This window comes from Indicator indicator, chromosome 20, assembly GCF_027791375.1.
Source record: "Indicator indicator isolate 239-I01 chromosome 20, UM_Iind_1.1, whole genome shotgun sequence".
NCBI classification, from domain to species: Eukaryota; Metazoa; Chordata; class Aves; order Piciformes; family Indicatoridae; genus Indicator; species Indicator indicator.
In genome coordinates this window covers 1,751,070-1,822,159 of record NC_072029.1, presented here as the reverse complement: position 1 = coordinate 1,822,159, position 71,090 = coordinate 1,751,070, and the positions used below count along the sequence as shown (strand labels likewise).

The 71,090-nt window shown below is 46.8% G+C and overlaps 1 protein-coding gene across 1 annotated transcript; it reads right to left on the bottom strand.

The window, feature by feature from the left end:
• Positions 1-27,808: 27,808 nt before the first annotated feature.
• MYL3 (myosin light chain 3) lies at positions 27,809-38,897 on the bottom strand (the record flags this gene model as incomplete). Its single annotated transcript, XM_054390026.1, has 6 exons — positions 27,809-27,837; positions 28,585-28,662; positions 29,910-30,083; positions 31,208-31,357; positions 35,882-35,909; positions 38,799-38,897. Coding segments are annotated over 6 exons (558 nt in total), but the record flags the coding sequence as incomplete, so codon positions are not given.
• Positions 38,898-71,090: the final 32,193 nt, after the last annotated feature.

Sequence of the window (71,090 nt, the reverse complement as noted above, 5' to 3'; positions counted from 1 at the left end):
AACCTTGTCCTCTCAAGAGCAGTTTTGTTTCCACGAGGTTAAGCTAAAGTTAGCTGCTGGAACCAACAGAGTTTCTTCATTTCTGGACTGGTGGCCTTGTAGCCAGAGGCTTCTTTGCCATGTGACAAACCCACAGGAGATTATTTCTGGACACTGAGACAGATGCATTTATTTCAGCATTAGGTGCCACATCCACACAGCTGAATGGATGACACAGCAAGAGATAGAATCATAGAATGCACTGAGTTGGAAGGGCCCTTTAAAAGTCATCTACAATTCCAACCCCCCTGGCATCTCCAAGGCAGATGTTCCTCAACCCCTGAACCACATTTATGGTAATAAAAGTGTCAAGAACAGAGCCAGGCACAACCCAGTGGCTTATTTCCCCAAAGCACATCTTCATCTGCAGTTGTCACCTCAGCAGTGTCCACTCTTCTCCCCCAGGAGATGTTTGCTCCTATTTGGAGTCCTATCACGTTGTTTAGATGTATTGAAGTGCAGTCACTTCCACAGTGGATCCTCCAACCACCACCATCAAGCCATCTCCTGCTGCTGCAGCTAAGGCTCAGGAGGTGGAAGCACAGACCAAAACCCTTGTACCACTTGCAGACTTCACTGTTTTCAGCAGTTAGCTCATGGGGAGAGTTTTACATCACAAAGACCTGACTGGGTTCCCCCCACCCTACCAGGAGATGTGGTGGTGGCTGCTGCACCTGTCTAGCTTTGCAGTGGTGTGCCATGACCAGCATCTGATCAAATAAGCTCTCCAGATCCACAGTGGGAAAGCAGAAACCTCCTGCTTGCTCTCCAAATCATGTGTTCGGTGGTCACATAAACTTCCTTCACCACTGCTCACCAAGGTGAGACTTTCTTCCCTACCTCTAGGCACTCACCTGCCACCCTAAGTGGCCAAGTCTAGGATCTATCTGGTCAAAGCTGGAAATCAGGCTGATTGGATTATTTTCATTAAAAGAGCTGATAGAGAGGACAGCAAATCAGATTTTTTTTTTCTTCAACCTGTGCAGGGGGTCCTTACTCCACAGACCCTGGGGAGGTCAGTTTCCTACCTGACATAAATGAACTTAATTGCAGTGACTCCACTTCTGCAGGAGCCAAGAATATGATGCCAAAGGGACCCCAGAGCCCATGGAGATCAATCAGGAATTTCCTCTTTGGCCCCAGGCTTTGGATCAGATTTTACTTGAGTCAGAAAGAGAGGCTGTAAGTGGCAGACTCAGGGTGTTGCTACATTCCTGATGGGTTTATACTGCTTTGTACACAACTAAACACCTCCTGATGTGTTTTTAAGCCATGAGATGAATCCTAGGGGCTGTTTTGAATGCTCCACCAGGACGTTCAGGCCTTGAAAGTCCACTTGCAGATGAGTTATCTCCTGGGGGGGGGAAATTAAAAGGAGGCTGGAAAAGAGCCACTTTGCTCAGCTGAGAAATGTGAAGAAAAACTTCAGGGCAATTCTTTAGCATTTTCAGGACTGGCACTTTGATGGTGCTCCTGAGCTTTCAGAGGGAAGTCAGTTTTAAGACTGCTTTAATTCTGGAGGCTGCAGCCAAGTACACAGGAGATAAGATTGATTAACAAGAGAGGAAGTACAACTTATTCTTGGTTGGTTTGTTCAGCTCAGGAATAAAACAGTCAGACTGAATCCCTCCTCTCCTCAGCATTCCCAGATTTTAACCAGTCCAGCAATGCCTTCTTGTCACACTGGGAGCTGGTGGTCTCACACATCTAGGTGATGAGCACTTTGTCATCTCTAAATCCCTGCTCATGACAGAGGTTGCAAAAAGTCACTGCAGCAATGGGAATATTTGATTAAAGATGAGCTCTGAAGATGATGAAGGGCCTGGAGCATCTCTGCAAGGAGCAAAGGCTGAGAGCCCTGGGGCTGTTGAGCCTGGAGAAGAGCAGCCCCAGAGGGGAGCTGAGCAATGCTCAGCAAGAGCTAAAGGAGCTGTGGGGGGCAAGAGGCTGGGGCCAGATTCTTGTCAGTGGTGCCCAAGGATCAACAGACACAAACTGCAACCCAGAAGGTTACAGGAGAAGGAACTTTTTGCTGCGAATGTGCTGGAGCTGCCCAGGGAGGTTGTGGAGTCTCCTTCTGTGGAGAGATTCCAAACCCACCTGGACACTGTGACCCTGGGCAAGCTGCTGTGGGTGCTCTGCTTCAGAGCTGGGATTGGGTGGTCTCCAGAGGTCCCTTCCAGCTCCACTGCTTTGTGATGCTGTGAATACCTGGGGCAGAGGAGAGCAACCATTACCTTTAGCACAACTCCTGAGCCAAGCTGGAAGCTTTCAGATGAATTGTGTGGCTCTCTGAGGGTGGGATATTACCTGCAGTAAGCTAAGAGTTCAGATCCCAGGATCCACTTAAGCAATGTTTTCAAGACAGAAAACAGCACAACCCTTGCTGACATGGTTAGAGCCAGTCAAGAGACAAAGCTAGGCACTGGAATATGCTCCTCTTGATGTTCAAAGCTTCTTCTGAGGGGATGGTCATTTTCAGCTATTATTTCTTGCTTCTAATGTGACCAGCACTGACATAAAACTGCACTCCCAGCTTTGGCTTGAGTTTTGGGGAATAAAAAGGCAAACTCAAAGGAAAACATCATCTGCCAGTGCAGTGTGTGTGTGTGGTTTGGGGAGGGGAGGAGGGGGGGAGGGAGTTTTTTTACTATTACTGTTCCTTTTGTACCAAGAATATTCAGTGAAGCTCATCCAGCAAATGAAAATGAATGAAAACAACTGGAAGGGTTGGAGAAGCCACTGCCTTCAGTTTTGAGAAGAGGGTTGGGGGGTTGGGGTGGATAAAAAAAAAGGAAGACAACCCCAAAACTGCTCACTTGGCATAAATGTGTGGTTCAAGGGCATTCTTTCTTGGCTGGCTGCAGCAAGAATATTTAGCTGAGTCAAATGTCTGAAGGAAGTAAGCAGCCAGCTGGGGGAACGTGGCTAAGGGACCCTAAACTGCACTGCAGGGGCATGCAGTGCAAGGATGTGGCTGGTGTCTGAGCCAGCTGCCTCTGATCCCTCAGAACAAACAGCAGGGATGGGGTTAGGAGGCTGGAGAAATAGCTGAGAAACCTTCTTCCACCTAGCCTGGAGGAGATTGAAAGGTGATCTTTTCAATGTTGATCAATAGCTGAAGGGTAGGGGATAAGAGGATGGGGCCAGACTCTTAAGTGGTGCCCAGTGACAGCACAACAGGCACCAACTAGAACCCAGGAGCTGAAACTTCTTTGGTGTGAGGGTTCTGGAGTCCTGGCCCAGGCTGCCCAGAGAGGTTGTGGAGTCTTCTTCTCTGGAGAGATTCCAAACCCCCCTGGGCATTGTGCTCCTGGGCAAGCTGCTGTGGGTGCCCTGCTTGAGCAGGGGTTGGACTGGATGATGTCCAGAGGTCTCTCCCAGCCTCCACTCTTCTGTGATCCTGTGGATACCTGTCTCCAAGCCTGGTGCAGAGAAGAACCACCATGACCTTTAACAGAGTTCCTGAGCCAAGCAGGGATCTTCAGGTGACCACTTGTTTTCCTGACCACTCCTGCAATCTCTCCCTGCTTTTCGCAATGCAAGAGCAGGCTGGGGTGTTGACAGCCTTGGTGCTGTTGTGTGCAGCAGATGTTGTGAACTATCTGCTTCCCAACCCAGAAGGAACCTCTGAAGCTCCCAAGAATGCTAACAGCTTCTCAGAAGTATTTTTTTTTAATACCATTTTTGTTTTACCCAATCCTTTTGATTGCAACTTCCTGGCATTGGAAAAAAAAAAAAAAAGAAAGAAAAATTTCGGGGGCCAAGTCTTGTAAGGAAAAGGTCAAGTGGACAAAGGTGTGAAAGCTCCTGAAGGAGCCAGGGTGTTGCTGGGCCACAGGAGCTGTGTGAGCCAAACTGCAAACCAGCAGGCAGGCTTGACGTCACCCCCTGCCACTTGGTATTTTGGAGAGGCTGGGGGAGCTAAAGAAACCAGCCCTGATCATCTCCCAGCCTGGAATTCATGAGGCTGCATCACAGCCACTCTTCAGAGCTCCTCCTTCCACAAAGAGAGATGGAAAGTTGGAAGAAAGTATGGAATACAAGTATGGAATAAAGCTGGAAGTGGGGAGGTTCAGGCTGGACATGAGGAAGAAGTTCTTCCCCATGAGAGTGGTGAGAGCCTGGAATGGGTTGTCCAGGGAGGTGGTTGAGGTCCCATCCCTGGAGGTGTTTGCAGCCAGGCTGGATGAGGCTCTGGCCAGCCTGATGTAGTGTGAGGTGTCCCTGCCCGTGGCAGGGGGGTTGGAACTGGATGAGCCTTGTGGTCCCTTCCAACCCTGACTGATCCTGTGATTCCATGAAAGTTGGTGTCCCTCTGGATGCTTAGATTAGGAGTAGGGAATGAATCCTGCAACTGAGCAATATTTCACTCCAAAGCAAAAGCAAACAACCAAACAAACAAAGAAAAAAGTTTTCTGAGGGAAGGAGAAGGCCAGGAAGGCAGGATCCATACATACAATGGTTTGAGTTGGAAGTAACCATAAAGGTCACCTAGTTGCTAGCCCCTGCCATGGGCAGGTACACCTCCTACTAGAGCAGGTTGCTCATGGCACCATCCAGCCTGGTCTTAAACACTTCTAGGGCTGAGGCATCCACAACCTCCCTGGGTAACCCATTCCAGTGTCTCACCACCCTCAGAGCAAAGCAGCTCTTCCTGCTATCCAACCTCCTGTTTCCCAAACTCCTGCTCACTCAGTTACTTGTTTCCTGGGGAGGAGAAGGGTTTCCTAAGCAAACCCAAAACCTCGAAAATGGGAACTCTTCCTCATTTTTGGTGTGATTTTATTGAAATTCCATTAACTGACCTCAGGATATTGGAGGAAAAAAAAAAAATCCAAGCTCCAAGGGCTCCACACATAAGCCTCACTGCTTTGCTTTGCCCAAAGCAGTCCTCTCACCCTCACCATTTTGTTTGAGCACTGTCAATGAGTAAGAACAAACCTCCCTCCCACCCCATTTCCAAGAACTTCCAGGAACTGCTCTTTCTTCTGCTGATTCCTGGTATAAACCTGTCAGAATCCTCTGGATGGAGGCAGGCTCCATCTCTTGGTGATGCTTACGTAGCATGGGGTGGAATTCTGGCCAAGATCTTCAACTATTTTTTGCTACAGTCCTGGAGAAATCCATCCACTCTGTGTCCTGGATGCATGTGGAAGCCCAGCCCAACTCCTCCCTGGTGGTAGGTGGGATGTGTAGGCTGGAATGTCAAGGGTAAGCAGATGGTCTGTCCACAGACACAGATCATATTTACCTGGCTGTACATCAGCAGCAACCTCTGGGACACCAGCACTCTAATCCTGATTTGGCTAGCACCTGGGGGATGTGGCTTTGATTGCAAAAGCTCTTTTGGAGTTGGTTGGGGCTCAGCTCAGCACACTCTGTGCTGAAACCTGCTCCTGCAGAGGACTCTCACGTTTCCAGCTTGGACAGCTGACTTGAAAACCAAATAAATAATTGGATCCTGTTGGATCTGTTTCTTTCTGATGGTTTAATCTTCCTCTAGCTCTGTGCAGAATTTCCTACCAGAATCCAGCAGGTTTTACACAAGCAGTTCTTGCTGTTCCCACTACTGGTTTTCTTTCTTGGCTTATTATTTCTGTTAATTATTTTCTATAAAGTGAAGAAGGCTGTACAAATCCAGATGTCTGGTTGCCCTACCTGCACTGAGATTACTTGGAGAAGAGAAGGCTCTGGAGAGGGCTAATAGCAGCCTTCCAGTACCTGAAGTGGGCTACAAGAAGGCTGCAGAGGGACTGTTGCCTACAGGGATAGGATGAGGGGCAGTGGATTGAAATTAGAAGAGATTTAGGTGGGACTTCAGGAGGAAGTTCTCTACCATGAGGGCTGTGGAAGGCTAGAAAAGGTTACCCAGGGAGGCTGTTGAGGCCCCATCCTTGCAGATATTCAAAGTCAGGCTTGACATGGCTCTGCGCAACCTGATCTCATGGAGGATGTCCCTGCTCACTGCAGGAGAGGTTGGAGAGGATGATCTCTGGAGATCCCTTCCAACCCAAGCCATTCTATGACTCTAAAACACAAAGAACATATCTCACTATGGAATGAAATACTCTATATTGGGTTTCTAAAGAAGTGAGGAGTGAGTTTTGCGGTTTGGTTCCACTCTGATGAGCAATGAAGGAATCAGACACACTAAGCCTCTTGTTATCTGACAGTGAAGTGCCAAAAAAGATGCACCTAAAGGTCTCTGAGATGTCCTAGTGCAGCTGAAGCATCTGTAATATCCACTGAAAATATCTTACAAGTTATTTTTTTCACTCTCTGTCCTGTAGCCAGTGAGCTCTCTATGCAGCTGGATTGATGCTGGAGTTACACAGCTCCCTTTTTATGAAGGTCTCAGCTCTCTCTCTCCCATAACCCAGTTGGTTTTCCTTGAAATGTAGAAAATTATCTTGGAAACCATAAAACAAAGCTGGGGAAAAAAAAAATCACATCTCTTTTCCTCTGCACCCATTCAGAATCATAGAGTTATAGAATGATGGAATGGTTTGGGTTGGCAGTGACCTGTAAATGTCATCTAGTCCAAGCCCCCTGCAGTCAGCAGGGGCATCTTCATCTCCATCATTGATATCCAACCTAAATCTTTCTAGCTGCAATTTCAGCCCAGGACCTTTTGGTCTGTCCCTGGTGGCCATGGAAAATAGCTGAATCTTTGGCAAAAATGAACTGACCACAACATAAAACAGAACCAGTTCAACCCCTTGGCAAAAGCTCTGAAGTGATGCACTGAAATTGTTTTACCATATTAGTGGCATGGAGTCCAGGTGATGAGCCAGAGAGCTGCAGTCATTGGGAAGAAGTTCAAGAAAGATTGAAAAAAAAAAAAAAAAACCAAGCACAGGTTGATGAAGTAAGATTGTTTCTCTCTGCTGCAAAACAAAGGAAAAATGGTTGTAAAATCTCCTGAAGTTCAACAAGGGCAAGTGCAGGGTCCTGCTCCTGGGGAGGAACAACCGCCTGCACCACTACAGGTGAGGGAGGACCTGCTGAAAGTTAGAGCTGCAGAGGAGAACCTGGGAGTGCTGGTGGGCAACAAGTTGTCCATGAGCCAGCAACGTGCCCAAGATGGGCAATGATACTCTGGAGTGTGGGCAGCAGGGCAAGGGAGGTTCTCCTCAACCTCTACTCTGCCCTGCTGAGGCCTCATCTGGAGGACTGAGTCCACTTCTGGGCTCCCCAGTTCAAGAGAGACAGGGAACTGCTAGAGAGAGTCCAGGGAAGGCTGGGAAGCTGCTGAGGGGCCTGGAGCAGCTCTGTGAGGAGCAAAGGCTGAGAGCCCTGGGGCTGAGAGCCTGGAGGAGAGCAGCCCAGAGGGGAGCTGAGCAATGCTCAGCAAGAGCTAAAGGGTGGGAGACAAAAGGCTGGGACCAGACTCTTGTCAGTGGTGCCCAGGGACAGGACAACCAGCAAAGGGCACAAACTGGAACCCAGGAGGTTCCATTTGCACATGAGCAGAAAATTCCTTGGTGTGAGGGTGCTGGAGCCCTGTCCCAGGCTGCCCAGGGAGGTTGTGGAGTCTCCTTGTGTGCAGAGATTCCAACCCCCCCTGGGCATTTTGCTCCTGGGCAAGCTGCTGTGGGTGCCCTGCTTCAGCAGGAGTTGGACTGGGTGAGCTCCAGAGCTCCCTTCCAGCCCCTACCATACTGGGATTGTGAGATTCTGTTTAGTTAAGCCAGAAATGGAAGGAGAAGACTCAGTCCCATTTCACAGATGCTGTTTGCCTCTGTGGTAAGGAGAGACTGTCTGCAAGTGTGGAAACTCTTTGTCCTCAGCAGAACTCTAATGACTTATGACCTGTTGTGAGAAGCGAAACTCTCATTGCCTTTGTTAATCAAAATCAGTAGGGATGCTGACAGAAAAGCAAAAGACAGTGAGGAGCATGGTGGGTCACAGTGCCCAGAGCCCTGACAGATGTGGGCTGTACCACATCACTCAATGACTTTTCTGCTAACAGAAGATGTTCTGTGTCACAGTCATAATTTACCTTGCAGAACAGACAAAACTCACTCTGCAGTAACATCTCATCCTTTTACTTTCTGTGCATTCTAAAGAGGGCAAAGGAACCATAAAATAGGAAGGTTCATCATAGAGTGATTTGGGTGAGGAGGAACCTGTAAGGGTCATGCAGTCCACCTTCCCTGCAGGGAGCAGTGAGGCTGGGCTAGACTGGACTGCACTCACAGGGATGAAGTTTGTCACACAGTCTCACAGTATATCAGAGGTTGGAAGGGACCTCCAGAGATCATCAGGTCCAACCCCCCTGCGAGAGCAGGATCACCCAGGGCAGTCTGCACAGGAATGCATCCAGGTGGGGTTGGAAAGTCTCCAGAGAAGGAGACTCCACAACCCCCCTGGGCAGCCTGTTCCAAGGCTCTGTCACCCTCACTGGAAAGAAGTTTCTCCTCATGTTGAGGTGAAATCTTCTCTGTTCAAGTTTGAACCCATTGTTCCTTGGCTTATCATTGTGAACCACCCAAAAGAGCCTGGCCCCCTCCTCCTGACACCCACCCCTCAGCTATTGATAGCCATTGATCAGATCCTCTCTCAGGGGGATCTTCTCTTCTCCAGACTAAACAGCCCCAGGGCTCTCAGTCTCTCTCTCTTTTCATATATTTAAGTGGAATCTCCTGGGATCCGGTTTGTGCCCATTGCCTCTTGTCCTGTCACTGAGCACCAGTGACAAGAATCTGTCCCCATCCTCTTGCCCTCCCATCCTTTATCTCTTGCTGAGCATTTGGAAGATCCTGTCTGGGGCTGCTCTTCTACAAGCTCAACAACCCCAGGGCTCTCAGCCTTTCCTCCTCACACAGACACTGCAGGCCCCCCAGCATCTTTGGAGCCTTCCCTGGACTCTTCCCAGCAGAATCCCTCTCTCTCTTGCACAGGGGAGACCAGGATAAAGGAACTGGGGAATGAAAAAAACAACGTGAAAGAAAGATTGCATTTTTAACTGAGATCAAAAGAAGAAATAAAGAAGGATATGAACACAAAAATGCTGAATACTGCACCTGATGATCTCAAAGGTCTCTTCCAGCCTCAACAGTTCTATGATTCTGAAAGAGAATATTTTCATTGTAAAAGTTGTTTGTAAGGAGAAAAAACAAAACAAAACAAAACAAACACATGAACTGCAGTGAGTGATAGCCAAGGCCAATCTAAAATCAGCAGGTTAAACCCCTCAGACTCTGCTCAGGAAGTCATAAACAGCTTCCCAGTCCTAGGTGAGCAATAGCGTTCATCTTCCTTGGGCTGCTATGTGATTTGCAACCTGCTCTCTTCCACCTCCTACTTTGGATGGGCTAATTTGGACCTTGACTGACTGCCTGTGTCTGGTCCATTTGTTCTTGAATTCCACCACCCAGCACCTGTTCTGCATTAAAACATGAGACTCTACCAAAGAGCATTCCCAGAGCAGGCATGGGGGAAACTCAGCACTGAAATGAAGGTTCTGCTCCATTAACTTCCATAACTGGATGATGTCCTTTGTTTTTCAACACTGCTTTTAATGACCCCTGTGAAAGGTGGAACAGCTTTGAGTTTTGCTGTTACCAACCTGAGTCTATTATTAAAAACAAAAAAAAAAAAAAACAAAAAAAAAAAAAGAAAGAAAAAGCCATGGGGTTGGTTTCTTTTTTTTTTTTTTTTGGTTGTTTTTGTTTTTCTTGCTCTCTAGCTGCAAACTCAACCCTGTCAAATTACACCCTCAGAAACGAGGTTTGGAATTGATGTTTCCTTGTTTGAAAGACATTTCAGGAGCTGTTTTCCAATAGAAAAAAAATTAAGGGGCAAAATGTGGAAAAAAAAATAATAAATGCTGGTAGAGGACATAAAACTCACTCAGCTGTGAGTAGGGGCATAGGGTTTGCTTCATCACATGCTTAAAAACAAGGGTCAGAGAATCAGAGAACTCTTTCAGTTGGAAAAGACCTCTAAGGTCATCCAGGTGAATGTGCTGGATTTGGGTGACTTCATAGGATCATAGAGTAGAGTCACAGAGTGCATTGGGGTAGAGGAGACCTTTAAAGGTCATCCAGTCCAACCCTCCTGCAGTCAGCAGGGACATCTGCAACCTGAGCAAGTTGCTCAGAACTCCATCAAGCCCAGGCTTGAATGTCTCCAGGGATGGGGCTTCTCCCACCTCTCTGGGAAGCTTGGGTCAGGGTCTCACCACCCTCAGTGCTGAAAAATGTCTTCCTTCTCTCTAGTCTGAACCTCCCTCTTTTAATCTAAACCCCTCACACCTTGTCCTGTCACAACCATTCTATGATTCTCTGGTGCTGATTATCCTCAGCCTGACAAAAATCATTTTCAATACTTTGCAATTTTCCACTAAAGATATTTCAACACCCAAGGGAGAGGCAGTGACAATCATCAATATCCACCAATTTCCACCAAAAAACTTTCAGTTGCTAGCTACATGAGAGGAGACTGACCTCACTACAACCTCCTTTCGGGTTGTCTCAGTGATAACACAATATTAATGGCAACATCATCTACATTTTTAAGCTGAATCTTTGTCTGAAGGAGTAGTGACACAGAACCACAAAATGGAGGGGGTTGGAAAGGACATCTGGGGATCATCAAGGCCAAGCCCCTTGCTAAAGCAGCTTCACCTAGATCAGGTTGAACATGGTCCTGTCCAGATGGGCTTTTAAAGCCTCTAGTCAATATCCCAACTCTAAGGCACTTGCTGCAGCTGAAGATGGCTGAGGTTGTCTTGCCTGACCTGCAACACTTCTAGCAACCCTTTGAAAGGGTTTTCATGCATTGCAAAGGGGTATCCAGGGAGGTGGAGTCACCATCCCTGCAGGTAGTTGAAAGATGGATGGTGCTGAGGGTCATGGTTTAGTGGTAGCAGGTTAGCAGCAGTGGTGGGTTTGTGAGCTCTAGGCAAGTGGTTGGATTTGATGACCTCAAAAGCCTCTTCTAACCTCAACAAATCTGTGATTCCATGATTCTATAATCCTAGAACACAATTCACCTACCTGTCAGTCCAACTTACATGCCCCAGAATCCCAGGACATTTCAAATCAACACAAATCCAGTGGTTGAGCATTGAGTTCTACCTGCAGTGTCTCTTTGATTTGCCACCTTCCAAACTGCTGGGAGATTTATTTCCCTTTCCAAGACTGTTGCCCAGTGTCATTTATTTGAGCTTTTTGAGCTGCAGTTGGTGGCAGTTTGGGGACAATTTCAACCCACCACACAGTCAAACCCCTTCAAAGCCAGTTTATTCAAATACAGGCCATTAACCAAAGGGACTTGCAGAGATCAGCATCTGTGACAAGAGGAAAACAAAGCTGGAGTCTGGATGGAACAGCAATAAACCAAGCTGGGCTTTGGTATGAAAACGGCATTTGGGTGACCCTGGCGGGTATTCCAAGTGTCAACAGGCAAAAAGGTTCCTCTCATGCATGAGTAGAGAGGACCTCAACGAATTCTCTGCACTGCCTGGGCTCAGGAGATTCATATTTAGCCTGCTATCTACCTAAAACATTGCTAGTCATTTCCCCAACAGGAGATCCATAACAGCTTTAAATATTTTTTTGTACCACTGGTTCCTTAAATCTCAGTTTTCAATACCAAAGTTTTGCTGTAAAAAAGTCAGTAACTCTTTTTTTCCCCTCTCCTTCACCCAGCAGGCTCAGAGAACAGTTGATTCCAGAAAAAAATACAGCAACCTCCTGACTAGAGCTCAGAAAATAAACATATTCCTGTCCTGACTTAATTACCCTGTGAACTTTTTCTTCCCCCCTGCCAAGAAAGCAGCTTCTTTGTGAGGCTTTTCTCAAGAGACCCTACGTTCAAGCCCTTTTGTATGCTCCACCTGTGTTTATTTGACAACAGACATCAAGTGAAACAATTTGAGCATCTAAAAATCAATATCTAGTGCCAGCTGATGAACTTGTAGGTATCCAAGCTGTCTGCATGTGGGTGATTGATGTGACAGAAGACCTCTGATCATCTGGGCTTTGGAGCTGGAGACCTGGTGGAATAACTTGAACTGTGATGAGATTTCTGAGGCATTCCTGAGTAGATGAAGCTATTTTTCTAGCCTGTGCTCTGCAGATGAAGAGGTAAGGCTGAGAGAAAGGCCACATGCAACACCCAAAATGAGTTTTCTGGTAGAATGAGTGATAAATGTAGAGCACTAGAGTCTCTCAGCTGTGGTTTGGGCAAGGTTTTTTGGAGCTGAATTGCACACAGCAAGCACAAGGAAAAAAAAATACGTTGCAGTGGGGTCATTGGTGATAGATTCTGATTGTTAGGTCATGTTCAGTCCAGTCCTGTGTGTATCTTGTGTCTCACCATGGGTTTCCTCTGTTGGTTATGCAAGGATCAGAGTCAGAGAAAGGCATCCTGAGGTAACCCCAGGCAGCTCCACCCAGAAATCAAAGCTATTGTGACAGGTACCTCATTTTACCTTGAAGATGATGGCAAGTGGTCTGAACAGGGATTATCACCCCCAGCTTGACTGGAATGCCCCAAGTAAACCTTCATTATCCCCTTTAAGGACAAGTTCATGTGGTTCTTTACAATTTGGGGGTTAGCAATTAAGCTTCCTCATGATAGCCCCTGTAATTAGATTCAAATAAGGGTTTAGCCTCTGGAATATCTGCCCAGGATAATTGCAAAGGCATTTGCAGAGGTTTTAATAGAGACCACTGTGTGAACCATGCCTCTGTTGCTGATTTTGGCAAGCTGACTTCTATTTGCTCAAGTTCTTTATGAAGAAAGGTGTTCCAAATTGTTTATTTGCTGCCTTGTCTCCATTTCCTGACCATTTGCTTGTTAAAAAAGCAGAGTGAGAGGTCAGCTATTAAAAGCTGAATTGAATTGTCTGCCTTGAAGAGACCCAGGTCTTGCACAAGTCTGGTGAGATGCTTGCTTTAAGGATTAGTTCAGGTATTAACTACCCAGCCCAACATTTCCTACAAGCACTGAGATGTTGTTTTGATCACTTCCCATCCTGCATCTGTGGTTTTAGGAGATATGAGCACCAAAGAGATATGGTACAAAAGAGAAGGCAACAAATTGAATCTAAATGTGCATATTCCAACTGTGGGTGGTCAGGAGGGTCTCCATCTGAGCTGCTCTCCAAAGGTCTCAGTTGCCATCATCTAAATGAACTGTTCCTTCTCTTCCTCCACCCATTTTAAACTTGCTCTAGAGCAACATTGCTGACTTCCCAGTAGGAAGTCCAGCTGAGTCTTGGCTCTCTCTTGACTGTGATGGGAGTGCAGAAACTCAGAAAATCATAGAATTGTAGAATGGTTTGGGTTGGAAGGGACCTTAAAGATCACCTAGTTCCAACCCCTCTGCCATGGGCAAGGATGTCTTCCACTAGATCAGGTTGCTCAAAACCTCATGCAGCCTGGTCTTAAACACTTCCAGGGCTGAGATGTCTGCAGGTAGGCATCTAAATGTGGGTGTCCAGGTGTGGATCTGGCTCTAAGACCAGTACCTATGGTAGGAAACTAATTTTTCTGCACAATTCATAGAGAAGAATTCCCTTGAGGAGGCAATTCAGAGCAACAAATAAGATCCTTTTCTCTCCCATCTCTCTCCATTGACACCTCCAGGGTAACATTGGGGTGTCTACACTCTTAGTGTTGACCTTAATTCAGATACCTGGCTTTTGGGGGATCACAGCTACATCCCAAGTGATGCACACGTGCTGAGGAAAGTCTCTCCCAACTTCTTTCCCCTGGGGAACGGAAAGTTCTGTTGTTATTTTGGTTTCATTCCCACCCACTGCAAGGATGAGAGGAGAATAAAACTAAGTACATGTTTGGCTGCAACTTTTGTGCTGTCCAAACCTAATCCAAACCTCATCAATCTCCAAAGCAAATTTGCCCTGACTGGGGTGACCCTTGCATCGGGCTTAGAAGATGAAAGATAAAAGGGAAGAGAGCCAGAGGACAGAAATAGGACAGATTTGGAAATACAATCAGCTAGCCATAGCTAGATTCTTAATTAAATTGCTACAGGCCAACAGCTGCTCTTTAGGGAGTCTCTAAACTCTACCACATGCCCCTATATTACAGTAGTAAAACCAAGGAATGGTTTTGCTCAACAATAACTTTCCTGTGTGCATTGAAATGGCCTTAATATACCTTCATGCCTGAAGTTAGTGGTTGGAGGGTAAATATATAACTCTGTGGTTTTCTTTTTTTTTTCCCTTCTTTTTTTTTTCTTTATTTTTTCCCTTTCCTTTTTTCCTTTTTTTTCTTTTTTTCTCCTTTTTTTTTCTTTTTCTTCTCCCTATAATTTTTTCCCCTGGTTCTCCAACCGTCGTCTCAAAGCGAAGGAAAATATTTGGTGAAAACCCCCAAATTAAGAAACCACAAGAAATCCATGTGGCATTTCCCCTCATCCTCCCCACTGTCTAACTCCTGCAGCTGTGAAATCCAAAATACACCTTTCCTCCACAAATACACCCCCTTTACAGACATGGATACCACAGACCTTAAACCAAAGCATATGCTAGAGGCAGACAATCATAGAATAAGAGAATCATTAATGCTGGAAAAGACCTCTAAAGCTATCAAATCCAACCAGCAACCCAATGCCACCAGGCACACTAAACTGTGCCCTAAAATGCTGTCTACACATTTTTTTTTTTGGACACCCCCAGGGATTATGACTCCACCACCTTCCTGGGCAGACTGTTCCAATTTTGACCACACCTTCAATAAAGAAATTTTTTTCCCAACATCCACATTAAACCTGCGCTGATGTAACCCAAGGCTGTTTCATCCTATACCGTCAATAGTCCTTTGGAAGAATAGCTTGACCCCCACCCCTCATTTTTGGGTATGTGAGGAGTACTTCAACAAGTCACAGGCTCACAGGATGTTAAGGGTTGGAAGGGACCTCTGGAGATCTCCCAGTCCAACCCTCCTGCCAGAGCAGGACCATAGAATCTAGCACAGTTCACACAGGAACACATCCAGACAGTCCTTGTTACCTCCCTGAGGTTCAGCCAGCTGTTTGCAAGGTGCTGGCTGCAACCTTTGTCCACAGCTTTCATTGCAGAGAGGCAGAGAGTCATGAATCAGAAAAAAAGACCAAGCCCCCTGAATCAACCTGCACCACTGAACCTTAGGGATGAGCACAACCAAGAAGAACATGGCAAGGGAGGCCAGGAACATTCAGGCACCTGGAGGGGTCCTCAAAGAAAGTTGGGGAGGGACTGCTTCCAAGGGTGTGTAGCAATGCTTTGAAACTAGAGCAGGGTAGGTTTAGGTTAGAAATTAGGAAGAAGTTCTTTACTATGATGGTGGTGGAACATTGGAACAGGTTGCCCAGGGAGGTGATGGAAGCCCCATCCCTGGAGACACTCAAGGTGAGGCTTAGTGGGGATCTAGGTGGGGATGTCCCTGCTGACTGTGGAGTGGATGGACTAGGTGACCTCCAGAGGTCCCTTCCAACTCAAACCATTCTGTGATTCTATGAATACAAACTAGTTTTCAGCAGCACACCCTTGTGCCAGTTTCCCCCACACTTTCCTCAATGTATGCCCTTCAAGAAAGCCAGGAAGAAGTCACCAATTTCAACAGTAGCAATTTACACTCACAGCTAAGTCAATACCTGTGTATATTTGGATTTTTATTTATATCAGTGAGATGAAGCCTTCAGAAGGCTTCATGGGTAGGAAGGGACTCTTATGGCAACCAGTTCCTGACCCTGCTCCAGATAACTCCTCAATTCATCTCTAATCAAACAAGTTTGTAATACAAATATTCCCTCTGGCCACATGCAGAAGTCAAAAAATACCCTCCTTGACCAAATCCCAGTGTCAAGTTCAGGAGCCCTACAACCACAAATCAAGAGCCTTAAAAAGCAAAAGTGCCATAAGAAGGAAGCAAGAAGGAGCCTGGATAGTGGTGATGTCAGAAGTCCCTGTAGGGGTCTGTAGAAAGAAAACGAAACAGGAAGGAATTGTATTCTGAGCTGGTCCACTGTTAGTTCAGTCAAAGGAATTCCCACTTTTGTCCCTGTATTTAAATCAGAGCCAAGCACAAGATCAGACTTGAACCTCTCCCTGGGCAGCCCTTCATCTACCCAAGGTCAAAACTCCTGCTTTCCATCCTTCATCACAGACACTCCCTGTGATGGGCAGGGTGAGATGGTCTCTGTGCTCCACAGGACACTCAGCTACCTCCTCCCTTGATGCAGAAGTGCACTGAGCACGTTAAAGAGTGTGGCCAGCAGGTCAAAGCAGGTTCTCCTTCCCTTTTCCTCTATCCCAGCCAGGCCACAGCTGGAGATGTGGGTCCAGTTCTGGGTTTGGGGAGAGTCTAACAGAGGCTACCAAGCTGCTGAAGGGCTTTGAGCCTCCCTGTGAGGAGCAAAGGCTGAGAGCCCTGGGGCTGTTGAGCCTGGAGAAGAGCAGCCCCAGAGGGGATCTGAGCAATGCTCAGCAAGAGCTAAAGGGTGGAGGACAAGAGTGGGGCCAGCCTCTTATCAGTGGTGCCCAAGGACAGGACAAAGGGCAGAGGGCACAAACTGGAACCCAGGAGGTTCCATTTGAACAAGACGAGAAACTTCTTTGGTGTGAGGGTGCTGGAGGCCTGTCCCAGGCTGCCCAGAGAGGTTGTGGAGTCTCCTTCTGTGGAGAGATTCCAAACCCCCCTGGGCATTGTGCTCCTGGGCAAGCTGCTGTGGGTGCCCTGCTTTAGCAGGGGGTTGGGGTACATTATCTCTAGAGATCCCTTCCCAATCCACACAGTGCTGGGATTCTGTGATTTCATGAAGCCAGGAGTGAAGTCCTGTCTTTAGGAGTTGAAACATAGAGCAGGGTGTGTGGAGGTCAGCACAGTGGGGGCTTTCAGAGGGGTTTGTGGTTTCCTGGCTATAAAGAAAGACCAGAGGTAAGCCTGGGATTGTAAGAAGTACCTCCAAATCTGAAACATTTGCCCATCCTTGGGAAAACTTTGTAATTGTCTGGTCAGATCCCCATATCCTCTTCTTTTCTTTTTTTCAGTTTTCTCTTTGTTTGTTTGTTTGTTTTATTCCTGGTGGGGTTTGTGAGAGAGGTCACCCCCTGAGGAGAAGAGGAAGGGGAGGAAGCAGAAGATCTTTTGTTTGTGCAACAACACCCAAGGAGGCTGGGGCCAGGCTGAGCATCCTGCCCTCTAGCAAAGAAACAACAAAAAAACACCACAGCCAAAATGGAGCCAGCAGAATTTACATGGTGGCACTGGGGAGGGGGTGGTGAATTTTTTTTGGGTGTCTTCAGGAGCTGTTGTCTTTGGCTGTGCTGCTCTGTCTCTTCCTGTCCTTCTGAGGTTTGGTTAGCTTACAGAGCATCTGTGCTGGCCTTGAGGTTCACCCGGGAAATTGGTTCTTGTTGTAGTCAGCAAAAGGGCAGAAAAATAGAGAAAAAGACAATCTCAGGCTTCCTGACCCAAACCCCACCTCCTTGTGAAGCCTTCAGGGCACTGTGTCCCCAGAGCACTTTCTGTAACAGATGTGCTTCTATGGCTTCCAGGCCACTGATGTCCAACATCACCATTTCAGCATTGCCTGAAAGGAGGTTGGAGGCAGGTGGAGCTTGGTCTCTTCTCCCAAAGAACAAGGGACAGGGCATGAAGAAACAGCCTGAAGTTGCCCCAAGGGAGGTTTAGGTTGGACATGAGGAACAATTTCTTCCCCCTTGAGGGTTGTCAAGGCCTGTCCCAGGCTGCCCAGGGCAGTGGTGCAGTGCCCATCCCTGGAGGGGTTTCAAAGCCCTGGAGATGTGGTGCTGAGGGCCATGGTTTAGTGGTGCCCTGGCAGTGCTGGGTTAACAGCTGGACTTGATGATCTTCAAGATCTCTTCTAACCAAGATGGTTCTGTGATTCCATGATTCTCAACCCAATGGCTGGGCTGACTGTATCCTCTAACCTGATCTGCCCCACAGTGTTTCAGTCATCCTGTCTTCTTCAGGGTGGTTCTTGGGCATTAGAGACCTGTGCTGGTTCTACCACCTCTCACCATTTAACTCATAAACACCAGATGTGTGGGTGCTGGTATCCAAGAAAAGGTTGCTACAGAATCTCATCTTGTTGATAATGACTCAAAAGGGATTCTCTAGGGGGAAAAAAATAATAAAAAATATATTTTTTGAAAAATTTTAGTGCTAGGATCTGAGATGTGGTTAGCAACTGATCCCCCCAAAACTGCTCAGCAAGGAATCCCATTTCCTTTTCAGCTCCACCAGGATGGCAAGCAGCAAATGCAGTCAGCTAGAGAAGTCCTCAAGAAGAACTTCTTTACTTTGGACATTAGCAATGGCTTCAAACTGGAAGAAGTTAGATTTAGACTGAACATTAGGTAGGAAGAAGTTCTTTCTACGAGAGTGGTGGAACACTGGAACAGGTTGTGCAAGGGGGTAGTGGAAGCTCCATCCTTGGGCATATCAAGGTCAGGCTTAATGGGGCTCAGAGCAACCCAATCTAGTGGGGAGTGGGGTAGATGACTTCTAGAGGCCCCTTCCAACCCAGACCATTTTATGAATAACTGAATGTAGGAGAGGTCTGCCATGGGTTGGCACATGTCTGGTACAACCTCTCTCTCCCACTCCACAGCCATGTCACCTCCATTTCCTTGTGACATTAGAGAGACCCTGGAATGGGTTGTGCAGGGAGGTGGTTGAGGCCCCATTCCTGGAGGTGTTTGCAGCCAGGCTGGATGAGGCTCTGGCCAGCCTGATGTAATGTGAGGTGTCCCTGCCCATGGCAGGGGGGTTGGAACTGGATGATCCTTGTGGTCCCTTCCAACCCTGACTGATTCTATGATTATTCCAGGGAGAAGAGCATCCTCTGATTTGGATTCCACACTTTCTCCTGCACCTTTTCCCTATGTTATTTTGTTTGGTTTATTTTGTTTTGTTTTCTTGTTATGAGCAGGAGCAGCTCATTAGACCTCTGAGGTGATTCCAGTCAAAACTGCTCCACACAAAACCATGTGGCTCCAATTATTCTGGTGTGGTCCCATAAATTGTGGCTGCATTTTCATCCGGGGAGAACTTTATTTAGCTTTCTAGATGCTTGCTGTATTTTAAGCTCTGTCCAGGAGCAGCTTGAAATTGCCAACACAGCCCAGGGCACAGTGCTTTTGCCACCCACAAATCTGGATGCCATGAACCACATCTAACCTTGAAACTTTATAAACCAGGATTCTGAACTTCTGCTAGCAAAATAAACCAGTCCCCTGTGGCACATATTTTTCAGTTGTCTTCTGAGGTTTTTTTACATTTCAAATCTTTGCTTTTATGGCAAGCTGGGCACTTGGCAACTTGATGTTATTTTTGTGTTATTTATTACAGCTTATCTGATTGTATTTCATTTTTTTTGCAGGGCTTGTGTACAGAAAAACAAGGTCTGGACAGTAATCAGTATTTCTTAAGTATTTACCCTGGCTTTGAAACAGGCTCCAGCTTTGACCTTGGGAAGAATCACTTCAATCCATCACCCCTGTTCTAAATACCAGCAATGGGAATTTGGCTCTGATGTGTCTGTGTCAGTGCCCTAGAGCAGAAGCTCCTAGGCTCCCAAACCAGTTTATCATGAGCATTAGATCCTTAGCTGTGGACAAAGAGTCTCTTCTAACAGAAACAATCTGTTTTATCAGGATGAGGAGGACTTCAGCGTGATCTCAGGTATGCTATGATGTCCCCTGAGCAGCCACAGAATCCTAAACTCTACAGTGTTGAGGTCAATTTTTCATTTTCCTCCCAAAAAAAGGTCCCTCTCAAGCTGAAGAAAGAGGGCCAGGCTATGAGTTCGTTGAGGAGCAGCTGAGAGAGCTGGGGTTGTTTAGTCTGGAGAAGAGGAGGCTGAGGGCAGAACTCACTGCTCTCTGCAACTCCCTGAAAGGAGCTTGGTTGGGATTAGTCTCTTCTTCCAAGGAACAAGCAAAAGGATGAGAAGAAATAGCCTCAAGTTGCACCAGATGAGGTTTAGGTTGCACATGAGGAACAATTTCTTCCCCTTGAGGATTGTCTGCCCAGGGCAGTGGTGTAGTCCCCATCCCTGGAGGGGTTTCCAAGCTGTGGTGCTGAGGGTCATGGTTTAGTGCTGAGCTGGCAGTGCTTGGTTAACAGCTGGGCTTGAGCAGTCTCTATCAACCAAATTAATTCTGTGGTTCTATTTTGCAGCAACATCTCCTGAGGATGCAATGCTCACCCAGCTGGCATGGCCACACTTCCCTGCTGAGCAGGACGTGACAATGTGACAGCTGCGACATGATCGCAGGAGAGGGGCAAAGAAAAAGGGGCAGAAAGAAAAGCTCCAGCTAAGGGGGGGTGTAGGTAATGGCTTAGAATTCATCCCCATGCTCCGAAACAGTACACGTGAAATCCCTCTCTCACTCTTCATTCCCAATTTGTGCTCAGAAAGTCATGGAGATTTGGGCTCTGCTTTGAAAGAATTTTCTTCTGTCATTTTTTTTTTTCATCTAGTTTCTGCACACCTTAATGTGGCTGAAAATCATTTTTTATATACATATATGGTTTTGTTCTTTTGTTTCATGTCAGTTGCTTGCTTTCCTGTTTGATGGTGCCCTAAATCATAGACTCATAGAATCAGTCAGGGTTGGAAGGGACCACAAGGATCATCTAGTTCCAACCCTCCTGCTATGGGCAGGGACATCTCATCACTAGTCAAACACCATCAACTGTGATAAAAACTGTGGCTTTGGAAGGAAACTTGCCTGGAAGTGGCCCAGTGAAGCAGTGGTCTTTTTGTTCTGTTTTGGGCTAGCATCAAGCACAGCATGAGCCCAGGCTGTGGCTGTAATCCTTGGCATCAACAATGATTATTGGGGGTTTATAAATTAATAACAATTAATGCTGAATTCTAGTTGTTAATAAATGTCTCTCTTCATTCTGGGCTTTGCTAATCATGTGTTAATGACATGGTTTGTATTTGCTGTCTGGCTCCCCCGGGCATGCATCAGCTTTCTCTCACCACTGAAGAGATCTGGCCCCATCCTCTTGCCCCCTACACTTTAGCTCTTGCTGAACACTGAGAAGATTCCCTCTCAAGCTGCTCTTCACCAAGCTAGAAGCCCCAAGGCTCTCAGCCTTTCTTCCTCACAGAGATGCTCCATCACCCTCATCAGCTCCAGAGTCTCCACTGGACTCTTTCCAGTAGTTTCCAGTCTCTCTTGAACTGGGAAGCCCAGACCCACTTCTCCAGCCTCAGCCTGACTTGGACAGAGCAGAGGGGGAGGAAATCCTCCTTCAATCTTCTGGCCACATTCTTCTTCATGCACCCTAGACTGTTGTTGGTCTTCTCCTTGTGACCTTGTCCACTAGCACTTCCAGATCCTTCTCCACTTAGCTGCTTCCCAGCAGGTCAACCCCTCACCTGTATACTGCTGCAGGGGCTTATTCCTCCCCAGGTGCAGGAGTCTCCACTTGCCCTCACTGAACTTCAGGAGGTACCTCTTCATCTAGCTCTCCAGCCTGTCCATTCCAGTCCAGCTTCAAATGCTAGTGCCACAGAGTCCCTTCAGTTCAGTCTAGCTCTACCTACACACACACATATATACATATCCTTCTCTTTCTTTATTTCTCCTGTCTTTTATCTTTGGCATACCTCATAACTCTCCTCTGACACTTTTATTACAGGAAAAATGAAGGAATTCACACAACAGCTTGTTCAGAAACACAGACACTTTGGGATTTATAAATGGAAACATTCATTTTGCTGTTCTGCTGGGCTCCTGACATATTTCAACAGCTTCAGATGAATAGGAGAAGAAGGATGGATGGATGCAGGCTATGTAAGAAACTTTAGGGAATCCAAGGAATTTCTGTGTGAAGTAAAACTGGTGGGGAGGGAAAGAACTGTTCCCAATCACAAAGTGTTCAGTGAATTCGTGGCTCATGGCATCTACACCATGCAGTGTGGCTACACCTCTACAGGAACACTCACAGATGTGTTTAAGTATCATGGAAGCAGATAATCCTACCAGCAAACCAATATTGTCTCATCATCACTCCTCCAAAAGCACACGTACCAGCACAGGGTCACAGGATGTTAGGGTTTGGAAGGGACCTCCAAAGATCATCAAGTCCAACCCCCCTGCCAGAGCAGGACCAGAGAATCCAGCACAGGTCACACAGGAACACATCCAGAAGGGTATTGAAAGTCTCCAGAGGAGGAGACTCCACAACCTCTCTGGGGAGAGGTTAGAAAAGACTCTAAGGTCATCAAGCCCAACCATGAACCCAGCAGTGTCAAGTCACCACTAAACCATATCCCTCAGCATTGCATCTCCACAGCTTTGAAACTCCTCCCAGGGATGTGGACTCCACCAAACATTTCCATTCCAAATGATCTTGATGCAGTTTGATTTTTCACTCCAAAGCAATAATTAATTTGTTGTGGTTTAAAAAAATAAAAAAGCTTTTAGTGTGATGAATAAGTTAAAAAAAATAAAAATGAGCAGAACTACATAACCAGGGGGCAAAGTGTTTTTAATTGACCTGCAGATTGAATTATTGATGAACTGATGTCTTTTTTTCTTGTATTTATTGCATAAGTTGGATAAATATAAATATGTATTTTTTTTTTTTTTTTTAGTAATCACTTTCCTTGTGGCTTCTGGATCAAAAAAATAAACTCCAGGCTTCACCTATTACTCTAATCCAGGCTTGGATGGGTTGAAGGAGAAGGGACTGAAATGCCAACCAATGTCTTTGCTCCATCTAAAGCCCCTTTTGGCAGGGTTGGGTGTCGCAATGCAAGTCCCTGCTGGAATGTGATGATGTCATCCTGGCCAGGAGTCAACAGGCTCCAGCTCCTCAAATAACCAAAAGCCTGGTAGGAAGAAGTCAGTGGAGTAGGCAGCAGCTCAGACAGCCAGTCCATTAGCAGCTTAACCACAGCAGATGTAAAGTCACCAACAAAACTCCCTAGAGAGGCTCCCCAAGAGCCAGATGCTACTGCTATAAAAAGATCTTCCAGAAACTTGGCAGGTCTCCTGCACAGAGTTTTAGGGTTTTTTTAATTTATTAATTTTTAAAGAAAACATTCTCTAGATAGAAGGTTGTTGGGTGGTTGTGGGATTTTCTTGTTCTGTTTTGTTTTGTACTGTTTTGTTTTGTTTTGCTTTGCTTTGTTTTGATTTGCTTTGCTTTGTGTTTTCATTTGGGGTTAGGGGTAAGCAAGAGGAGGAAGGGAAGGGGCAGATATTGCTTATTTATTCCTGTTTGCCTGTGAGTCAATCTCATCCTCATGGAAACAAAATTCAGCATGCCCTGAGACACAGAATCCAGTAGGCACAGTTCCAACCTTCTCCCCCATACAGCTTTTCATAGAATCATAAAATCATTTCATCTGGAACAGAACTCTAAGATCATCAAGTCCAGCTGTCAACCCAACACCCCCATGGCCATCAAACCATGGCCCCAGGTGCCCTGTCCCAAGGTTTCTTGAACACCTCCAGGGATGGTGACTCCACCACCTCCTGGGCAGCCTGTTCCAATCCCTGACCACTCTTGCAGCAAAAACTTTTTCCTAATCTCCAACCTAACCCTTCCCTGACACTATTTCAGGCCATTTCTTCTCATTCTCTCACCTAATATCAGGGAGAAGGGCCAAAGCCCCTCCTCACTCCAACCTCCTTTCAGGGAGCTGTAGAGAGCAATGAGGTCTGCCCTCATCTTCCTCTTCTCCAGGCTAAACAACCCCAGTTGCAACCCTTCTTGTTCTCCAGACCCTGCACCAGCTTTGCTGCCCCTCTAAGATCTTCAGTTGTGTCTCTTGCTGATTAAGGAGCATTCTACTTTTAGTATTTTTAGTATTTTTTCTAAACTGGTTTAGTTTCTTTTCTCCTTTTCTCTCTTACAGCCATTCTCCGCCCCCCCCCCCCCCTCCCCCCTTCCCCCCAGTAAATGCAATAAAGCCCAAGAGAAAGGTCCAGTTGTTTTGCAGGAAGAGGGGAAGAAAGGATATGACTAAATAGCAAACACATTTTTGATTGATTTAGTCATGAAAATAGTTGCTCCCTTTTTCTCTCCTCTCACACAAATTCTTTTTTTTCTTTTTTTATTGCTGCTTGTATTTTGCATCAGAAAAAAAAAGTAAACACTAAAAAGACAATATTCAGGTATTCATAGTTCAGATATTCATAGTTCAGATATTCATAGTTCAGATTCCAGCTTTTTCCATTTCCTGAGTCCATTGAATCTCCACAGAGGCCACTCTCTTCCCATGAAGAAAGAAGACACAGCAAAGAACATAAGATTTATTGAAGTAACTTGAGGGACAGCACATTTTGTAGCTCTGCAATGGGAGAAGGCATTCCATGACATCAGAATCCAAGGCCAGCACCTGGGGTTCTGGACATCTATCTTGTCCTAAACAGAAAGTTATTTTGAAGCATTAGAGGAAGAAAGAAGCAACATCCCCAAGAATCAGCCTCAGTTATCCTCAGGCATCTGTGCTTGGCTTTCTGTCAGTGAGACCTGCAGCTGAGTGTCTGTGCACTATGGAGAAGCCAGCTGGCAGCAGGGAACCCTCACACAGTGTGACAGATTATCCTTAGCCAACCTCCACCCCACAACATGGAAATGATGGATCAAAACATGAGAAGCAGTGATAGGGAGAGCCAAGGTGGCCAAGTCAGACATGAAGGCAAGGTGAGGGCTCTTTCCAGAAGAACAGTCCAGAAAACTTCTTTGGTGTGAGGGTGCTGGAGCCCTGTCCCAGGCTGCCCAGAGAGGCTGTCGAGTCTCCTTCTCTGAAAAGATTCCAACCCCCCCTTGGCCATTGATGCTGGGCAAGCTGCTGTGGGTGCCCTGCTTTAGCAGGGGTGGGATGTGTGGACTAGATGATCTCCAGAGGTCCCTTCCAACCCAGACCATTCTATGATAGAGTTGCCTCTGCTCATCACACATTCAGTCACAGAATCATAGAATCATAGAATTAAGAAGGTTGGAAGAGACCTCAAGGATCATGGCAGGGGGAGAGCTGTGTTGCCCTCACAGAGGGTTCCTGTAGTCCACTGCACATATCCCCCAGCCCTGCTGCACACTGCAGGGGTCACTGCTCCCCAGGAAGGCTGCAGTGCTTTCTGGCTGTGTGAGGAAGCTCAGTGTGTCCTGCTGCCCACATCTTGCCAGCTGAATGTGTAAGGCATAGACGTGCAGCCAATCTAGAGGTGTTTTCCCCAGCATTGTCTGCTCTGCAGGAAGCCTGGCTGGCTACAATCCTGCACAACACTTGACTTGGAGGGCTGATAAAGACGGTGAGAGAGTCACTAATTGAAGATGTAATTGACTACTCTGTGTTGTAAACAGTGCATAGCACCTGGGCAGGAGGCAGTGGAGAGGCTGTATGGGAAATAATCAATAGAGAGTTGTCACAACAACGGTGCTGAGAAGATAAAGAGATGGAAAAGGGAAGAGACAGTTCAACTCTGATGTTGTGATATAGATCTGGATTTCCTCCAGCTTATGGGAATGGCCAAGAAACATGAGCCCCTGCAACACAGGAGGGAGTGGAAGATGCCACCCCTGAATGATGCCCATCATTGGCAAGTCATTGGCATATTGTTTCTCTGAGAGTCCCCAGCCCTGCAGGGATTGCAAAGCCCTGCAGATGTGGTGCTGATGGGCATGGTTTAGTAGTGGACTTGGCAGTGCTGGGCTAACAGTTGGACTTGACGATCTTAAAGGTCTTTTCCAACCTAAATGGTTCCATGACTCACAGGATTCCAGGATGTTAGGGGTTGGAAGGGACCTCCAAGATCATCAAGTCCAACCCCCCTGCCAGAGCAGGACCAGAGAATCCAGCACAGGTCACACAGGAATGCATCCAGAAAGTCTCCAGAGAAGGAGACTCCACAACCTCTCTGTGCAGCCTTCTCCAGTGCTCTGTGACCCTCACAGTGAAGAAGTTCCTCCTCATGCTGAGGTGCAACCTCCTGTGCTGAAGTTTCCATCCGTTGCCACTTGTCCTATCCCAGGGTGCAACTGAGCAGAGCCTGTCCCCTCTCTCCTGACCTCCAGCCCTCAGATACTGATAAACATTTATTCAATCCCCTCTCAGCCTTCTCTTCTCCAGACTAAAAAGCCCCAGGGCTCTCAGCCTCTCCCCATAGGGCACATGCTCCAGTCCTCTATGAGCCAGGAGCTCTCAGATCCCTTTCCAAACCCATATAGGCAAAGACATTCTTGCTGGACCCTGTTCTGCAGCTCCCAGCTCTGCTCCAGCTTTACAGCTTACTGCTTCTCACTTGTCTTCCTCAGTGGCTCACACTGCTTTAGGTGATTAGAAAGACTTTTGGCTTCAGAATAGGAATTTCTCATGGTTTAGGGTAGGATTAAGAATTGAAAAACATCTCTAAACAACCAGTAAGGATCAGGCTACCTATGGGATTAGCCACTATGGCTGTGGGCTAGTCCAGATCTTTGGAATCAAAATTAGGGAGTCTGTGCTGGAAAGCTGAGTGTGTGTGTGTCTGTTCAGAGAAGATAAATGGCTTCAAGAAAGAAAACTGAAGCATAGTGAGAAAAGAAGCCCAGTCAGCGTTTTTAACCAATTTCCATTTTGTTCAGTTATGTCTTGGACCAAAAGTCCCTCAAACCTGGATGTGACTCCTACTTAACCGGTGAGCTGGTGAACACAATCAGAAGTCACCACACAACAGACAGCTCTATGTGGACTGGGATAATGTCAGCTTCAAAAGCAAAATAAAGCCAGACTTTGGTCAGGATAAAAAAAAAAAATAAAGCTAAGCAGAACTAAAAAAAGAAGAAGAAGGAAAAAAAAAATCCAACCCAAAAGGCAACAAACAAAACCCAGAACAATTCTGAATGAAGCCACTGCCTCAGCAGACTCTTTGCAGAATAGATGGAGTTGGTTAACCCTCACCTCAGGTCACGCCTTTCCCAGGAGCTGAGCAGAGATAAATAATGGTGAACACCAGCTGAAAACAGTGGGCACCTTTTCCAGGAATACAAAAATAAGCAAGGACCAGGAAATACTGGAAATAAAGCTCGGCTCATTTGAGATGGCGAGACAGAGATACCCTTAATGGTGCTGTGGTTTGGAGAACACTGCTGGATGAAGCCAGAAGATCTGCTGGACAAAGCTCATGTCTCTTTACTGGAACAACCAACCCATTTGTCAGCAGAGGTTGGGAGGCAGATTTATGGAAAGCAAATACTGATCCTCCTTGTGTAGGTTCAGCAACATAAATATACATCTCTCCTTCTTATCTAATTTTTTTCCCTTGCATTTTTTTGCCCATTTTCCCACTAGTCAGCTCAATTCTATCTCCTTGACATTTTAGCAGCCAGTCTAGGAGCAGGGACTTATAGGTGGACATGAAAAATATGCATCACTTGATGTTTCCAGTCAATGATAAAGGAATGTGCACTTGTTCTTTGGAAATCAAATCCTTTTAGGGTATATTGTTAGGCTTGCAATAAAGGTGTCCAAATTTACCAGGCATGACCAGATGATGACCAGAAAGTTGTTCATTTTTTCTGGGCACTTGATAGGATGAAGAGGAGATTTTGCTCATTCTTGTCCTACTTTGTGCAGCATGATCTTTGTTTAATTACTCATTCTTTAAGCCTCTCTCAGACACCAAACTCAAAAGAGGAGGATATGCAGGGAGAAAAGATGATATGCAGGGAGAAAAGAGGATATGCAAGGAGAGAAGAGGATATGCAAGGAGAGGAGAGGATGTGCAGGGAGAGAAGAGGATATGCAAGGAGAGGAGAGGCTCACCTGGTGTTCAGTTAGCCATGATGTGTTTCACAAAAGCTGGAAAGAAGAGAAAAAGAAGGATCAATGGCAATGAACTCAATAAGATCCTGGGTGTCTAATCTTGATTGTTGTTTAATTTCACTCTTATTGCTTCCTCTGATGCAATGAGGACCACATCACTTCTCAAAGAAGGTTGGAGATACCAGGTGCTGACTGCTTTGGAAGTCCTTAAGATAACAACACTCTCTGTAGCCAGTAGGAATGAACAAGCAACTCAGTCAGTCTACAGCTTGCCCCAGCTGCCATACTGAACTGGCTCCCCAAAGGACACAGTCCTGAGAAACTCTGGAGCCTCATCTCTCAAGGCTTTGAAGACTTCAGCACATCTGTGCTAAGCCAAGGTGAGGGACGTGGCTTAGTGGTAGTGGTGGGATTGTGAGCTGTAGGGGAGTGGTTGGACTTGATGATCTCAAAGGTCTCTTCCCACCTCAACAGTTCTGTGATTCTAAGGGGCATTGGAGGTGTCTTTGGAATGAACCTCCAGCATCCACAGAAGGTCACCAAGTCTGCTACTGTGACTGTGTATCTGCAGTGAACTCGAGTGTGCAGACAAGCAAAGTGTTTCTTTTCTAACCCAAACAATTCTGTGATTCTTAGGACACCAAGGGGGATGCTAACAGGATCTAAACTGGTCTAAAACTTGGAGAGGGGCAAATCCTGCTTCAGATCTTTCACAGGTTTCAGTTTTCTTGGGCTAATTACAACAAAAGTGTCAAGCACCCTGCTCAGACTGCTCAGACCTACCTTCATAGTTGATACAGCCATTGGCATCTTCCTGACCAGCCATTAGCTTATCAACCTCCTCTTCAGTCAACCTCTCACCTGGGTGGAAAGCAAAATGTTGGGTCAGTACTTGAGCCCTGCTGTGTGAGCACTGGAAGTGTTCAAGGCCAGGTTGGATGAGGGCTTGAGCAGTCTGGGCTAGTGAAAGGTGTTCATGCCCATGGCAGGGAAGTTGGAACTAGATGATCTTAAAGGTCCCTTCCAACCAAAACCATGCTGTGAGTCTATGAAGTTAAAATGATAAAATAAAATTAAGTAAAATGAGGTAATAAAATCTGAGGTAAAGTAAAATAAAATTTAAAAATAAATACATAAATAAAATAAAATGTAAAAGTAAAAAAACTAAAATAAAATAAATAAAAATAGAATATAAAATAAAAATAAATTTAAATAAAATAATAAAATAAAATAATATAATATAAAAACTGAAATACAATTAAAATAAAATGCAACATAAAATAGTTTAAACTACAAACAAAATAAAATAAATACAAAAAATAAATTCAAATAAAATAAAGATAGAATACAATAGAAAACCTTAAATTAAATTAAATTTTAAAAATAAATAAAGTTTAAAAATAAATAAAACAGTTTAAAATAAAAATAAAATAAATTAAAATTAAAAATTAAAAAAATAAAAATTAAAAAAGTTTTAAAATCAATACAATTAAATTCAATTACAATAAAATAAAATAAAAAATAAAATAAAATAAGTAATAAAATAAAATAGTTTAAAATAAAAATAAAATAAATTAAAATAAAATAAAACAAAAATAAAATAAAATTAAAATAAAATTAAAAACCAATAAAATGAAATCAAATTACAATCAAATACAATAAAAAATAAAATAGAATAAATAACATAATAAAATATTTTAAAATAAAAATAAAATAAATTTAAAATAAAATAAATTTAAAATAAAATAAAATAAAATAAAATAAAATATTATAAAACAAAATAAAATTAAAATCAAATCAAATAAATTCCATTGAGTGTGCAGGTCTTTCCTGAGCCTCCTTTGCTTCAGGCTAAACAACCCTCAACCTCTGCTCACAGGACTTGTGCTCTAGGTACTATTAAAGTCATCATTAAAGAAATTATTAACAGAGAAACAATTTTTAAAGAGGTCATTAATAAAGACCTTTCTTTCCATCTTTATGTCTGGGGACAAGGTGATGACTGAAGCCTTGCCCAATCAGTTTCTCCACGAAGGTTACCCAAAATGGTGCAGGCTGTATGGGCAAGACCTCAGTGATGAGACTGCTTGAGGAGAGCTTCACCTTACCCAGTGTGGCCAAAACGTGGCGCAGCTCAGCCCCCATCACGGTGCCGTTCCCCTCCTTGTCAAACACACGCAGACCCTCCACAAAGTCCTCGTAGGTGCCTGTGTCTTTTGTCTTGGCAATGTGCTGCAGCATGGGCAGGAAGGTCTCAAAGTCAATCATCTTGGAGGTCATTTCTGCGAAGACACAGAGGGAAATGAAAGTTGGGGGTGGATTTCAGGAGGGTTGAGGACTAACCCTAGGGTGTTCATCACGGGGAGGTGATAAGAGCAGAAGGGTTGTGCCAGCTGAAGGGGAGCAAAGAGAATGGAGCTATCACAAGTAGAGCTGGAAGAATGGATAGAGGGGGAAAGAGGTCTCACAATGAGAGAAATATGAGGATTTGGTAGGAAAATAGGTAGGTAGGTAGGAGCTATCACAAGTAGAGCTGGAAGAATGGGTAGAGGGGGAAAGAGGTCTAACAGTGAAAGAAATGTGAGGATTTGGTAGGAAAATAGGTAGGTAGGCAGGTAAGTAGTGAGGGAAAGAGGGAGGAGGGAAGGGAGGGAGGGAGGTGGATAGATAGATAGATACATAGCTAGAGAGAGAGAGAGAGAGAGAGAGAGAAGATAGATAGGGGCTCCAGTACTCTCACACCAAAGAAGTTTCTCCTCATCTTCAGATGGAACCTCCTGGGTTCCAGTTCGTGCCCACTGCCCCTTCTCCTGTCCCTGGGCACCATTGACAAGAGCCTGGTCCCAGCCTCTTGCCCACCACCCTTTAGCTCTTGCTGAGCACTGAGAAGATTCCCTCTCAGGTTGCTCTTCTCAACAGCCCCAGGCCCCTCAGCCTTTCCTCCTGGCAGAGCTGCTGAGTGCTGCAGGGCGACATGACTGTGATCAGCACAGAGCTCCTAACAGGGACTTTCGTACATCAGGCTGTGTCCTTGCCATCAGCCTGTCCCTTTGTTTCCTTGGATGCCTTCAACATGTCTGGTTGTTTGGTAACAACATGTGAAGACCTGTCATCAAAGCAATTTTCAAAGGCCAAAGCTTGTCACTGTAAAACACACTGACGTACAGGGCCCTTAAATTCATTCATTCTCCCAAATCTGAGGCAATTATATTGACTGCAAGATCACTTTTTTTGTTGTTGTATTTCCCCCTCGTCCACTTTTATGCTCCTGGTCTGCAGAGGCTGTTCTACGTCCTTTGCTATTCTACAATTAATCTTTTGCACCAGAAAAATGAAGACCTCAGCTGCTTCACAAATAATTCCTGGAGTGATCTTTCTCAAAACAAACTCAGAGGAGAACACCAACCTTCTGGTTTGGGTCTGCCAAGCAGCTTCATGACCTCAGCCTGGGTTGGATTTTGCCCCAGAGCTCTCAAGACATCTCCACATTGTGCATAGGTGATTTTCATCTCGGATTTAGGAGTCCTGTCAAAGAGGGAGAATGCTTCCTTAAATTCTGGAAGACAAGAAGATGAAAAGAAATTCATGTCATGAATCCCAGCATGGTGAGGGTTGGGAGGGACCTCTGGAGATCATCCAGTCCAACACCCACAGCAGCTTGCCCAGGAGCACAATGGCCACAGAAGGAGACTTCACAACCTCTCTGGGCAGCCTGGGACAGGCCTCCAGCATCCTCACACCAAAGAATTTTCTCCTCCAATTCAGATGGAACCTCCTGGGTTTCAGTTTGTGCCCATTGTCCCTTCTCCTGTCCCTAGGCACCTCTGACAAGAGTCTGGCCTCAGCCTCTTGCCCCTCATGGTTCCTTTAGCTTTTGCTGAGTGTTGCTCAGCTCCCCTCTGAGGCTGTTCTCCTCCAGGCTCTCAGCCCCAGGGCTCTCAGCCTTTGCTCCTCACAGAGCTGCTCCAGGCTCCTCAGCAGCTTTGCAACTTCTGCTGGACTCTCTCCAATAGTTCCTTGTCCCTCCTGAACTGGGGAGCCCAGAACTGGACACAGTACCCTCAGATAAAGTCAAACCAAGCCTGGACCTTCCCCCTCACTAACTCTGCCTGACCTTTCTAGTTTGTAGTTTGGGAAGGAATTTGATGAGCTGTGATGTTGCTGTTATCTGCAGTGTTTGTCTTCCTCCTCTTCTGCATTTTCTGATTCAATCAGGGGATGGAACCAGAGAGGTCAAATGGCCTTCTCCTGGTATTTCCATCTCAGCTAACATTGGGAATAGCAGAAATCTTTATGGAGATGGTTGGCCTTGAGAGCTTTGCAGCTTCTCAGGAGCACTTGGGATGGTGCAGTAGCAGTTCTGCTCATTAGATAACTGGATGATGTATTTGGCCATGGAGAGCACTGACACAGCCCACTGAAGGCGGGGAGAACCTCTATGAGCAGGTAGCAAGATGTGCCATGAGAAGCTACTGCAATACTCACACATCAAACAGTCTGCTGGTGGAGGAGGATGGAAGTGTATGGAAAAGCACATAGTCAATGGATTGCTGTATTCATGGTGTCAAGAGGAAGAGCTAGAGGCATCCTCTGATTTTCCTTTTTTAGTGGCACCCAGCTAAAGCTAAATTCCATTTGGAGACGTCAGGTTGGAGACGCCATGAGGTAAAGAAGCCAGGTCAGATCTCAAGTGTGGAGATGCAATCACCCATTCCAGTTGTTTCACATCTGCCTGCTTTCCCCTGTGTGCCCATGCAGAGCCCTTCCCTTTGCAAGACAGTCAGCTCCCCTCCACTACATCCTTGAGCACATATTTGTAAGTCTTCTCTTTTCTCCTGGCCTCATTATCCTACCTTCCTCCTTTTTCCTTTCCTCTCCTTCACTTATTTGCCTCTGTCTTTCCTTCTTTCAGCATTGTTGGGTTTGCTTCTTCTCCATTCTCCCTCTCTTCTCATTTCTAGCATTCCACTCATACCTTCCTTCCTTCTTTCCTTCCTTCACCTTCTTCATCCAACACTTCAAACAATGATCCATATTTTCATTTCAAACTAATTAACACTGCCTTTCTTTTCTTCTTGGCATTCTCCTCTTTGCTCACTCTTTCTCCTGGATCTTTGCCTCCTCTGTTTCTGGTTGGAGCCCAAGCCCCATGGCCAGCCCTCACTCCAGCAGAGGGCAATAGTGGCTTTTTATGGGCTCCTCTGTGATAGTGGAAGGTGGCCAGGGTCCCACTCCCAGCTTTTTGCTGCCCTGGGGCTCTGAACAGCTGAGATGAATCAGAAATACCCCTGCTCCCTCAGCTGCCCATCCGCCTTACCTCTTCCCCAAGACCAATTGCCTGAGCATCCTTCATACCACCTCCTGAAGCTTCACAATTCACCATAGCTACTGAAAACTCCTATTTCTCTTTTTCTCTCTCTCTTTTTATTTGATTCAATTTAAAGTCAGAAGGAACTGCCTCTCTGTGGCTTTGGAAAGCCCAGTTTGTCAGCGTACAGAAGCAACTTATTTAAATGTTTTCATTTACATTTGCTGGCTCAACACAAGTTTCCATCAAAGCAATGAAACCAGCATGGCTCTGGTCTCCTTTGTCCTCCTGCTAGCCATTAAACCCCTGGCAGGAGCAGTGTGTATTTTCATGTAGCCTAATTGCTACCTATCTTCTCATCTTGAACAGCTCCTGTTCTCCTCTTTCCAGCAATTTAGGGGGGCCTGGAAGAAGCCAGCAATCCAGTTTCCTAAATATACATTGCCACAAGCAGTCAGTTTCACTGGTAGCTGTGGCAGGAGGACACATGAGGATGGGGGTGTGACACATGGCTTCACCCACAGAGCATTCCTTCTCCTGCTGGAAGTAACATTTTGGGGGCTGACATAATAATGGATCCTTGCAGGGGAGGAAGCCTGGATCAGCAAAGCCTTTTTCCTTAGGAAAATGAAGAAGTTCAGAGTATTCTAGAAGACAGAGCTAGAAAGGACCTTGAGAGGAGAGGTTTAGGTTGGGTGTTAGGAAGCACTTCCTCATGGAAAGGGAATGGATTGTCCAGGGAGGTGATGGAGTACCTGGAGGTGTTTCAGAAAAGATTGGATGTGGCACCGAGTGCCACAGTCTGGTCCCTGTGGTGGTGTTAGGTCATAGGCTGGACCTGATGATCTCAGAGGTCTATTCCAGCCTCAATAATTCTGTGATTCTGTGATCATAGAACAACAGGGGTTGGAAAGGCCCTCTGGAAATCATCTAGTCCAGCCCTCCTGCCAAAGCAGGATCACCTAGATGCTGCCTCCTCTGTGTCTCATCCATCACCCAGGCTTCTCGGACTGGAAAAGGGGCAGGTGTCCATCAATGAGCAGTTGTCTCAGATCATAGGTTACTTTGACCTGCTGTTAGGAAATAGAAACTAAACACATTAAGGAGGAGGGGAGGGCTTGAAAATCCCAAGGTGATGTTGGAAGTCTGGGGCTAGGACATCATCACATTTGGTTAAGGCTCAGCAAATCCTTCCTTCCCTCTCTCTCTCCTCTCTGAATCAGCCTAATTGGATACTCTGTAATTTGTTGTGGGGTTTTTTTTGTTTAATTCATCTAGTTAACCCATTTTCTGATATCATCTCACATAGGCTCTACCAAGTTCTGCCAAGTGGTTAAAGACCAAAAGCAAAATTCCAACAGATGTTCTACTGCAGCTATCAATTACCCCTGGAAGCCAAAAGCAGGCTGGTAGCTGAGGATTAAACAAAAAAATAAAACAATAGAGAGAGAAGGGACAGCTGCAGTGGTTGTGTTCCCAGGATTTTCATGCATGAGGTTTCAGGATCAGTTTCTTGGGGCTGGCATGAAGCTTTCAGCAACTAATGCTGATGTTTGGCTTTGAAAGAAGGAAAATCAAACCCAACAACCTGCCACCACAATCATAATTTGCTGCGTTCTGGAGGGCTGTCCCCAGACTGTAACACGTTAAAGGCTGATTGAATACAGAGAAAAGTTGCCAAAAAATCCAGATTTTTCTCTTCAATTTGATGTTTTGTAATTAGCACATATTTGAACTGAGGGTTTGAGGGGAGTGTGTTGGTTTCTTGTGGGGTTTGTTTTGGGTTTTGTTTTGTTTTATTCTATTTTGTTTTGTTTTGTTTTGTTCTGGTTTATTTTGTTTTGTTGTTTTTTTTTCTGTTTTGTTTTGTTCTGTTTTGTTTTGTTTTCTGTTGGTTTTGCTTCCTTGGCAGAGAAGCTGCATATTTCTTTAATTAACTAAGTACCTAATCTGCATGGTGCATGATTTCCACTCTTTTCTCCTGAGCAACTCAGCAGAGGATTTGGAGGAGGGATGGAGAAGGAGCAAAGCCATTAATTAAAGAACCTTCTCAAGAAGGCATCTCCATAGCCTCCACTAGACTCTCTCCAGTACTTCCCTGTCTCTCTTGAACTGGGGAGCAAATAGCATCCTGGCCTGCACCAGGAACAGTGTGGCCAGCAGGAGCAGGGCAGGGACTGTCCCCTGGGACTGGGCACTGGTGAGGCCACACCTCAAATCCTGGGGTCTGTTTAGGGCCTCTCACTCCAAGAAGGACATTGGATCAGGTCCAAAGAAGGGAAAGAAAGCTGGGGAAGGGTCTGGAGAGCAGGGCTGGTGAGGAGCAGCTGAGGGACCTGGGGGTGTTGAGCCTGGAGAAAAGGAGGCTTGCTCTCTAAAATTCCCCTGAGAGGAGGTTTGAGCCAGGTGGGAGCTGGTCTCTTCTTCTAAGTACCAAGTCACAGGACAAGAGGAAATGTCCTCACGTTGTGCCAGGGGAGGTTTAGGTTGGACGTAAGGAAAAATTTCTTTCCTGCAAGAGTGGTGAGGGATTAAAACAGGCTGCCCAGGGAGGTGGTGGAGTCACTCTGCCTGGAGGCATTCAAGAAACATGAACATTGCACTTTGGTTGTGTTCCATCCATGGTTGGACTTGATGATCTTACAGATCTTGTCCAACCCAAATGATTCTAAGATTCTGTGATTCAATACCTCACCCATGTTCACCCCAGCACCTGCCAGCACCTCCCACTGATGATATTTACTGTGTACAGAAGAGAAACCTCTTCCTCACCTTCAATCTGATCAGGAGTGAACTCAACCTGAAAGAGACAAAGAAAAAAAGCCAGATCAAAACAGGGGGGAAAAACTGAAGTAAATAAGAAAAGCACTGAGTTAATCTCTGTGTTATGGTTCTGGGTGTTTGTGAGGTCCATGAAAGGTGTTTCTAAGCACCTTCTGGAGATATCTTCCTTCTCATTCTGACTTCAGAGCAGGAAGAACCACAAAAGGGCTGGGGAGTTTGGAAGTTAGGGCTCAACACTACTCCTGCAGCTGCTGAAAATCAGGGAACAATTTTCAGGTCTGTCCAGTTCAAACCTTATCTGAGCTACCTCATCTAAGAGGTTACCATTTTTTGTTGGCCATTCTCAGCCAACCTTGAGAGAAGCCCAAGGAGGAAAAGAGTTTGCCAAATGGCAGGCAGGAAAGGAAGCACATAAAGAATGTGAGTAAGGACCTCTTAGCAGAAAAATGATGGTCCTCCCTTCTCTAACACATGGAAGGGGCTAAACACATCTTTGTTATGAAGACTATAATCATCTAGCTTGGGTCCTATTCCAAATTCATGTACTTGAGTTTAATTAGAACTAAGCACCCCATGGGGAACACTTTTGTCCAGGTGCATTGTCAGCAGCAGCTTTACAGCCTGAGCCTCTGATTAAATCAAGCTTGGAGAATTTGGTTGAAGCTATTGCACATTAAGTTTCTCCAGGCACTGATAGTCCATCTGGGTGAAATCAAGCCAGAGCTGCTGGCAACTCCCCTTGAAGTCACTGTGATGCATGGGGAAGAATTCATAGGATTCTCTGGAATTTTTGGGGTTAGAAAAGACCTCTAAGGTCCTCAAGTCCACCCAATGTGCCTCAGTTCATCCAAACCCCACTTAGATGTGGACATCAAGATCACACAGAATTACAGAATGCATTGGGTTGGAAGGGAACCTTGAAGGTCATCTTGTCCAACCTCCCTGAAAGGAGCAGGGACATCTCCAACTAGATCAGGTTGCTCAGGGACTCATCCAGTTTGATCTTCAGTGTCTCCAGGGATGGGGCTTCAACCTCAAGATGTGTTAATGACCTCACATTGGCTTTACAGCAGCAGAAGTGAACACTTCTAGGGCTTAATTTGGCATGGTTTAGATCTAGACATGAGAAGAAGATGAGCAATGCTCTCCTTTTCACTGAGTGGATGGATCAGTTCTACAGGGGTGACAAAAGGAGTGGGGGTGACTAGCACAGACCTAGGTGCCCTTTTCTGATCTGGTGAGTCCTACCTGGAGAGCATGAGCTGCTACTCCTCTGACAGCCTGCAGGCCAGGGGGAAGTGCATGACTGCAAATTCCCACAGCTGGATCAAAGGGAAGGTTTGAGCAGAAGGGCTGAGTGTGCCTCATCCCTAATCATGGCCCCTGTAAAAACAGCACCCAGAGCTGAGGGACCATGCATGATGGTTGGCAAGGAGGGGGCAGACAGTTTTACCACCCAGGCACTGCTTCCTCTCAGGAAAGCTGCAGAGATGTGTGGGTGGTGGTTGAGGCTATTTTCTCCTCTCTCAGCACAGGCCACCATGGAGATGGAGGGCAAGGTGAGTCATCATTTACCCAGCCACAAGCTATCATTGAAGATGGAAAGAACAAATCCTGGGTTATGTTTAGACTGAAGGTGCCTGGGGTTGTGTTCTGCCTCCCCTCGTGGAGCACACAAAGCTAAAGCTCTCTCTCTGCTTGCAGCAAGAGCAAAGGTGGAGCTGTCCCTCAGGACAGCAAAGTCCCTGCCCCAGAGAATTTCTGCTTCTGCTGCTCTACAGCAACAAGCATACAAGCAGAGGGCTTCCAGCCCTCCTGGCACTGCTGTGGCCTCCTCTGGCCCTGCTCCAACAGGTCCCTGTCTGTGCTGTGCTGAGAAGTCCAGAGCTGGCCCCAGCACTGCAGGGGGATCTCAGCAGAGCACAGCAGAGGGGCAGAATCCCCTCACTCCACCTGCTGGCCACATAGTCCCTTGGAATTAGACTGAGGTGACTTCCCATGGAGTTTGGTTTCTTTTTTTGTTTGTTTGCAGTACACAGACACTTCAGAAGGATTGAGTTTCTCCTGGAATTTCTTCTGGTGGCAACTGAGGTTTTATGCCAAGGACATTGCTATGAGTGCCCAGCATCCAGAGCACCAGTGCTCACAGGGGTGATAATTTGTACAAATCCCTGTGAAAGATGCTGAAGGTCAACCTCTTTCCACTTGTCTCCTACCCTGATGTGTGGACTGTGCTATGTGTGCCAGGGGAGGTTTAGGTTGGGCATTAGGAACCATTTCTTTCCTGCAGGAGTGGTCAGGGATTGGAACAGGCTGCCCAGGGAGATGGTGGAGTCATTATCCCTGGAGGTGTTCAGGAAACCTGTGGCCATGGCACTCTGGGACATGGTTTAATGTCCATGGTGGTGCTGGGTTGATGGTTGGACTCAATGACATCAGAGGGCTTTTCCACCTGAAAAAATTCTGTGTTACTATGAACTCTGAAGGAAGCAGATGTTTGATGTTCCATAACAAATGGGAAGTCTGATGCCAGCTTCCCTGATGTTCTATCAAACTTGGCTTCCAGGGGTCATCACTGGGGCACTGGTGGCCTCAACAACTTCTTCCTCATACTCTCTTCTTTGCTTAAACACCACCATGAAGCTGGGTTTTGTCCCTGAGACACCAGGAGGGATTCACAGACCCCTTGGTGCCATTAACATCATTCACAGCTCTGTATGTCATGGGGATTTTATCAAGTCATAGTATCTCAGGGGGGTTTACAAACCCATAGTATCCCAGGCACCACATAACTGAGCATGGGCAGTCAGACATGATCTGAAATAAACCCTGTTAATGATCTGCCACTAACCAGCAGTCAGAAGCATTCAGACAATGCCTTGGAAACATCATCTTGTCCTTACACATTTGAGCCAACCCTGCTGAGATCAGGGGAAGGGGAAGATGGAGGAGAAGGAGAAGGAGAAGGAGAAGGAGAAGGAGAAGGAGAAGGAGAAGGAGAAGGAGAAGGAGAAGGAGAAGGAGAAGGAGAAGGAGAAGGAGAAGGAGAAGGAGAAGGAGAAGGAGAAGGAGAAGGAGAAGGAGAAGGAGAAGGAGAAGGAAGAGGAGGAGGAGGAGTAGAAGGAGGGTTGGTTTTTTTTAATTGTGCTCTTTTGAGTTCTATTTAGAAGCCACAAATGCAGCAGATGGGAAGAGGCCCAGGTGGCCTCAAGATCAGTATCACTGTACTGAGATCACATTTGTATTTCACAAGCATGTGGGGGTTTCTACTAAAGCCTTTTTCACCTTATTAATACCCATCATCACTATCACCTCCTCTTCCATCAGTTTCTGTGTAGAGCAATTATGATGTACAGAATCTCTTCCACTGCCCATGGACAAACCTTCACACAGCTCCATCCCTTCCTGTTTGCTCATCACTCCTGATCTCTCATCTCCTCTACCTTCTGAAACTCTTTTGGTACAGCTACATTTAGCTCCCAAGGTTGCCCTAAGGACTTCCTTCATTATTTCTACTCAGTTCATGGTCTGATGGGAGGGAAGACACAGCACAACCTGCAGCCACCTGACTACTGTATGAGCTGTGACCCACGACAGTGCAAGAAGCTCCACATGGTCTTCATGGGGAACAGCTGAAACACCTGGCAGAGTAGAAACCCTGAAACCAGTGTAGAAATGAAACTCTGCTGGAACACTCTCTTCAGTTTTATGGTTTGGTCCTCAAAGTTTTCAGAAGGAGAATCATTTCAAGCTGGTCAGAAATAACAAATCATTTTGGAGTGGCAGAAAATATGTTCAGATACATATATATATATTCAGAGATATAAACAGAGATGGAAATTGTTGACCTTTTGCAGTGCCTACTCTGCTGCTAAGGAAAGTGAAGGTAGAAATCAACTGCTGCTTTCAGCTGCATTGATGAACTGATGCATTTCAAGATCAGGAGACAGAGGCAAAGTCTTTGTGAAGGTTAGGAAAGATGTTGAATTGCTGGAGCATGTCCAGAGAAGGGCAACGAGGCTGGTGAGAGGCCTTGAGCACAAGCCCTATGAGGAGAGGCTGAGGGAGCTGGGGGTGTTCAGCCTGGAGAAGAGGAGGCTCAGGGCAGACCTCATTGCTGTCTACAACTACCTGAAGGGAGGTTGTAGCCAGGAGGGGTTTGGTCTCTTCTCCCAGGCAACCAGCAGCAGAACAAGAGGACACAGTCTCAAGCTGCGCCAGGGGAGGTTTAGGCTGGAGGTGAGGAGAAAGTTCTTCACAGAGAGAGTGGTTGGCCATTGGAATGGGCTGCCCAGGGAGGTGGTGGAGTCACCATCCCTGGAGGTGTTCAAGAGGGGATTGGACGTGGCACTTGGTGCCATGGTTTAGATAGGCATGAGGTGTAGGGTGACAGGTTGGACTCGATGATCCTTGAGGTCTCTTCCAACCTTCTTGATTCTTGATTCTTGATTCTTGATTCTTGAATTAAGGTGTCATAAAGGATGTGGCTGTGTCAGAAAACACAGAAGCACTTTCTTCTCCAACCTACACTATTTTACATCAAGAGATGATCAGCTCCAAGCTGGCTTTTGTCTGGGTTTCCTGCAAATTGCAGCAGAGTATCACCTTCTGCTATGATTTCAGCAGGCTTCATGGCTAAGCCAGGGTAAGGTCTGCCATGTTGTGGCTTTTGAGTCAGCTGGTCCCTCAAGGAGTGGATGCAAAAAGTCTTGTGTGAAGGAGTGGTGTCTGGTTTGGGGTTAGAAAGCACTGGTTTGGGTCTCAGTCACTCCAGATAGAGATAGAGCTACTGGGGCCACCCCTGCGGAGACAGAGCTGGAGAGGGTGAGAGCTGGGGTAGGTGCCCAGCACTAAAGGTTATGGGGCAGTGACAGACTGGAGAAACAGGTCTGAGGAATCAGATAATCACAGAATGGTAGGGATGAAAATGTTAGAGGAAGCACCCTCAGCCTGCTGCTCACACTCTCTGATGCCTCCCAGGAGACCTTCAGTCTTCTTGGCCAAGAGGGCAGCGTGCTGGCTCGTGGGGAACTTCTTGTCCACCAGCATCTCTGATGCCTTCTCCAGCAGGTCAGTCCCTCACCTGCACTGGTGCAGGGGCTTGTTGCTTCCTAGGTGCAGGACTCTACACTTGCCCTTCTTGAACTTCATGAGGTGCCTGCCCCAAGGAAAGAAGTCCAACATACTCCTGACCTTCAGTTCCTCAGACTAAATCTTCTGAATCCCCACTGAGTGAAGAACCACAACCTGCTAAGTCTGCAGGGCTCAAGATCAGCCTTGCAGCTTGTCCAAGCACATGGCCACTCAAAGCAGCCTCCTCTTTGTTGCTGGTGCTCTACAGCTTCAGCCTGAGCTTCAGAGCTTGATGGCAGTCCTCTGGCAAGGGCTCACATCCTCTTGCTTCTTGCTTTCCTGTAAATACCTTCTGGGGCTGAAGGAGCAAAGTCCTTCTCAATCTCTCTGCTTTTCCACCTCTAGCGGTAGTCTATAAATTGATAGCTCCCTTTCTTGGGTGGGGAATGTGTTGCCACAGCTTTCCAGAGCCCAAAAGGAAATTCCAGACCCTCAACGGGAGAGTGACACACAACTGAGATGGCTTCTGGCACCAGCCAGCACCAGAAATACAAACCACTCTGTAGACTGACTTCTCCCTGTAGCAACATGGATTTGGATTCTCCAACCATTTATTGCCTGCTGGCTTCTTGCCTTCTCTGCAGCTCCCTCCTCCACCAGCCCCACCAGCAGATGTTTGTTCAGATGTTCACAGCCATGGAAGAAATTATAAAACCTAAAAAAAAAATGCCCTCTGCTAAAGCCTGGAGGGAAGCCTGGGGTGTAGGAGAGGTCAGACACTGGCTGCGCTGTCTGCTTGAAGCAGACAATAGCTCACAGGTTGGGGCTTTGGTGGAGATGGCCCCAAAGGTAGAGCTTGTGGACCACATCGCAACACTTCCTGGGGTCTTCAGGCCCTCAAACCTCTTGGCAAGTGGATGCTAAGAAGGAAAACGCCTCATGTCTCAACCAGCATGCATGGGGACAGGTGGATTCCACCACTGCACAAGCATGTGTGGGGCCACATGGTGTTTATGCCTCTGGGATATGATCATCTGGAGAGGGAAGATCTCAGAAGGGCAAAGAAAATCAATCAGCAGGTAATAGACTGGGTGGATACAAACTGCTGGAAGGTGGCCAGGAAAAAGAGAAATGTTTCTGTAATGAAGTAGTGAATAAAATATGAAGGGGAGAAAAAAAGGGATGCAAGGGGGGAAAAGGGCATATTATTATTATTATTATTATTATTATTATTATTATTATTATTATTATTATTATTGTTGTTGTTGTTGTTGTTATAATACTATTGTCATTATTATTATGATTATTTTACCATTGTCATTATTATTATTACTATTTTACCATTGTCATCATTATTATTACTACTATTATTACTGTTATTACACTTCCTATTGTGACCGGAAAGCCTTTCCCTTTGTCTTCCATTTCCCAGACCAAATGTTTTGCCTTCTAAACCCTGGCAGTGTTTTCTTCTCTACATTTATTTATTTCTGTTTTCAGTGTATTTTGAATTAGGCTACTTTTCTATCAAAATGGCATATTCCATGTCAAACTGACTTGAAGAACCCTTCTTCTCCACATTAGATCACTCAAATCCTACCCAAGCAATTCTTGTGGGGGGCTGAACAAATCCAGCAGGAGCTGCCAGCAAAGGATTTTTATGGGTTCTTTGTGTGCTGCTGAAAACTCCTCCTGAAAATTCAAGCTGGTTTCTTTGCAGATTGTCATTCCCCCAACCCAAGCCTAAAAACCACCCCAGGCTTTGCTGAGCTAATTTTGGGCTCAGCTGTGCAACTCCCCTTATTTGCTGATGGATGTGTCAGTCATGCTAGCAGCCAATGGGACCACAGGAGATGTGAAGTTGGCCAAGGTGAGATGAGCCTGATGGGTCTCAGGATGTAGCAGAAAGGGGTCTGTAAAGCAAACACCTCCTGGAAGTGATCACCTTTGAATGTCGAAGATGAAGCTCTTGCTCATCCCCAAGAAACAAAATACTTTGGCAGAGTAGCCCCACCAGCAGCCACCACAACTGTCCACTGTCTTCTGCTTCCTCTAAGATCCAGTGTGACAGAGGATTGCAGCCCAGCAACAGAGAATGACAGAATCCCAGCATGGTGGGGGTTGAAAGGGACCTCTGGAGCTCATCCAGTCCAACCTCCCACAGCTTGCCCAGGAGCACAATGGTCAGGTGGAATCTCTCGACACAAGGAGACTCCACAACCTCTCTGGACAGCCTGGGACAGGCCTCCAGCACCCTCACACCAAGAAGTTTTCTCCTTCTTTTCAGATGGAACCTCCTGGGTTCCAGTTTGTGCCCTCTGCCCCTTGTGCTGTCCCTAAGCACCACTGACAAGAGTCTGGCCCCAGCCTCTTGCCCCCCATGCTCCCTTTAGCTCTTGCTGAGCATTGCTCAGCTCCCCTCTGGGGCTGCTCTTCTCCAGGGCTCTCAGCCCTTGCTCCTCACAGAGCTGCTCCAGGCCCCCCAGCAGCTTCCCAGCCTCCACTGGACTCTCTCCAGTAGCTCCTTGTCTCTCTTGAACTGGGCAGCTCAGAACTGGACCTGAGACTACAGATGTGGCCTGAATAAGGCAGAGTAGAGGAGAAGGAGAACCTCCTTCAGCTTGCCATGCTCTTCTTCCTGCACCCCAGGAGGCCAGGAGGGCAGAATGCTGGCTCATGTTCAACTTGCAAAACACAGTCTAAATAAAAGAACTTCATTGTCCTGGGCAGAAAATGTGGAAGGTTTTCCCAGACATACCCTGACACAACCATGGAGTTCACACAGCAACACGATGCAAACATCACTCTCCCAACTCTGTCCAAAGGGTGCTGAGTTTTTCTTGGCACTGGAGCCATCACCACCCCAAGCCCTCCTGGCAATGGACTGATGCCAACCACCAACCCCCCAACGATCCATCCTGGCGCACTTTGCAGCTCCTGCAAAATCAAAGTGTGGCTGGACCCCTTTAAAATCTTACACCCATCACCCTGCAGCTGTCTTGAAAATCAACCCAAGGCTGAGCTGCCGGAATGTCCCTGTGATAAGGTGCTGGCAGTGAGGAGAGCTCTGCTGGTGTCTCCACAAAGCTGGCAGGCACAGCTCACAGGCTGCTCCCCAAATGATCTCACTATAACCCCACCCTCAGCTTCAAAGGGGCCAAAACTTCCCCATAGAAAATCCAGGAGCACAACCTAGTGTCTGCCATGCTCTGTCCTTCAGGGGTTGGGCTTGGGTTGGGGTTTTGTGGCCATTATTTTCCAAAGCAGGACTTGATTTCCTTGTGAGCTGAAAAACGACGTGCTCAGATCTCACTTGCTAACCACAACCGTCCTGGCTGTCCTTGCCTGTCCCCAGCACCACCAGGGAGCTCAAATCCAGAACGCTGAGTCCCAGCAGGGAAGTTGGTGAAGAGGATGGAAAATTTAAATCCTTCCCTTTTATCAATATTTCAATTTAGCATGGAAATAGAAGAAAAAAAAAAAAGAAAGGAGAAACCTTGTCCCTCCCCACACCATCACCACAAATGTTGCCTTCTGGTTCAACATCCTGGGGTCCTTTGTCTAACTTGGAGATTTATTTCAGACTCCCAGCATGGTTGGAAGGGACCTCTGGAGATCATCCTGACCAACCCCCTGCTAAAGCCGGGCACCCACAGCAGCTTGTGCAAGATCACAATGTCCAGGGGGGTTTGGAATCCCTCATCAGAAGGACACTCCATGACCAATCTGTGCAGCTTGAGCAGGGCTCCAGCACCCTCACACCAAGGAATTTTCTGCTCGTGTACAAATGGAAACTCCTGGGATCCAGTTTGTGCCCTCTGCCCCTTGTCCTGGCACTGAGCACCACTGACAAGAGTCTGCTCCCAGCCTCTTGTCCCTCATGGTCCCTTTAGCTGTTGCTGAGCATTGCTCAGATCCCCTCTGGGGCTGCTCTTCTGCAGGCTCTCAGCCCCAGGGCTCTCAGCCTTTCCTTTATTTATTTATGTGGAAAGAAGCCAAATCTTCTACAACCACAAGTGGAGCTGATCTCCCAGAGATTTGTTTTGGTTTTCTTTTTTTTCAGTCTGCTTACAAATGATGTCAGTGTCCCCAACCTCATCAAGTTAAGCACTGCTCTGACCCACGATGGTTTTCTCCAGGCTTTCTCACAGAGCCTTGCAAGGTGACCCTGAAAAAAAAACCACCCAAGTTTCTCTTGACACCTCTGAGGTCTCTGAATATTCCACAGCCTCAAGTCCCCAGAGGCTGCTCCTGCCAGCCAGCTCCTGCCACCATGCTCAAGCTGTTGGAGGCAGATTCAGGCTCTGTGTTTACAAAGTGCTGTCACCAAGCATCGTGGCACTCGATGTCACCTCGTTTCTGGTCAGAGGAGGGGAGCCTGGGGGGGTTGGGTGTCTGCTCTCAGCCATTAAATCATGGATAGGGAGAAGGCTTGCACCCCCTGCCAGGCTGGGACTGTTCCCTACCAGTCAGCACTAACCACAAACACTGACAAGTTGTACCTGGGTTTTAATATCAGCATCAGATTAATTTTTTCTTCTTTTCTTTTTCATCTGTTTTCCTTTTTCTTCCTTTTTTTCCTTTTTTTTCCTTATTTTCTTTTTTCTCTCTTTTCTTCTTCTCCTTTTCTTCTTTTTGCTTCATATTTCCTTTTTCTTCTTTCCCTGCCTTTTTTTTAATTTTCTTTTTTCTCTTTTTTCTTCTTCTCCTTTTCTTCATTTTGCTTCATTTTTCCTTTTTCTTCTTTCCTCCCCCCTCTCTTTTATATTTTCTTTTTTTCTCTTTGCTCTTCTGCTTTCCTTCTTTTAGCTCCATTTTCCCTTTTTCTTCTTTTCCCCCTTTTTTCTCCTTTATTATCTTTTTTCTTCTTTTTGCTTCATTTTTCCTTTTTCTTCTTTTTTCTTTTTTCTTCTTTTATTTTGAATTTCTTTCTTCTTTTTGATTTCTTTATTCTGCTTCTTTTTAAGCTTTATCATCTTTTTGCTTCATTTTTACTCTTCTTATTTTTCCACTTTTTCTTCTTGCTTTTCTTGTATCTCCTTTTTTATTGATTTTTTCTTATTTTTATTGATGTCTTCCTTTTCTTCCTATTTCCCCCCCATTTTCCTCTTTTATTTCTTTGGGTTTTTTTCTTTGTCATACTCTTTCATTTTTTTCATGTTTTTTTCTTCTCTTTTATCTCATTTTCCTTCTTTTTTTTTTTTTTGCCCCATTTTTTCTTTTATTTTTTTCCTTTACCTAATTTTCATTTTCCTTTTTTCGTTTTATTTTTATTCTTTCTTCTTCATGTCTTTTTTCTACCTTTTTTCTTTTTTCCTCCCTCTTTTCTTTTTCCACTTTTCTTCCTTTTCCATTTTTCCTTTTTTCTTTTTAATTTTAATTCCTTTTTTCTTCACCTTTTCCCTCCCCCCTTTTTTTCATTTTCTCTTTCTCTTAATTCTTTTTCTTCATCTCCTTTCCTTCTTTTTTTTTTTTAATTTCCCTTTCCCCACCACAAGCACTCAGCACTTGCCAAGCCCCTCTTACCCTTACCTGGCTTCTCAATTACACCTTTCTTTTTTATTTCTTTGCTCTCCATTGCTGATTTTTTTTTTCTTTTTAAGGCTGGATGAGTACTAAACCATCTTGTGCTTCTAAGGCCCTTCCCAGGAGCAGATTTCTTGCAGGACATTTTGCAGCCAGGTCTGCACAGTGGCTGGGATCTTCTGCTACTTCCCAGAAAACCCAATCCATGGATTGTCACTGTTGCTATTCTGGGCTCTGGATGCAGAGCAGCTCTTGCAGGCTGGAGGCTGGGTTGGCTCCCACTGGATTGTGGGCTGAGTGCCGTCTTCCTTCCTAGTGTGATCCCAGATGGATGGGCTGCAGGGTTCAGCTCTCCTACACCTGGAGGCTTAGGGAGTCAGTCTCTTCTCCCAAGGAACAAGTGACAGGACAAGAGGAAACAACCTGAAGTTGCACCAGGGGAGGTTTATGTTGAACACAAGGAACAATTTCATCCCCAAAAGGGTTGTCAAGTCTTGGCCCAGCGCAGTGATGGAGTCCCCACTATCCCTGGAGGAGTTTCAAAGCCACAGAGATGTGGTGTTGAGGGCCATGGTTTGGTGGTGAGCTGGCAGCATTGTGTTAATGGTTGGGCTTGATGGTCTTACAGGTCTCTTCCAACATAAGCAATTCTGTGACTCCATGTTGGGGGGCTTGTGCTGCCCATGACATTGTGCATGGGTACAAATTGTGCTTGCAGATGCAGCAGGAGTTGGGATCAAGAAAAGCTTCCCAGGGAGGTGCATGGTGTCAGTGTTCACTCATCTCTGTATGTGTCTGTGTGCCTGTGCCTATCATAGAACCATGGAAGGGTTTGGATTGGAAGGGACACCTTAAAGGACCTACATAAATCTGCACTGATCCTTTTAAATCTGGAGACTAGGATCTTTTGGATCTAGACCATGGATCTTCATAAAAGTAGGATTCAGCCAGGATAAATCCACATGTGTGACTGGAAGGGGCGATGCTGAATGACCTCCTCCTGGGAATCACTCCCTGACCTGGACAGCATTCACAAGTAAAAGCCACTAAAGCTCTCCTGATCCCTGCTATTAGTGGCTGTAACACCCAGTTCCCTGGCTAGGGCTGGATTCTGGGAAGAAACTCTCTCATCAAAGAGAGCTGGGCTGCAAGCTGACCACATACCCTGAGCACAGCATGATGGTTTCAGTTTAAATTTAGTTGAGTCCCTCTTATCTCCATCTGCTTTTTTAGGATTCAGGTTGAAGACAGGGACAAGGAACAATGCCATGGAAGATGCATGAATACCAAGTAGGAAATTTGCTTAGAAGAGGAAAAAAAACCCCAACATTCTGGGGATTACATTGGCATTCTCCCTCTGCTAATGTTCCATCCATTTCCTTTCCTCTATTTCTTTCCACTTCATTCCACTGCCCAGCATATGATAATTTTATATATACATATCTCTAGATATGAGATGTTGGTTAAAAATATACTTTGACATTGCTTTGTGTTGCTGTTTTTAGTACTACCTGGGCTTTAACCAACCCTTTTGCCACTTGGAAACCTTACAACAAAGTCTGAGCCACCAATCAGTCCTTGGGGGGGAAGAGAAGGAATGAAGGTGGAGGTGGAGGAGCTCACTGCTACTTTAATGTCATAAAACTCCTTAGTTTGAGACCATTCCAGGCCACTACAGCTTTAGGAGAGACTGGGATGATTTCAGACTCAAAGCCCCAGAACCTGAGAAGCAAGGTGGCCAGGTCTCATCAGCTGGAGTCATGTGCATAGACAGACAGCAGGAGCTCTTCCCAGGTGTCGGTCTTCATTCAGAGCTAACTGGTTACCCTACTTCTGCCTGAAAATCAGTGTAGATCCCCTCTGCCTTTTCCTTCTGCCAATGGGAAGTGCTCCATAGCATCTTTTAGGTATTTATCTCTATATTTACTCCCCTAACACATCAAAACCCTTCATGAAAGCCCATCTCACAGCTACAATTATCCCTACCCCCATTCTGCTGCTGGAGCATATAAGTGAAGAGATAAGCCCTTACCCAAGGTGAAGAGATAAGTACCCAAGGTGAAGAGATAAGCCCTCACCCAAGGTCATGCTGGAGCTGAAAGGTTGTTTCACTTGGAAATGATTTACATACAGAGATACATTGCTCTAGGTCAGCACAGCAAGAACTTGGTGACAGTCTGGCAGCCACCTTGCCCTTGAGAAGGGATGGAGTGCAGGACCAGGAGAGAAGGTAGCAGTGCATCATCATCTGGCTCTGAGTCATCTCCCCACCCAGTGTGGCTCTGCTCCATGCAGGGATGACCCACCAACAGATTTTCTGTCCTGCCAGCACAGACATCATGGAAAAGGTCACCCAGGTACCTCTACCACTCTTTGAAAAAGTTAGAGGGAAGCCAAAGCTTCTGTTCCTGCTAGGAGCCATCATCCCTCTCCTCCCCCACCCTCCACAAAGCTGCTCTGGATATTTTTTTCCCCTTCTCCAAGTTAAGATTGAACTTGACTTGATTGAACTTAACTCTCCAAGTTAAGATTGAACTTGGAGAGGAACAAATACTGCATGTCTACAGCCCAGCTTTCCAGCAACTGAGGGGAAGTTAGCACTTTGGCCAGGGCCTTCTGCTTGCACTGAGCTGTGCATTTCATTTCGACTTCATAGCTCTTGCACGTTACACCAGTGGTGATTAAAACCACATTGATTGAGGTCTAGCAGCTATGTGAGAAATGCAGAGCTCATTACTGAGCTGCTCCAGATCCAGAAAGTGCTTTTAATAACTTCCTCCTCATCAAGGGGCAGATTGGAGGGGTGAGGGTTGGGCAGCTCTCATTCTCTTCGCACCTTGGATACATACACAATGGTTGGGGTTGGAAGGGATCCTTGAAGATCCTCCAGTTCCAACCCCCTTGCCCCAAGCAGGGACACCTCCCACCAGCCCAGCTTGCTCAAAGCCTCATCCAACCTGACCTTGAACACCTTCAGGGAGCAGGCATCCACAGCAACCTGTTCCAATGTCTCACCTCTCTCACTGTAAAGAATTTCTTCCTCATCTCCAGTCTAGATCTCCCCTTTTCCACCTTAAAGCTATTGTCCCATATCCTATCACTATAAGCCCTTGCAAAAAGTCCCTCCCCAGCTTCCTTGCAGGCCTCCTTCAGGTAAACATCTACAGCAGAAGGTCTCCACAGCAACATGTTCCTTACTTTTCATGTCTACCTCCTTCAGACCAAGCTGGGCTGTTCACAAGTTTGACTTTATCCATCTCTGTGCCACAGACAAAAGACACTGCAGAAAAGTTCTTGTTTGGCAGCTGATGAACAAAGGCTTGGAAGAAGATACTGCCCAGAACAATTATTTTTCTTTTGCAGCCATCCTACTCTGTATTTTAGGGTGTTACTGACCAATACCCAAATGTTCAGAGGACAAAAAAAAAAAAGTAATTTTGATTAAGAATAAAAAAAGGTTTGGGGTTTGTGTTCTACTTGATGACAGTTTTAGTTGGAAATGAGGGAGAAAATCATTCCAGATTGGTCAGAATGTCCTCTTTTGCCCAAACTGAAGTCATTTCAACTATTAAATATTTCTGGGTTTGGTTGGTGGGTTTTTTGTTTTTGTTTTTTTTTTTTTTTTATAGATCAGAAGAAAAGAAGCCTCCAAAATTAATAACTACTTCAGATAAAAAAGAAAAGTCTAAACAGGGAATTAACTGAAAAAAAAAAAAAAACAACACAGAAACTGGTCATTTTCTTTACCCTTTATATCTATCTTTTTTTTTTTTTTTTTAGTGCTTTAAAACTCTTTGCTAAATCTGTGTCCATTTGCAAAACATTCTGGTACCACCAGAGTGCACTTTTCATGTCTCCCCAGAAAGTATTTTTCCAAGGGACATCACCCAGCTCTATGAACAAGGGAGATATACAAAGGCAGCCAGACTTTGGCTGGCCCAGAAAATTCATCTAGAAAGCCCTTTTGATTTCCAGAGCTGTTTGGTTTTGGCCCTAAGAATAAGTGGAACATACCACAAAGAAAGCCTTCTGCTGTGTTTGAAGGATGCTTGCTCAGCATCCTACTCTTTCTCCACTGCTCTGCATCTTGGTCTGCATCTCCTGGGCATCATCTCTTAGGGCATGCTACAGCCTTGGAGACTTGAGTCATCCCCACAGCTCTTCTTCTGATGAAGTATTTCCCTAGGTCAAGGCTGCAAGTTGTTTCCTAGTGCTGAAATATCCTCTCCTGGACACTGAGAGGATCTTCTTTGAACCAGCTGTCTGCTCTTCACTTCAACCAGCTGAGACAAACATCTCATAGAATCACAGGATCATAGAATCATGGAATTGTTTGGGTTGGAAAGGGCCTCTGGAGGCCATCTAGTCTTTCCCCCCTGCAGTCAGCAGGGACATCCCCCACTGGGGCAGGCTGCTTAGAGCCCCACCAACCCTGAGCTGGAATGTCTTCAGGGATGGGGCATCCATCACCTCTCAGGGCAACCTGTTCCTGTGTTCCACCACCCTCAGAGTAAAGAACTTCTTTGTAATATCCAATCTAAACCAACCCTGCTCTAGTTTCAAACCCTTGCCCTTGTCTCACTGCTAGATGCGCTCATAAACCTTCCTTCCTCAGCTTTCCTCTAGGTCCCCTTCAGGCACTGGAAAGCCATCTAAACTAAATGTCTAGGTTCCTTCTAAAAGCCACACTAGACTTTTTCTACTTCCTAATTTATTCATCCCATCCAAAGAAACACCTCCCTGGAGGTGTTCAAGGCCAGGCTGGATGAGGCTTTGAGCAGCCTGGTCTAGTGGAAATTGTCCCTGCCAGTGCCAAGGGAGTTGGAACCAGATGACCTTAAGGGTCCTCTCCAACCCAAACCATTCTCTGAATCATTCTCTGAATCTATATTTAAAGCAGGGGGGATCTGAAGTCTTCCTCTTGGAGTCACAGGTGTCTGTCCCATTACCCTGCTGAAAGAGGAGCTGTCCTCAGCCATCTGAAGATATTTTGCCAGATCTCTGGAAATTTTTTAGCACATACCTAAGAGGCAATAAGGCTACAAAAGTTCTCACACCTTGCCAGAGCACTGGTCCATAGCAAGAGCCTGGAGTCAAAGGCAATTCCCATAAAAAAGAGGAGAAATTTCCTCCTTACTCCCCCAAGCTTGCAATGGGGTCTCTTGTCTTTGCTGAACTTCCAGGCTTGTTTTCTTGCCTGGGGCCTCCTCAAGACTCACTACTCGAATTTCTCAGTGCTTAAAAGGCTCAGGAGGAAACCACTGAAGGAGAAAGAGGCCCAGCATGGGCTTGGTTTAGCCTGTCAGGTGCCTACCCACTTCAGAAACCTTCAAATATGTGAGCAGGGGAGGGAAATTGCTCTCCAGAAGGATTTCTACCAGCAGGCACTGTGGGCCAGTAATAATACTGGTGATGACAATGGGAATGTGGAACACCTGAAAGGAATGAAACCAAGGGGAAAAATAGATTGGGGAGAGAAAGATGAGATGGTGTTGGGAGGTTGAACACAGCTGGTGACTGCCTTCATCTGTCTCCATGCCTGCTCTTGAAGGCTTTACACATGTAGAGGTGTCCCACATCACCCTCAGAGGAGACTTAGCCAAACTCTCAATGAGGTTTCACATCCTGAAGGGTTTCAAAGTGGGCTAAAACCTGCATCCCATCATTTCTTGCTAAAACATAACATGATTTCTTCTGGCAAGATGGATGTGATGGGCACAGTGCATGGGATGTCCAGACAGGCTTGCTTTGAAGCACACAAGTCCTTAGCAGCTTGGATTCTTTTAATGTTTCCCAGGCCAGCATCTACCCAGACTTAAAGAAACCCACCCCACACTGTGCTTTCCTTCTCCCTGTGCAGCCACCTGACCTCTGCTCAGCCCTGCTTCATGCTGCCCTGGATGCTCAAGCATGGATCCCTGAACTGCTGCCTGCCTGTGACGCTGCCACTGCTCTGCTCCATGCTTAGGGCTTTGGAGCTGAATTCACAAGTCCAGCATGATCAACACAGGCTGGGAGATGAAGGGCCGGAGAGCAGCCCTGTGGAGAAGGACCTAAGGGTCTTGGTGGGTGAGAAGCTGGAGAGGAGCTGGAGAGGAGTGCTGGCAGCCCAGCCCCAGCCTGTCCTGGGCTGAGCCCCAGCAGTGTGAGCAGCAGGGGCAGGGAGGGGATTCTGCCCCTCTGCTGAGACCATCCCTGCAGTGCTGGGGCCAGGGACCTGTTGGAGCAGGGCCAGAGGAGGCCACAGCAATGCTGGCAGGGCTGGAAGCCCTCTGCTGGGAGGCCAGGCTGAGAGTTGGGCTTGGGCAGCCTGGAGAGGAGAAGGCTCCAGGGAGACCTTCTGGTGGCCTTGCAGTGCTTCAAGGGCTGATCACAAAGCTGGGGCCAGACTTTTGAGCAGGGCCTGCTGTGACAGGACAAGGGGGAATGGTTTGAACTGAGAGAGGGAGATTCAGACTGGAGAGAAGGAAGAGATTTGTTATGCTGAGGGTTGCCCAAAGAGATGGGAGCTGCCCCATCCCTGCCATCATTCCAGGTCAGGTTGGTTGGGGCTGTGAGCAACCTGCTCTAGTTGGGGATGTCCCTGCTGACTGTAGGGGGTTGGTTGCAACAGACAACCTTTAAAGGTCCCTTTCTAACCCAAACTCTGTAATTCTATGACACCTGTGTTTTTTATCTTCGTGCCTGCTCCCAGCGTGAAAGCTGTTACATCTCTTCTTGCAGGAAAAGGGGAAGAAGTTGGGGGTTTTGTGTCCCTGCAGATGTTCAGGAGCCTGCAGGGCTTCTTCAGTGAGAGCAGGCTTCATGTGGCTTCGAGATCAGAGTCCTCCCTCAAAATAACTGCTGACTGCTTTTTCTCCAGGCACCTGTATTGCTGCCTGCTGCTACAATGAGCTTGTCAAGTGATGAGAAGGGAAAATGTGGTCATTAAGGACAACTCTATATGGTAAACCACGTCCCTTCCAGGTCCTCACACATGCCACCTGTCTCTGCATGGCCTTTTTGTACCCAGGACTTGCTGGACATTGAGCAGACATCATCTCAGATAATTTTAGCTGCTAAAATGTTGGCAGCCAAGTGCCCATCTCAGCTCCCTCTGTCAACAGCATCTCCCAAGGGTGATTCAGCTCATCCTAATAGAGGTGCTAAGCACCCCTGCCAGGGACCAACTTCTGCAGAGTTTCTCTCTGCTAATTATGGGTGATCTGTTTAAGATCAGTGTGATGAAAGCTAGGTGAAGAAGTTTTGCTTTCTGTGTCCACAGCAATCAAAGATGACCCCTGGTTGGCATCAGCCTTGCAGCTTTTCAGGGGGGCACAGCATATTTCTGGCACAGTGTGGACCCCTGGTTTGCATCAGCCTTGCAGCTTTTCAGGGGGGCACAGCATATTTCTGGCACAGTGTGGACCCCTGGTTTGCATCAGCCTTGCAGCTTTTCAGGGGGGCACAGCATATTTCTGGCACAGTGTGTCCCCCTGCTAGAGGACAGCATTCAGGTGGGAATGGATTAGACACATGAGAAAGCAACCTTCTTACCAGAGAATCATGGAATTGTTTTGGTTGGAAGAGAACTTTAAGGTCGTCAGGTCCACTTCTTACCCCAGCACTGCCAGGGCACCACCAAACCATGGCCCTCAGCACCACATCTCCACAGCTTTGAAACCCCTCCAGGGCTGAGGACTCCACCACTGCCCTGGGCAGCCTGGGCCAGGCTTTGACAACCCTCAAGAAGGAGAAATTGTTCCTCATGTCTAAGTTAAACCTCCTCTGGGGCAAACTGAGGCCATTTCCTCTCATTCTATCATTAGTAACTTAGGAGAAGAGACCAACACCCACCTGGCTCAAACCTCCTTTCAGGGAGCTGTAAAGAGCAGTGAGGTCTCCAGACTTAAACACCCCCAGGTCCCTCAGCTCTTCCTCCCCAGCCCTGCTCCCCAGACCCTTCAGCAGCTTTGTTGCCCTTCTCTGGACCTGCTCCAGCAAGCAGCAGCTCAATGCTGACCAAGACCATAAAGCAACTTGAGAAAAATGAGGAAGCCTAAACTGATTCTGGAGTGCAAACCAAAAAACATTCTTAGACCATTATCATGACAGAAGATTTAACAGCCAGGCAAATTGAATCAAGAAGTACTTGACCACAGAATTCTTTTAATTTTGAGACATTTTAGTGTCTTAAAAAAAAAAAAAGAAAAAGCCCCAAAATTCCAAATGCAAGATTGCACAACAAGATCTGAGAAGAAATATTGATCATTTGAGAGGGTCCAAACCCAAAAGATGTATTTTTATCATTTTTGGACATTTTGTTTTGACACAAGGTTGTTTTCTTGCCCTCATTTTTTTTTTTTCTTGCTGTTTTGGTTTGGTTTTTTTTTTTTTTTTAAACTATGGGTTGTCTTCTGCAAGAAAACCAGAACCAGTTCCACCCTGGATTCCAGAAAGGGGATTTTAGGACCATTTCAAAACTCATTAAAACATTTTTCTCCAATGCTGTAGAATGATCTGGGGAGGTGTTCTGATCTACACCAGATGGCTTAAGCTCCACCAAGCAGCAAGGTTTATGGAGCAGGAAACCATACATCTGCCAGAGCCAGACCCTGCACACAAAACACAGCTTCAATTTTGACAAAACTATTTCTGATTAAAAACATTTAATTGAAAAACTCCCAGGAAATCTTCTCTAGAGAAAAACTTCTCTTCTTGCTATAGGTTTTGGAGAAAAAAAAACACTCCAAAAAACCCCAAGCCATGCATCTGCTACTGCTTCTTGATACTCAGTAAGAGTGAAAGGGTAGGGGGCAGCAGGATGAGGCCAGGCTCTTGTCAGTGGTGCCCAGGGACAGCACAAGGGGCAGAGGGCACAAACTGGAACCCAGGAGGTTCCACCTGAACAGGAGGAGAAAGTTCTTTGGTGTGAGGGTGCTGGAGGCCTGTCCCAGACTGCCCAGAGAGGTTGTGGAGTCTCCTTGTGTGGAGAGATCCCAAATCCTCCTGGGCATTGTGCTCCTGGGCAAGCTGCTGTGGGTGCCCTGCTAGAGCAGGGGTTGGACTGGCTGAGCTCCAGAGGTTCCTTCCAACCCTCACCATGCTGGGATTCTGAGATTCTGTAATTACAACTCATCTCCCTGCTGGACTGAGATGTCTCTCATACCTCAGTGTCATCATACCCCAGCTGAATCTGACTGCAATGTCATAGCATCCTGGCTGAAGCTCCCTGTGCCCCCAAGGAGAAGTTATTGCAATTGTCTCCTCCTCCTTTTACAGGGCAGGAATGTTAAGTACAGAGACATTAGCAGAGAGCTGGATCCCACCACCTACCACTTGCCCAAGGTCAGAGAGGAAGTTTCAGCAGCCCTTGGTTCACAAAGCCACCCATGAGAGCTGTTAGAGTGTGCTCAGGACCATGCTGAGTCATAGACTCCTTTGGGTTGGAAATGACCTTTAAGGTCATCAAGTCCAACCATTAACCCAGCACTGCCAGGTCACCACTGAACCATGGCCCTCAGCACCACATCTCCATGGAGTTTTAAACCCCTCCAGGGATGGGGACTCCACCACTGTCCTCAGTAGCCTTTTCCAGGTTTTGACAGCCCTCAGGGGGAAGAAATTGTTCCTCATGTCCAACCTGGCACACCTCTGAAGAGCCAGGGTAGCATATTCCCTTTCTCACATGGTTTCTGTGCTTTCATGAGAGTCCAAATACTATTTTTTTTAATCTAACAATGTGATCCCAGAGACACTCATCCCTCAGCTCCAGGAAGCTGGTTCATGGATGGCAGGGGAGCTCTCTCTGTTTTCCTCTTTGGTGTTGTCTAGCCTTGTCTCATGTCCTCTGGCTCACACCGTTGTCATAGGTGATCCCCAGGATTTATGGAGAAAAACTAGAAATGGGGAGATTCAGATTGGATGTTAGGAGGAAATTCTTCCCCATGAGGGTGGTGAGACACTGGCACAGGCTGCCCAGGGAGGTGGTGGAAGCCTCATTGGTGGAAGTATTTGCATCCAGGCTGGATGTGGCTGTGAGCAACCTGATGTAGTGTGAGGTGTCCCTGTCCAGAGGGGTTGGAACTGGATGATCCCTGAGATCCCTTCCAGCCCTGGCAATTGATTCTATGATTCCTCTTTTGGCTGCCCACTTTCTTGTAAGAAACAGGAAAGCATCCAGCTGCTTTCAACAAAATCAGACTGATTTACACCCAGGCATGGCCTGGCCCAAATTCCAAGGATGAAAGACACCCTTGAGATACTGCAGGGCTCTTCTTTCCCCTGAGGGCACTGCCTTTTCCCAAAGGATCATTCCCAAAGCACCATGTTTGCCAAGAAATCCTGCTATGTCTTGTGGATAGCCTAACCTTCCTGGCATCTCCCTGTGATATTGGCTGCAGAGGAGCAGTACATATCCCACTGAGGTCACTGAAGCTTGCATCAAATAAACTGGAGATAAAAGAGGACAAACAGGCCTGAACACCTCCAGATAAATCATACTCAGTATTTAGCTTCTCTCTTTAGAAGGATCCCCAGTGACTTTGCTCTCCCTCTTACTCTGCCTGCTGCAGCTGCCTTTGCTCCTCACCTTCTGCTCAACACCAGGAGCTGCTTCTAGAGAAGGTCATCTCACAGCATTGGATACAGCACCACCACCACCACCATCACCCCAAGCCCCACCAGCCTGCTGCCTCCCACTCCAGGTTAAAAGATACATACTTTGACAGAAGCTGGATTAAATTCAACCTCTTTTTTGGGTTCTGGTTCTGCTGGTTTGGGTGCTGGTTTGGGTTCTTCCTTCTTGGGTTCAGCCTTCTTGGGTTCAGGCTTCTTTGGGGCCATGTTGGTTTAGAAAGGGAGAGAAGGAGACAGGATGGACAGAGAGGAAAGTGGTGGCTGCTGCAGGAGAAATGACCAGCACAGCCAGGTCTTTATCCCTGTCCAGTCTCTTCAAGTGTCACTCTTAGACCTGTCACATGCCAGAGCTTACAATAGGGCACAGCTATAAAAGGAGAAGACATTCACCCAGCTATTTTAGACCCTTTGGATAGGGCATTGTTATCAGTTAGCACTGAAATGGAAAGAGACCTGGAGGGGGGTTTAAGGCTGAGCTTGGCTCTGGGTCAAGCATTTCTGCTGTGCATGTGTCTGCATGTCCAAAGGGAAGGTTGGGTTACCACCCAGGTCCCATAGATGAGTTTTGTCCCCACCCAGGGCCATGCTGACACCTTCTAAGCTCACTTGCTGCAATGTCTCTCTTTTAGGCACCTCTGGCCTTTGTCATGCTGCAGTTCATTCAAAGCCAAGCAGAGATTTATATTTAGACCTGAGGTTGGAGCTGTATGGGAGGCTGGCTGGTTGTTAGGAGCTGTATGGGAGGCTGGCTGGTTGTTAGGAGCTGTATGGGAGGCTGGCTGTTTGTAGGAGCTGTATGGGAGGCTGGCTGGTTGTTAGGAGCTGTATGGGAGGCTGGCTGGTTGTTAGGAGCTGTATGGGAGGCTGGCTGGTTGTTAGGAGCTGTATGGGAGGCTGGCTGGTTGTAGGAGCTGTATGGGAGGCTGGCTGGTTGTTAGGAGCTGTATGGGAGGCTGGCTGGTTGTTAGGAGCTGTATGGGAGGCTGGCTGTTTGTAGGAGCTGTATGGGAGGCTGGCTGGTTGTTAGGAGCTGTATGGGAGGCTGGCTGTTTGTAGGAGCTGTATGGGAGGCTGGCTGGTTGTTAGGAGCTGTATGGGAGGCTGGCTGGTTGCTGGGAGCTGTATGGGAGGCTGGCTGGTTGTTAGGAGCTGTATGGGAGGCTGGCTGGTTGTTAGGAGCTGTATGGGAGGTTGGCTGATTGTAGGAGCTGTATGGGAGGCTGGCTGTTTTTTAGGAGCTGTATGGGAGGCTGGCTGTTAGCTGGTGAAGAGGAGAACTTATGCTTCAGAGCACCCACTGGTCTTCTCCTGGGATGGTGCAAAACACCAATATATAGCAGGATGCATCTAAGCCGCAGGGAAACACAGAGCTGGGGATGGCACTTGGGTGCCTCTAAGTCCATCCTCATGGCTGAGATTTTCCAGACCATTTTAGGGACTTGAATCATGGAATCACAAAATTGTAGAGGTTGGTAGGGGCCTCTGAAGATCATCAGTTCCAACTCCCTGCCAGAGCAAGGTCACCTAAAACAGATCACACAGGAACACATCCAGGCATGCCTTGAAAGACTCCAGAGACAGAGACTCCACCACCTCTCTGAGCAGCTTGTTCCAACTCTCTGCCACCCTCAAAGTGAAGAATTTCCTTCTCATGTTAAATGGAACTTCCTATGTCCAAGTTTATGCCCTCTACCTCTTGTCCTGTCACTGGAGACCACTGAGAAGAGTTTGGCTTCATCTCTGTGACATCCACCCCTTAGATACTTGCAATAATTACCAAGATCTCTCCCTAGCCTCCTCTTCCTCAAGCTAAACAAACCCAAATTGTGCTTAAAAGAGCTGAGATGAAGGTATCCATTTGAAGTTTCCATAATCCCAGCCTTACTTTGATGGAAACACCACCCTCACCCTACCCCACCCCCTCAAAGCAAACCCAAGGTAACAATTTTCATCTCTGCATCTCCTGTGTCACGTTGTTCTATATCAGGAGGTCACTCTCTGAGGCAGCATCTGAGCAGGCACCACCCTAAGCACTTGAATGCATTTTACACAACATTTCAAAAGCCACCAGGACTTATTCCTGAACTGAAAATAGCACTGGAAAATACCAGGCACTTAAGATGCAACTCCCCAGCAGCTTGGGTTCTCATCACCTCCACCTCTGCAAGATGAGACCAGAATAATAGCTAGAGCCTTATTTAATTTGCTGCTCTGAATTCCACAAATCAGCCATGGTTGAGGGATTTGCTGGGATTTCTTTCATTTTTTTTTTCCCCTCTCGGCTCTTCCTTAATGGAAAGACGTTAAAGGAATAACATCAAAGATGATCCAAAAAGGTAGCTCAAAGCTTCACCTCAGCCTGATTTGCAGTTAAAATTCAGTAGTCCTGTTGTCAAAGATTATCTCAGGATGGGGGTTTGTGTGTTCATGAGAAAGTGCACTCTTGATGAATCAGATTCATGACAGAGCTGGCTTGGCACAGGCCACAGACAAGATCGTTTGCCCTTCTGTCACAATCCAAATGGCTGCAGCATTCTGCTGCTATTTGCAAGTTGTCAGTCCCACCAAAAACATCCCAGTTAAACCTTGGAGGTTGTACTCAATTTATTCCTCCCCTAGTCTGAAGGCACATCCTGTCCTGACTCCTGTTTGATGTTCTGGAGCCTCTATTACAAGAGGGATCTGGACATGCTGGAAGGTGTCCAGAGAAGGGCCACCAGGATGAGCAGAGGGCTGGAGCTGCTCTGCTATGAGGACAGACTGAGAGAGTTGGGGTTGTGCAGTCTGGAGAGGAGAAGGCTCTGAGGTGACCTTCTTGTGGCCTTCCAGTATCTGAAGGGGGCTCCAAGAAAGCTGGGGAGGGACTTTTTAGGATCTCAGGTAGTGACAGGACTGGGGGGAATGGAATAAAGCTGGAAGTGGGGGGATTCAGACTGGATGTGAGGAAGAAGTTCTTCCCCATGAGAGTGGTGAGAGCTTGGAATGGGTTGTCCAGGGAGGTGGTTGAGGCCCCATCCCTGGAGGTGTTTGCAGCCAGGCTGGATGAGGCTCTGGCCAGCCTGATGTAGTGTGAGGTGTCCCTGCCCATGGCAGGGGGGTTGGAACTGGCTGAGCCTTGTGGTCCCTTCCAACCCTGACTGATTCTATGATTCTCTGATTCTACTTCTGTAGACCTATTTATAACCAAAGTAATCTGACAGATCAGCCTTTGGTCACAGCTTCAGGTGGTTCTTCACCTGGCTGCTGCTTCTTCTTGGTCCTTCACCTGAGACAGGCAATGAAGCTGCTGAAGGGTCTAGAACACAAATTTTATGAGGAGCATCTGAGGGACCTGAGGTTGTTTGGTCTGGAGAAAAAGAGGCTGAGGGGAGACCTCCTGGCTCTCTCCAACTCCCTGCAAGGAGGTTTGAGCCAGGTGGGGATTGGTCTCTTCTCCCCATTGCCAAGTGATGGAAAAAGAGGAAATGGCCTCAAGGTCACCTACTCCACCTGCCCTGCAGTCAGCAGGGACATCTGCAACCAGAGCAGGGTGCTCAGAGCCCCAAACAACCTGACCTGGAATGGGATGGGACCAGGGATGGGTCTTTGGGGAAACCTAGGCCAGCATTTCACAACTGTCACTGTAAAAAAATTTCTTCCTTTCTTCAGTGTAAACTCATCAGCCCTTGTCCTGTCACAATAGACCCTGCTCAAATGTCTCTCCCCTTGAAGCTCTGAAGGCCACCAGAAGGTCTCCCTGGAACCTTCTCTTCTCCAGGCTGCCCAAGCCCAACTCTCAGCCTGACCTCACAGCAGAGGGCTTCCAGCCCTGCCAGCACTGCTGTGGCCTCCTCTGGCCCTGCTCCAACAGGTCCCTGTCTGTGCTGAGGACTCCAGAGCTGTCCAAACACTGCAGCTGGGGTCTCAGCAGAGCACTTCAGAGGGGCAAAATCCCCTCTATCTACTCCCTATTAATCTGTTCCATGAGGATCCCCAGAGTCCCAGCAGCTGAAAAAAAACCCTGCCCAAACATCTCGTTTCCTATTAATAGGTTTGGAAAGGGGTGGACGAGGGGCTGTACTCTTCAATTTTTCACTCATGTTCACAGCAGATGTTAGCTGCACATCTCAGAGCCAAAAAGCTATTCCAGAGTCACTCTGGAGTCCTACATGAGAGGCTGGACTAGCTGTGAATTCTCTAAACCTCTCTTGATCATCAGGGTGTGATATGTTTCTCCTGAGAGATGGACTGGGATCATCTTCAAACAGAACAGAGGTCATCAAGACATTTCCCACAGTAAAAAAAAAAAAAAAAGAAAAAAAAAAGGGTTGGATTTAAGAAGCAGAAGATTAGAATATAAGTGAAAACAAAATATTCTGGGCCCAATCCAAGTGGTTTAAATACGGGAATAAAGCCACAGTGCCTTGTGATTCCCTGGTCCTTGGTAAGTCTGTCTGTCCAGATTTACACAGGATCCCAGCAGGGTTTGGATTGGAAGGGACCTCTGCAGCTCACCCAGTCCAACTCTCTGCTAAAGCAGGGCACCCACAGCAGCTTGCCCAGAAGCACAATGCCCAGGGGGGGTTGGAGTCTCTCCAGAGAAAAAGACTCAACAACCTCTCTGGGCAGCCTGGGACAGGCTCCAGTTCCTTGCCCTGTCCCTGGGCACCACTGGCAAGAGTCTGGCCCCAGCCTCTTGCCCCTTACTCTTTAGCTCTTGCTGAGCATTGCTCAGCTCCCCTCTGGGGCTGCTCTTCTCCAGGCTCAACAGCCTCAGGGCTCTCAGCCTTTGCTCCTCACAGAGCTGCTCCAGGCCCCCCAGAATCTCTGTTAGCCTCCACTTGGTTCTCTTCGTATTTCCTTGTCCCCCTTGAACTGGGGCCTCAGAACTCCAGATGGAATCTGGAATCACAGAGCATCCCACTTTGGACGGAGTCTGAACAGACCACCTGAGCCAACCTTTCCCAGGAATGGAAGCCTAAATGGCATCATCCAACAATCTTACCCCAGCTACTCCAATTTTCCACATTACCCCTGAGACCAAGTTGAAGAGATTGTAAGAGAATGTGAGGATAATGCAAGAGAATTCTGAGGATAATGAAGACTGGAGAAAAGTGAACAATTTTCCTGAAATATGAGGGTAGGATATTTGAACTGAACTCTTTGGGGCCAAAATGTATCAGCTTTCAGCTATTTGGCTTCTCAACTGAATAACAACACACACCCCTGACTAGGTTGGGTTTGACTTTGATTTATTTCTTTTTTTCCTGTGAAAACCAAAAATAAAACTCAGCTTTGAGTTTAAACTTCAATTCTTTCCTAAAAAAAAAAAAAAAAAAAAAAAAAAGAAAAACCAGAAAAGCAACCATTGATGGAAACTCTCCAGACATCTTTAAATGAGAGGTGGAGAGCACGTCAAAGATGTTCCCTCACCAACCAAAAAGAGTTGTGCAACTTTTCCCAATAAGGAATTCTGTCCTTAGAGCTGTAAGATGGCCACAGCTTGAATGTCTTCCCCAGAGAACAGAGAGAAAAGGGGGGAAAGAAAAAAAAAGGGGGGGGGGGGAGATAGAAAATTTGCCACCAGTAGACAATTTATTTTGCTGCTTCAGTCCCCAGCACAGCAGATGTCTTGTCAGCTGTTGGATGGAGAAAGCAAGCACCAAACCACATCTGCTGAACCTCTGTAGTTTAATATAACCAAGTTATAAACAGAAAGTCAAACGTTTTCAAATGTCAATGGCGTGCCAGAGATATTCAATGTGAAATATATATATGGGGGGGAAAGGGAATAAAGGGAAAAAATGAAAAGAGAAAAAAAAAGAGGGGGAAAAGAAAAAAGGAAAGGAAAGGAAAGGAAAGGAAAGGAAAGGAAAGGAAAGGAAAGGAAAGGAAAGGAAAGGAAAGGAAAGGAAAGGAAAGGAAAGGAAAGGAAAGGAAAGGAAAGGAAAGGAGAGGAAAGGAAAGGAAAGGAGAGGAAAGGAAAGGAAAGGAGAGGAAAGGAAAGGAAAGGAGAGGAAAGGAAAGGAAAGGAGAGGAAAGGAAAGGAAAGGAGAGGAAAGGAAAGGAAAGGAGAGGAAAGGAAAGGAAAGGAGAGGAAAGGAAAGGAGAGGAGAGGAAAGGAAAGGAGAGGAGAGGAAAGGAAAGGAGAGGAAAGGAAAGGAAAGGAGAGGAAAGGAAAGGAAAGGAGAGGAAAGGAAAGGAAAGGAAAGGAAAGGAAAGGAAAGGAAAGGAAAGGAAAGGAAAGGAAAGGAAAGGAAAGGAAAAGGAAAGGAAAGGAAAGGAAAGGAAAGGAAAGGAAAGGAAAGGAAAGGAAAGGAAAGGAAAGGAAAGGAAAGGAAAGGAAAGGAAAGGAAAGGAAAGGAAAGGAAAGGAAAGGAAAGGGGAAAGGAAAGGAAAGGAGAAAGGGGAAAGGGGAAAGGGGAAAGGGGAAAGGGGAAAGGAAAGGAAAGGAGAAAGGGGAAAGGGGAAAGGGGAAAGGGGAAAGGAAAGGAAAGGAGAAAGGGGAAAGGAAAGGAGAAAGAGGAGAGGAAAGGAAAGGAGAGGAAAGGAGAGGAAAGGAGAGGAAAGGAGAGGAAAGGAGAGGAAAGGAAAGGAAAGGAAAGGAAAGGAGAGGAAAGGAAAGGAAAGGAGAGGAAAGGAAAGGAAAGGAAAGGAAAGGAAAGGAGAGGAGAGGAGAGGAGAGGAGAGGAGAGGAGAGGAGAGGAGAGGAGAGGAGAGGAGAGGAGAGGAGAGGAGAGGAGAGGAGAGGAGAGGAGAGGAGAGGAGAGGAGAGGAGAGGAGAGGGAGAGGAGAGGAGAGGAGAGGAGAGGAGAGGAGAGGAGAGGAGAGGAGAGGAGAGGAGAGGAGAGGAGAGGAGAGGAGAGGAGAGGAGAGGAGAGGAGAGGAGAGGAGAGGAGAGGAGAGGAGAGGAGAGGAGAGGAGAGGAAAGGAAAGGAAAGGAAAGGAAAGGAGAGGAAAGGAAAGGAAAGGAAAGGAAAGGAAAGGAAAGGAAAGGAAAGGAAAGGAAAGGAAAGGAAAGGAAAGGAAAGGAAAGGAAAGGAAAGGAAAGGAAAGGAAAGGAAAGGAAAGGAAAGGAAAGGAAAGGAAAGGAAAGGAAAGGAAAGGAAAGGAAAGGAAAGGAAAGGAAAGGAAAGGAAAGGAAAGGAAAGGAAAGGAAAGGAGAAAGAGGAAAGGAGAAAGGGGAAAGGGGAAAGGGGAAAGGGGAAAGGGTAGAAAAAACATTTTAGAACTTCCAAGAAATTCCTCTCCCTATTTTTGGTCACCTGTAGAGCTTGCCAGTTTTTCCATCCATTCCTCAACATTGTTTACATTGAGGGTGCTGAGACTCTGTCCCAGGCTGCCCAGAGAGCTGGGAGCTGCCCCATCCCTGGCACCATTGCAGCTCAGGTTGTTTGTGGCTCTGAGCAACCTGCTCTGGTTGCAGCTGTCCCTGCTGGCTGCAGGGGCTTGGACTGGATGAGCTTTAAAGGTCCCTTCCAAGCTAAAGCATTTCATGATTCCATGACTGTCTGACCAATATCACCACTGATCCCTGTAGGAACATCAGGAAGAGCAAACTCCTGCCTTTGGCCCAGCTCTTCAGCTGCTATAAATCAGTGAGTTCCACTAACTTCAAGGGAACTATGCTGATTTATACCAGCTGGGGATATGGACCAGAATAGTAGATAGTCTGGCAGTAACCATCATTTACTCTGAGTATTGGGATCAGGAGACCACATGTTTGCTCCATATTGAGCTGGGGTGGGGAAGGGGAAAAAAAAAACAACAGGGGAAAAAGGAGAAAGAGAGGGAGAGGGAGAGGGAGAGGGAGAGGGAGAGGGAGAGGGAGAGGGAGAGGAGAGGAGAGGAGAGGAGAGGAGAGGAGAGGAGAGGAGAGGAGAGGAGAGGAGAGGAGAGGAGAGGAGAGGAGAGGAGAGGAGAGGAGAGGAGAGGAGAGGAGAAAGAAAACAGGAAAGGAAATGGAAGAAAAGAAAAAAGAGGGAAGGGAAGGGAAGGGAAACAAAACAGGAAAGGAAACAGGAAAGTAAAGAAAAGAAAAAAGGGAAGGGAAGGGAAGGGAAGGGAAGGGAAGGGAAGGGAAGGGAAGGGAAGGGAAGGGAAGGGAAGGGAAGGGAAGGGAAGGGAAGGGAAGGGAAGGGAAGGGAAGGGAAGGGAAGGGAAGGGAAGGGAAGGGAAGGGAAGGGAAGGGAAGGGAAGGGAAGGGAAGGGAAGGGAAGGGGAAGAGAAATATTTTGTACTTTTGAAACTTTTCATGTCCTGCTGCAAAGCCAGTAGAAATCTGCAAAAATCAACAGGATCCTTCAGTTGTTGAAAGGAAAAGGAGTTATATGTCAACTAAAAGGCCTAATTGACAGCTAATTTGCTCACGTCATGTCAGACTACTTCTTTTAAATGTAGATTTTTTTGTTCTTCAGCAAAATAATTTAGTTTCTGTAAGCAACCTTAGGCTCCAGTGATGTCATTTAAGGAGCATCCATGAAATGTCTGCTTTCTAGAGGATTGGCTCTGCCTTGTCTTTGGCCAAGTGAAGAATTCTTCCCAGCTGGTGCTTCTGCCCCACTTTTTATCTTTCAAACAGGTAGGGTGAATATCCTTCCAGGCTTTTCTTTCACTTCTTTGGCGTGAGGGTGCTGGAGGCCTGTCCCAGGCTGCCCAGAGAGGTTGTGGAGTCTCCTTGTGTGGAGAGATTCCAAACCCCCCCTGGGCATTGTGCTCCTGGGCAAGCTGCTGTGGGTGCCCTGCTGGAGCAGGGGTTGGACTGGATGATCTGCAGTGATCCCTTCCAATCCCTAGCATGCTGGCACTCTGGGATTCTGTGGATTTGCCCTCCACCAAGTGTCCTCTATGCTCTGATACCCACAGGGACTACCATTCTACTGCAGAATCAGTCAAGTCATGTCCTGTGAGTGCTGTCTGCAGGACATCTCTTCTGCCTCCTCAAGCCAGCAATTTATTAGTGGTTAGCCCTTGACAGCAGCTGAAGACACATTTGGCATCCCTCTCAAGACCCCAAAGAGATGGCTCAGAGCACATCAACACTGAGCATAGAAACCATGCTCACAAGGAGACCTTGGATTGATGGGATGAGGGAGATGTGATCCCCAGTAGCTCAGGCCAGTCAAAGTTTGGTTTCCCAGCACACCACACAGATGTGATAGAAGAAGACAGTTCCTGGAAGGAATGACTGCAGTCCAGACTCCTTGACATCAGCAACCCAGAGATCTGTTTGTCCATTTAAAAGTGCTTCCCAAAACCCAAAAGTGGTTCTTCAAGCATGCTGTGAGGTTCTGCTAGCAAAGCCTGTTTGGTTGCCATCTGGCTTGTTACCCTGCCTTATCTGGAGCAGAGTTGTCTGTGTGCTGGCATTGCTACATCTGTAGGTTCTCTGTGAATGCAATAAACTAGAGCTGGAAGTGAAAAGTCACAGAATCATAGAATCATTTCAGTTGGAAGAGACCTCTGAGATCATTGAGTCCAACCATCAACCCAACACCACCATGGCCATTAAACCATGTCCCAAAGTGCCATGGCCACACATCCTTGAACACCTTCAGGAATGGTGACTCCAACACTTCCCTAGTCAACCAATCCCAATGCCTCACCACTCATTCCACAAAGAATTTTTTTTCCTAATATCCAATCTAAACCTCCCCTGGCACAGTTTCAGGCCACTTCTTCATCCCATCACTAGATTCTAGGGAGAAGAGACCAACCCCCACCTCACTACAACTTCCTTTCAAGTAGTTGTAGAGAGCAAAGAGGGCTCCTCTCAGCCTCCTCTTCTCCACTCTAAATATGATGGATTTCCATCAACCTGTGGATGAAATTTGCATCTCTGGGTATTAATTTGCATACCACACTTGAGCAGTCTTTGAGGGCTGGAAGATCATTAAATGCAAACATTAGCTCAGCACTGCCAGGTCACCACTGAGCCATGGCCCTCAGCACCACATCTCCATGGCTTTGAAACCCCTCCAGGGATGGACCTCATCCCATACAAAGGATAAAGAAGTGAGAGGGAGAACCCTCCAGGTGGGTTTTCCAACTCTTGTAGAGTTTGCAATCTTGTAGAGCTGGCTGTTGTCCCATCTGCATCACACTGCATGACAGCTGCAGAGGGAACATCCCCATTCAAGAGGGTCTGAGACAAAGCAGCCTCTCAACCTGGCTTACATCTGGGCAGCCCAGGGGGATGATTGCTCTGATGACAGCATTGTTCTCCCCAGCCTCATAAACCACCAGATTTTCCCTCCTGGCCCATCAGCTGTGAAACTCATGGTTTCACAGAACACCAGATCCCCCCCAGCCACCACTCACAAGGTGTAAGATGAAGCCATGAGCTTTGCTCAGATCCCAGGGTAATAGGAGCCAGACACCCATCTGACTCCTTGCAGCACCACTTCCAAAGCTGATTTAAAGGGAGGGAAGAAGGGAAGGGGCTTCCAGTTGTGTAAATCCACATCTGATGAGTACTGGTTGGTAAGGGGTGGACTCCTGTGAAGTGGGGATGGCCTCATGCTGTGCAGCCCACCCATCCCACCCACATGACAACCCATCAAGTCCTGCAACCAGAGAGACAGAGACAGAGAAGTCAGTCTGGGGTCTGGAGTCTGTGTGGGGGAGGGAAAGGGAAGAATTCCCACAGATGCTGCCACATAATAGATTCAGATAATATGAGCTGTGAGGACAGACTGAGTGAAGTGGGAAGGTTTGGGCTGAAGAGGAATGAGATGGGGAAGAGTGGAAGAGAAGGCAAGAACTTCAAGAACCCAGCTGCTCACTCCAAGAAGGACATTGAGGTGTTGGAACAGACCTAGAGAAGGGCAATGAAGCTGGTGAAGGGTCTGGAGAACAGGGCTGGTGAGGAGCAGCTGAGAGACCTGGGGTTGATGAGTCTGGAGAAAAGGAGGCTGAGAGGAGACCTTCTGAATCTCTCCAGATCCCTGAAAGAAGGTTGGAACCAGGTGGGGTCAGTGTCTTATCCTAAGGACCAAGTGAGAGGGCAAGAGAAAATGCCCTCAAGCTGCACCAGAGGAGGTTTAGATTGGACATGAGGAACAATTTCTTCCCCTTGAGGCTTGTCAAGGTCTAGCCCAGGCTGCCCAGGGCAGTGGTGGAGTCCCCATCCCTGGAGGTGTTTCAAAGCCATGGAGCTGTGGTGCTGCGGGTCATGGTTTGGTGGTGCCCTGGCAGTGCTGGGTCCATGGTTGGGCTTCCTGATGTTGAAGGCCTTTTCTAATCAAAATGAACATGATTCTGTGGTTCTATGAACAGGAGAAAATGCTTCAGATCATGCAAAACCACTCTGATCTCAACAACTATGATAACCAAGTGCCTAAACTGCAGGATGTTTGATCTTCCTGCTTCAATATTAGCAGAAAGTCCATCAAGAGGAAAGCTGTGTGCTGGAATCTGCCTTACAAAAACCTTTTGCCTGCTGGGAAGCTTTAAGGTGAGTTAAAATAAACTGCTGCCAGGAAAAGCACAGATGTCATTGCTCCAGCCTTGGGACTGGAAGATCTTACAGAGGTTACCAGGATGTTGCGATTCCCACTAGGAATCCCAGCTAATCCTACCCTCTCCATCACACAGGCATGACAATTAGCTGCTTTGGTTTCCAGTCACAACCCTATGGGAAATAGAGCTCAGCAGCTCTCTTCCCCATGACCAGGTCATTGCTATATCATGCCCTCCAGTTGGGTTTACCATCCTCTTTCATCCAGCTCTTGTTTTCATTAGCTGATCAACAACATGCTGGCTCTTGCTTGTTTAGAAATTCTTTTTCAGCCAGATGGGCTAAACAGCAGGAGGAAAAAATAAAAAGGAAAAGGAAAAAAAAAAAAGGAAAAAAGAAGCATCAAACCCCCAAATAAATATCACTAAATATAGTCAGGGCCAGCTGGTTTGCATTAGACTTGTCTCAAGGCAGCCATGCCAAAAGCAATCTGAGCAGAGTCTTATGGCATGATCTGCTGATCTGCCAACATCTTTCAGGGGTTTACTGTATCCCCTGCAGTGAAATCCTGCCCCTGTGTAATACAATGATGGAGCATTCCAGACATAGCTGGCTGCTGAGGGGCACTTTGGGATGCAATGGGAGCAGTGGCTGTCATCTGATCCTGCAGGGACTTTGGGTTGGGTTGAAGGCATCAAGCTGAAATCTAAATGGGCAAAGTAACCAAGGTGACCTAATGGGAAGGAGGCATCACCATGGAGAGCCCCTCAGTGTGTTGGTGGTGATTGTGTGTCCTGACAGGACAAGGGCTGATGGTTTAAACTAGAAGAGGGAGATTCAGGCTGGAGAGAGGAAAGAATTGTTCATGCTGAGGGTGGTGAGAGCCTGGCCCAGGCTGCCCAGAGAGCTGGGAGCTGCCCCATCCCTGACACCATTGCAGCTCAGGTTGTTTGGGGCTCTGAGCAGCCTGCTCTGGTTGCAGCTGTCCCTGCTGGCTGCAGGGACTCGGACTGGATGAGCTTTAAGGGTCCCTTCAAACCAAGTAACTATGATTCTGTGTCTGTGAGGGTGAGCACAAGGGACATAGGATTTAAGATGGAAAAGGAGAGATTTGGAGTGGATATGAAGAAGAAATTCTTTCTAATGAGGGTGCTGAGACACAGGAGCAGGTTGCCCAGGGAGGTGGTGGATGTTCCCTCCCTGCAGGTGTTCAGGGCTGGGCTGGATGAAGCCTTAAGCAACTTGGGCTAGTGGGAGGTGTCCCTGCCCATGACAGGGGGGTTGGAGCTGGATGGTCTTTAAATGTACTTTCCAACCCAAACCATTCTGTGATTCATTGATATCCTGAGGCTCTTGCAGGCTCTTCATTTTCTGATTGTCTTAGTCATCATGTAGAGCCAGAGAATCACAGAATCATTTTGTGATGGAAGGAGACATTTAAGAGCATTAAATTCAACCAATAAACCAGACTGCCATGGCCCTCAGCACCACACCTCCACCACTCTGAAACCCTTCCAGGGATGGGAACTCCACCACTGCCCTGGGCAGCCTGGGCCAGCCCTTGGCAACCCTCAAGGGGAGGAAATTGTTCCTCAGGTCCAACCTAAACCTCCCCTGGAGCAACTTGATGCCATTACCTCTTGTCCTCTCACTTGCTACTTAAAGCTTGTTCCTCTGAGTGTCATTGTGACTTCTGTCACAGCAGGTAAGGTCAGACCATGGCACACACAGGAACACAGAAGACAAAATGATTGTGTGCAGTTCAAATGTGTTTACAAGAGCTCATCTTCCCCCCAGGCCATGACAAAAATCAATTGATTCTGTTTAGGTTCATTTCAAGCAGCAACTTCCTGAGAGTGTTCTTTGTTTAGCATTACTTGACATGTGGGAGAAAACTGGATGGGAGCTGTCAAACAGCAAAGCTACCAGAACCCTCCTTCTGCTCCATCAGGCCTGATCCTAATCTTATTTATAAATCTTCATCCTATCAAGGCTTCATTTCTCTGCCAAAGCCAAAAAGAAAAGTAAAAGCAGAACCAACAAAATACTTGCAAAACTGAACTTTTTCTGCTCTCCCAGAGCTGGTTTAAAACCTCAGAAGATCGTCTCTGTCACGTCTCAGCTGCCAGGACAGCACTGAGTCTACCTTTGGTTCCCAGCAGGGATCACAGAACAATAGAATTGTTTCAGTTGGAAAAGACCTCTGAGATCACTGAGCCCAACTGATGACCTAACAGTAGCACGGCCATCAAGCCATGCCCCAGGGTGCCATGGCTGCATGGGTTTTGAACACTTCCATGAAGCCATCCAGAGGGACCTTGACAGGCTGGAGAGGTGACCTGGGGCATCTTTGTCCTGAGAGTGGGAGAGATCTTGGCTTCTTGTAGAAAGTTTTGAGATCCAAAAATGTTAGGGAAAGGGGAAGGGGAAGGGGAAGGGGAAGGGGAAGGGAAGGGAAGGGGAAGGGGAAGGGAGGGAAGGGGAAGGGGAAGGGGAAGGGGAAGGGGAAGGGGAAGGGGAAGGGGAAGGGAAGGGGAAGGGGAA